A 72,089-nucleotide genomic window follows, 5' to 3' on the forward strand; every position below is an offset into this window, starting at 1 on the left:
AATTTTTTTTTATTTTTTATTTTTTATTTATTTTTTATTTTTCTATTGTATAATCGGTTGTAAGATACAATGAATAATGAATATTTCGAATCCTATCTCAGGATCATGTAATAGGAGTGCAGACTGCAGAGTATAAGGATTTGATCTTATTGTTTTGAGAAGTTGGAGGGAAATGTTTATCCAAAACATTCAACTCATGGATTTGTAGGGTTTATTGCGATTGATTTTGGAAGCAAATGAACAGATAATCTCCCTCTATTATTATTTATTAACATCTTAATTCTATTCTTTCTGGCAAATAATTCATCTAGCTAAATATAGTGATATATCATGTTAGTTTGATAGGGTCAATTTTATAGTGATCATGCTCATAAGGTATTTAAGGGTTTAATTTTGTTAGCATAGATTTTCTTCTTATATGGTACTAAGTCGAATATGATGGGTAAAGGTAGTTTAGTTTCTAAATTTGCATCGATTGTGATGTTAGATTGATCTACATTCATATTGAGGAGTAAAAGTTGCAAATTTAGTTAGTTTTTGTCTGTCTGAAAATAATAGTCACATATATTATTTTAGGATTTTTTAAAAGATTTGTAAATTATCAATAAAAAGAGTTTGATTTTGCATTGGTTTGATGCAAATATTTGCCAGCTTGAGAGAGGATGAGAAGGGAATGACATGAAATATTAGTGAAATGGCCATGAATAGTTGATTAGAGAGGTTGGGCCAGTGTGATGGTTAAGAATGGAAGAGAGCTAGTGTTGTTATTCAGGGCATATATGTTTGTAGTTCGTGTTTTATATGCTGTCTTCTTAGCTACCCAACCTACGTTCCTTTCGAGTGAAAGGTACACTAAATTTTGGCATAAAGATTTAAGATGCTATTAGGAACATATGAACACATGGAACTTCCCTGCCAAACATCACTTAGCTTGTATCAACAGATGAATTCGAAACCTATCCTTTTCCTGTCATGTCGATGATATTATCTTCAGGAAGATTCAGTTCTTCTGACTGCGTATGTATTACTGAGTGTACTAATTCAGGCTTGTTCATTTGGTATCGTTATGCTAGAATGACCCATAATTTATAGCATAAAGAAAGATTAAGAAATGGGGTAAGAAGGTCTTCATGCTGTGTAAGTTTTTAGGGACCTTCTCAAATCGATCTTTGAGGAAGCACATTGAGCAGTAAGACTACAAGTGGCATTTTACTGATTTTACTCGTATAATGGAAGAGCTTAAGAACTGTGATTTGTCTGATCTATCATCTATACCAAATTAAATGATGCTCCTGATTACACTTTCTTAATTAATAGAGTCCATCATCGCAAGGTATTTGGTTTATGAGGCTTGCATTTTGTGCAGTAAAATTTCATTTTTAGACTTACATATAGTAGAAGAAGCCACTTCTAATTCTATCTAATTATGGAAATTCCTATCAGTCATTCCGAAGGCTCTGATTATCATGGAATGTTTCGATTTAGTTTCTTACTGTTATTTGTAAGCTATCTATATTTATGTGTTAAATCCCATCTGACAGGCCGGTGAAGCCTGGTCTGGCGGTTGAGCTCAGTGAATCTTTCTTTCAGGTCACATACTATCTAATAAGAAAATTTATACAGAACAAACTGTTTGTCCTGATCTAGTCCTGATTCGATGTTGATCTGAAGAGAAGTATTTTCGAAGTTTGTGAATATCAGCTATGTTTATCATCTGAAATGTTGTTTATATAGAAGCATTGCTTTCATATATTATCGTTCTAGGACAGGACATACATTATTTCATATGCCTTTACACAACATGTGTATTCATCATCCACAAAATTTATGTTAACTGGTGCACTGATCTCTTTATTAAATCATATGATCTTGAACTTTTATTTCTTTGTCAGGAGCTCCTGTTTTAATTGTACTGAGCCAGTATGTAATCGTGTATATTGTAGATGATGAGTATGGATGTTGCGTAAGGGCACATCGAAATGATGTCATATATGTAGGGCTTCAGATCAGCTTCCTATATCCTAAGGTTTAATTTACCAGTCTTGACACTGTCATATCTGATGCAGCTCTTTGCCCCTCCTTGTCATAACCTTAGACTAGTAAATCTTTACAATTCGACAACCTAGAAGAACGAAGGGCTTTGCTGTTGTTGATATGGCTTTGGTCATTTTTCCACACCTTGATATTGTTAAACCCTCATCCTCATGTAATTGTCCTGAACAAGTATGAGTCATATTGTTTAGGTATTCATAAAGAGTAGTGAGATTTTGATGTCCGGTATAGGTGTCTCAGACAGAGCTTCGTTCTCATCAACGAATACCATTTTGGTGCTTTTATAAGATACAAAGGGGGTCACCAAATGCAGGCGCTGGCTAATGCTGTTCAAACTTCTAACAGATTATACTAATGTAATTTGGTGTAAGTTGATGCTTCTTCAAGGCTAGAAAAAGAATGTCAGGTACTCGTATTATAATGGTTTTTAAGAAGTAATGAATTTTACTAGCAATTCACATGCTTTGTTTATTTCATAATGGATCAACACATTTGCTAGATCAGATCTAGTGATGGTGCTAGTAAAATAAAGTTCAGGCACAAATAATACAACGTGTTAAATTGGCTCTTTTCTTTGGACGGACAAATAATGCCATAAACTTGTTCTTGCTGTTACTATTGGCTTGTTGCTGCTAGCTACTTTAGTCCTTCCGCATTCGTTTTGTATGATGCTGCAGCAATTGTCCTTGGCATTCACTGTCCTACAATTAAACTTCGTAACTATGGTTATGATTATGAATTTAAGTGTAATTTTATAAGGAATGTTCGACTTGTATATTCATGGACGCCATGATACGTACATTTGTCATCGTACATGAAGTATGTAATAAGTATGCAATCAAACTTTATTAATACTTGATTAAATTTCCATTAGTATCATTCATCATCATTATAAAAGTATTAGAGTATGTGTGTTTTTGAAGATATCCCAACATTAGAAGTTAGAACAATTGTATGTCAACTTGCTATCGTATCAAGTGATTTTTAACTTGATAGAATCTTGTTGAAAACTAAATGCTCATTTTTTTTAATTTTTTTTTTTTGGTGAAAAGGCAGACAGCTTACATTACCATAATATTAAACAGAGTCATACAACATAGTTTAGCAGTTAGATGGCATCCAAGCCCAAATTACATTAAACAAAGTAACTAACTCCATTAATAGTTTTGCTTAACAGACTATTCCCATCTGGAAAAATTTGATACAATTATCAGGTCCAATTGGCATAGCCAAATTAGTAGGAACTATATGCTGCAGTTCCTTGTCCAAAATGATCATTCTCCTAGCCTGCTTTGCTGCCCAGTCAACTTCAACTTGATGCACCCTCGATCCGTGCCTTAATGATACATTCCCTAGTACTTGAATCAATCCCCCCGCATATATTATATAGATTAGTCAAACCATCCGAAACACTCTGGTCAGTATTGATTCCAATCACAGCTCTCTGGCAATCAGACACAATGGTGGAACTGGTGAAATACAAAAATATAAGGAAAAAAAAAAAAAATACTTGTAAGGGCCTGTTCACATTTACTGAACTGAGTTGAACTGAATTGACTTGAACTGAACTGAACTGATTGAAGCTGAACTGAACTGATTGAAGCTGAAATGAATATTTTATGAGAGAAGAAAATTAAGGGGCTGTTTAGTTCAATTCAGTTCAGCTCTAATCAGTTTAGTTTAGTTCAGCTCCTAATTTCCCTCTCTTATAAAATATTCATTTCAGCTCAGTTCAATTCAGTTCAGCTCAGCTCAGTTCAGTAAATGGCCCTAAGAGCTGGGACTAAGCTGATTGAAGCTGAACTAAACTGAACTGAATTAAACTGAACTGAAATTAAGCTGAAGTGAATAGGCCCTAAGTCTTGAAACAATCTAATGATTATTGATTTATTGTTAATATAAAATCATCTCTCTTTCTTATCTTCCAATTTATATTAATCGGTATGTAGATTAATGAATATACTATCTTAATTTGGACTAGAATTACAAAAAAACCAAAAACGCTATTTCTCATTTAATGTACACATATGAGTATATCACCATTTTAGCTAAAAAATACACTATACTTCTATTAGATCCGTTATGTTCACCTACCTTATTTTCATTTATTTTAGAAAAAATAAATTTAGAGAAATTAAATTAAGATAGAATATCTCTAGGAAAAATAAGTTTTGATAAGGTTTACCAAATACCAAGTACTTTAATTTACAATTAAATTAAGTTGTGATGAGGTATCATAAGTTTTGATTGAGACAATATAAGATAAATTCAAATAACTATAAAATAAAGTGAAAAGAGTTATGCAATTCTTTTTTTTTTTTTTTTTTTGAAAGAGTTCAATCAATTGAGTTTTAATTTCCTTCTCTCATAAAATATTCATTTCAGCCCAGCTCGGCTCATTTTAGTTTAGTTCAGTTCCAATCAGTTCAGTTCAGTAAATGGGAATAAGCCCTTATGCGATTTCACTTACAAACAATATATAATTATATAAACAATCATTGAAAATTTTAAATAAACAACATATTTATGCGTTGTAATCTTTAATTAACAAAAAAACTAAGCTAATGCTCCAAAATCAAGTTAATCAACCAATAGCACCCATGTGGATGTGGCAATGTGATGGAGCACCCCTTTATTTTATGTTACGGAGTACTTACTTCGTATTAATTAGTTAAATAATTAATGTGCTACAGTTGAAGAATTATCAGGAACAATTCATAAACCCGAATCTCGTCATTGCTGTAGCTTCTGTGGGGGAAGCAAGTTCAGCTTCAATGGGTGGTGATAATCTTCCTTGTTCTACATCTGGTATTATCTCTCTCCTCTTCCTTTCTTCAAAGTTCCATTTTTTTTTATTGGGTGTTAGGCAATGATGTAGACGGGGTTTGATCCTGGGTTTTAGAAACTATTCCGAGACTTGAACCAACTAAGCTAGTTCGCATCGGAAAAGCTTCCATCATTTTAATTCAAAATTTAATCTTGTTTGCTTAATTATTCAAAGTTGTAATTTTGTGTTAATGGGGTTTTATTGCAATTTTGAATAATTCCTTGTTTGAATTTAAAACAGAAGAAGAATTATCATCCTTGGATTATGATTACCCAGATTATTCACCTCATCCTTCCTCATTTTACAGGTATTTGGTTGTTTTATAGGGGATATTGAGTAATTTAAGTAAATTATGATGGTTTAATAGGTTTGTTGTTTGGTTGAATGTTGATTTTATTAAGGGGTTTTGATGGTTCAGGGATGGTGATGAATCAATGACTGAATCATATGAATTTGTTTTTAACGAATTTGATGAAGTGAGTCATGGAAATTCTTCAAATTCGGTGGAATTTGATGGAAATTTGAGGAGAAGGAAGAATGCTTACAATGAGATTATGAAGAATTATGATGAATTGTGGGTTCGAAAAGAGGGACTTTATCAAGCAAAGAGTAAAATTTTGAGGTTTGTTCTCTAAAGTGGTATTTGCTTTGTTTATGTATACTGCATCAGATTTTTGATGGGTTATCCAATTAAAATTTTCTACTTTGATATTTTGTGTGTTGTCAAGCATGAAAGTCAAAGTGTTGCAACTAAAAACAGAGAAAAAATCTATTGATTTTAGAGATTTTTGAAGTTGGATTTTGCGTTGCTTGTGTACCCCTTATACCTTCCTTTAGCTTATTTATCATAGTAACACTATCTTTTGTATTGGATATTTCAGAAGGGATTAGTCCCTGTTAGTTTCAAATATTGGAAAAGTCATAATCTTTGGGAGCACCTATTGATCCCTTTCCTTATTTCTTTTCACTAAATATACCATATAACCCCAAAATCTCCATCTAATGTGTTACCCCTTGGATTGAGATCCTTGATCAATCATTGGGGTTATGCTATCAATCCTTAGGTTAAATATTTCTTTAGTAGTATGAGTAGCTCATTGCTGATCTCGGTGATCAATAAAACAAACTATCCCATAATTTTGGCAGTTAATTGGATGGGGTGGTTGTACTTAGGATAGGTGTGGTTGTACTTAGGATACTTATGGTTAGTGGTGTATCCCAAATTTAAAAATAGGCTATGCACAATTATAACAGACATTACATAATGAAGTCATATAGCCTAAAAGGAATAATACATTAAAAAAAAAATTTGACAAAGATGATAAACATACACTCTAGTTCACCCAGCCACCATGGGGTTACTATGTTAGTGTTATATAGGGGTTACTCTGTTAGTGTTATAGGGGTTATGTAGTAATCTAGGGGTTACTGTAGTGTTGTAGGACTTGTAGGGGTTACTCTGTCAGGATAATAGGGGTTACTCTTACAGTATAATAGAGGTTACTTTGTTAGTATTATAGGGGTTACGCTCTTTTTTTTCTTTTTTTTTTTTTTTTTTTTTGCGCAAAGACGAGAGTTATTTAACAAATCTCCACTAAGTAGGAAATTGAACACTCATCTTGGATGACATTTTAAATTTATTTTGTCTCATCTTTGCAGCTACAACCCTGGTTCATGGATCACTAATGCTGGTGGGAAGAAGTTCAGCAATTATGTTATACCAAAAACGACCACACTCTTACTAATTGGTCCTACAGGATCCGGGAAAAGCAGTTTGGTTAACAGAATATCAAGAGTGTTTGAAGATGACAAGTTTGCATCAGATAGAGCCCAAGTAACATGTATTTTCAGCTCTCCCCTCAACTTTTTTTTTTTTTTTTTTTTTTAATTTTATTTTTTAAATTTTTAATCTATGTTTTACTGCTACTAGTTCGATGCAATTAGAAGAATGGTTATCATGCCATGTGAAGCTCACTATTTGGTTGTTGATGCCAGATAACCCATCTACCGGGGAGGGGACCTACTTCCTTCAGGAATATATGATTCCTAGAGGTTCAACTTCGTTTTGTTTGTTTGATACTCGTAGCTTGTCTGAGAATTTTGCTGATAATGATGAAATACTTCAGCGTTGGATGACCAAAGGGGTTCGTCATGGAGAGTTAGTTATCAGGTATGATAATTTGATATGGTACTGACTAGTGACTACTGACATTGCTTCACCTGGATGAATTATATAATATGACTAAGTCTTGGTGCTTTGATGTAGGGATTCAGATGCTTCTAACCTGAAGATGTCATTAAAATGCAAGGCTCAACAGAGTGGAATTTCTTCCACTGTGATCAGAAAGGTCAACTTTGTTATATTTGTTGTTAATGGCTTTCAAGTCCTTAGATCTATGAATAGTGACAAGAAAGAAGACAAGGCATATGTGGAAATGGTGGCCAAGACCTTTAGCTGCCCGTATTTGTCATTCAAAGGTATTGAATCTCTTGAAATTATTGGCAATATCAGCCTATATGTGTGTTGTGATTTGCATGTTCATGCATGGTATCTTTATTTAAGGAAGTGTGAGATTATTTAATGACTAAATGATGGTATATGATTAAAGGTGTTTTTGTACTAAGTATTTTCCTTGTAAAAGCACGAGTACCAGAAAAATGAGACACAAAAATGCCATACTGCAATGTTAAATAAAATAAAACTCTTTCTGGTTGATGCACTATACACATTTGTTGCATACATAAAAATTTAGCTTGGATGAGCAACTGCTCTTTTGGTTTGGTTTCTGCTTTCTCTTGGTCATGTTTTCATTCTTCTCCTGTGCTTTGTTATTTTGTATAACACATTGTTTGTGTTGATCATCTTGCTCGACAAAGTTCTAATGTAGGATATGCATGTTTTCACGCTACACTATCAGCTTCTTGTTGCTTCTCTCTTGGTTACGTGCAATATATTGTCCCTCAATAGATACAGAGGTAACCACCAGTAACTGTGTTTTTCTAACTGCAGATGATAAGCCTGTTATTGTAGTCACACATGGTGATTTACTTTCTCTAGGAGACCGAGCACGTGTCCGCGTATACTTAGGAGAGAAGTTGGGTGTGCCGCCAGCAAAACAGATATTTGACATACCAGGTAATGACTTGGAGTAGATGGCCTTTCTTTGTAAAAAAAAAAACAATGTTTGTCAAGAAAAATACTAAAAAGAAAACCCTTTACAGATAACTCTGATCCAACAACTGAACTGACAATTGTTGACATGATAAGATACTCTTTGGAACACGCGGACAAAAATATTCCTTGTAAAGAGTCTAGAAAATGGGTTGACAAGAGTACTGTCTTTGTGGATGGTGTCAAAGAGAAGGTTAGATCCTCTGCACTCTCATACCTGCATGATAACTGTTTTCTTTGCTTCTTTCTCATCATCAATTTTGTCTCTGCTGCTTAATTTAGGTAACAGTAAAACCTAATATTGCTAGAATTGATTTAGTCTTTGGTTATGACTTGAAAGCATATACTTTATGAAGCTGGTGGCCTGTTTTTGTTGTTATAATTTATACCTTTAGAGACTAGAGGTCTAGACCATATTTCTGTACATCTTAATGTGCTACACTACATATTGAAAGTTCTAGGATGTTTCAGTTCTGGTTCTGAAATTCATTTTAGGAAGGTTACAGTTTTAAATTAAATATTTTCAGTACAGTACTTTACATTAGTCATGCGTTGTAGATTTGAGCTAGCTTGAGTCTGGGGGTCATGGAAGAATCTGTTAAAAAGATTGTCTCAGTGATCCAAAATCCAATCAGCCTATGTGCTTCCTAACAGTATCTTTGATTTGTTGACTTCCTATGTGATTTTGGAGTTTCAAGCTGATAATGAACTGCATAGGTGCTTCTGCACAATTGTGGCCCAAGGCAGATATAGAATCATTACAACAAAAACGTGTGGAAAAAAAAAACTCCGTTTTACTTGATGGGGACATCTGGCATACTAGCATTACACTGCACTACTATAAGTTTGAGAATGCTTGGGGTGTGCCATCGATGTACTTGCTAGCATGACATGGCCCCATTTCCATTCTTATGAAGTTTGTTTGGAATTGGCGAAAATTTGGTCATTAGGATTTATTTTTGCACTGAATAAAGGTTACTGTATTAGTTCTTACCACTCATGTGCATCTAGTTTGTGTAGAATGGCAATGCAATCTGACCATAAAGTAGGATGGTTGAAAGTAGAAACTTTTGATCTTCTAATTGAATTGAGAGACTTCATATCCAAGCTATATATCCCCAGCTTTCTTGCGGATCTAAATATGCCTCCAACCTACCATTTTGAGGTTAATTAAGCATTTTCACTTGTAGTATATTGAATGTTTACATAAATGCAGGTTTCAGGAACGTCCATCTTGACATTGATATTTACAGTAATGCTTCTGGGAATAGCATGTGTTATTCCTCTGGTGGCAATGAATCAAGCTCATAAACATAATGATCCTCTGGTGGAATCTACAACAAAGTTGTCTTCAAATGAAATACATCATCCTTATATACCTCGTGAAACTCATACAATATATCAGTCAAACTCAGTGTCAACCTCAGCTGCAAATCATTCTCATAAAAATCAAAGATATGAGAATGTGGAACCTCAAGCTACACCTGCGCCAACTTTATCCTCAGAATCTGTTGGGCTGACACCTGAGCCAACTTTTTCCCCAAAAACTCTTGCAACTAATTCTGAACAAGTTTTGTCCTCAAAATCTGCTGCAGTTATATCTGAGCCAACTTTGCCCTCAGTAACTCTCGCAAGTGTTGCAACTGATTCTGAGGAAGCTTTGCCCTCGAAATCGGCCATGTCTACATCTGAACCAACTTTTCCCTCAAAATCTTCTCAAAAGTATCGTCCCAAACGGCAAGAATCTCGATCACCATCTCCAGAACATCGACACCCTAAAGCAGCAGTAAAATGGCACAAGATTCGGCACTTGTGGTTAGACTCTGATTAAACTGTGGTTACAGACATGTTGCTAAAGATGTTTTGATATGTGTATGTATTTACAATATCAGCTTTCTGTAGTTACAGACTTACAATTGTGCATGATGTATGTATATTGTATAGATATATCTTGTGCTGACTAATCACTGTCACAACTTTCATGTTTCCAGACATGGAATCTAATAATTGTTTTGTGAGGAATTTTTTCAGTGTTGTATAGCACTGGTGATTAATAATAACAATAAGATTGAGCAAACTGTTGCTGGCGTGTAAACGACATTTTTGGCATTAAATATGTTTTGTTAGCTAAGGCAAAGTAATTAGATTAAGATTTGAACAACAGTGCAACGCACATTTCACTCCTGCAGTTACAGTTAAGCTTTTGTGTAAATTGGAATCAAAGATTTGATTAGATATTCAGGCAATGCAGAAAGGTGCTAGTTTTTGCAAATTTTGCAGCAATTGCTGCAGCTCCATATTATGGATATGTTCATGAGTTGCTATAAAAAGTGGTGATGTTTTTACAATCTTATGCAGAGCAGTCTTAAATAAATACGGAGTATTTTGGAGGCTCAATGCAATTAAACAAGTTTTGATGGAATTATGACAAGCAAATACGATACAAGATACAACAATTTAAGTTCAGAGCACAATCTTCGAAAGAGCAAATTGATACAACAAACTTTTTAAGGAAATAAACTAAGCAGCAGCAAATGTTTAAAGCATCATTCATGACTAATGCTCAGTACAGGGAAGGCTTTCTAGAAACAATGCCCTAGCTTTTGGATCAGTTGAAAATCGACCAAGAACTGCAATGGTGGCTGTGCTGCTCCCAAACTTCTCAACACCTCGAGAAAGCATGCATGTATGACTAGCCTCAGCTACGACTATTATGTCTCCACCAAGAAGAGGTGCCATAGTGTCAGCAATCTGTTTGGTGAGCCTCTCCTGCACCTGTAGCTTGGAACCATAGAAGTGCACAACTGACTGAAGAATGATCTTCCCTATGGGATTCATTTCTTCAGCAGAAAAGTAACCTACATGCACTACTCCATAGAATGGAAGCAAGTGATGTTCACACATAGACCTCAACGGCAAGTTCAGCTCAGAATGGATCTTCATGTTGCCTTCCACACCATCATCATCTGATTTCCGAGGTTCCCATATCTTACTTGCAATACCATCCAGCTTCATCTTAAATTCACAGGTCTGAAAGTTTATCAGCCAATTGAGGAATCGCACAGGAGTACCAATAAGTTCTTTCCTTAGTGGATCTTCACCCAAAGTCCTAAGAATTGTAGCAACTGCACTGACCATATCAGGTGGAATTGCACTGATAGAGGAAGCCTGGGATGGGCACCAATGACCAGTAGACATGCTCTTCTGAGTCCTGTCAGCTAAGCTTTTCATTTTCAGAAGTCCGAAAAACTCAGTCCACATATCATTGCCAGCTTCTTTGTTTTCAAAAACACCCGAGCCAGAGGATACCACCATCTTTTTCCACTCTTCCTGCCATGGATCAACTATGGTAGACTCCAAAGTAGGAAAATGGATGTGAAGACACTCAAGGATAACAGCAACACCAGCTGGCTCGATGGAATACTGTAAAGCTAAACATATATCATCTGCCATACGCTGTGGATCCTGAAAGCGCTTAGCAAAGACATCAGCAACCCGAGAAAGTTTACTAAGGCCGACAACTCTTTGCCTAGATGGAACATAACCCACATGGCATTTCACTTGAAATGGTAGCAAGCAAGATTCACAGCTTGAATAGAGATTGAGATCTCGGACAATGACAATGCCCCCAGTTCCTCCTGCTTCGCCAACTTTATCATCTTCAAGACCCGCTTCAGGAAATAGAGCACCTTCCACAATGTCATTCACGTTCTGTTTGTAACCTGGATAAAGGTAGAAATAGCCGATTTTTACTGGTAATGTACAGATCTCTTATCACTTAAACAAATGAGACTTTAGTTTCTTACCATTTATGAAGGATTTTCAATTAGTACTTAATCGACCACTTATTTTACATTACCGGTCTCTTTGATCACTACCCCGTTTTTAGTAAGTGCTTCATTTTCCATTTTCAACCGTTTTTTAATAAGTGTTTCATTCTTATTTTTAAAAAGTTGTAACTAAGTGTGTGCATAACTGGACCTGAACCTTTTGTCCCTATTTGTTTGCCTCATATTTCATTTCTGAATGCTCCATAAAAATTCTCTACCATCAACCTCACTTGCACACACTCATAAAATTGTAAAAGACAAAGATACCCCCACCCACTTGCAATACTTTGGTTCAATCCTTAATAAAGCACATTTTGCCTATGGGCCGGGGAAAACAAATAGAAACAAAGGGAGTATTTGTTAGGTAAAACGAGTCTCTTCATCTACCCTTCCATTTCCATATATACCATATGAGGTTGTTGAGTTATTCTATTCTGGGTGGGGATCCCTCCTCCTCCCGGGTTTGGGAAGGTTACCACTGATGGAACTTGGATAGTGATCAACAATGCGGCTGGGGGTGGAGTAATGACTAAGAAGAAGGGAGGATGGATCATGGCTTATAGGCTTTTCAAGCAAATAATAATGATTTGACTCCTCTTGGTGCAGAGCTCCTAGCGGTTAGAGGGTGTATAGGAATTTAATCACATGCATGGGGGATTGGGGGTTGACATTTCAAGTAAAAAGGGAGGAAAGATAGACAATTACAATTGCATTTAAGAGAGATAGGGGGAAGAAGTCCTAATGTCTACTCCCTATGTCCCTATATTTTTGCCCCGTTTGACTTTTCACGGTCTCTAAGACGCATCTTAATACATACATTTTTTTTTTACACAATCTTAATACATACATGTCTCCATTTTAATACGTGTGTTATTAATAAAATATACAATGAAACGAATCCAACAATATCTAACATGACTATATAGATTCACGAAAATTCATGGTGAAAGTTTTCAAAATTTGATCCAAATATTGACTATTGAGCCAAAAATAAGGGACAGAGGGAGTGACTATTAGGCATTTGACAAATACCTAACTATGGTAAAATAGTAAATTTACTAGTATATAGGTTTAATAGTATATGGAATGGAAAGAACGATAGGTGGTGTGGACCCCATTTACTTTTTACCAGGCTTTCATTTACATTTAGGCCCTTTTTGGTTGTAGGGATTTGGCTGGAAAAGAAAAGAAAGAAAAAGGTTTTAATATGTTCCCATATTTGGTTTGATGAATAACATAAAAATTTTAAGGAAAGGAAGGGAAGTGAAAGGAAAGCTTCTTTACACAGTTTCAACTTTCCTTTCCTCCCAAATTTGTAGAAATTCGACTTAAAAGAGAAAATAAAATCTCCTTCTTTTCCCTTCTCTTCCTTTCTTTTCCCCTCCTTTCTTTTCTCTTCTTTTCCTTTACTAACAATGAACCAAACAAAGCCTAAAGAGAAATAAAGGAGGAGAGAGGTTAGGGATGTGGGGCCCAATTACTTTTAACTAACCAGTCATTAAGGAAGAGAGAAGTAGGTGGTGTGGGCCCAAATTATTACGAACAAGAGGACAACATGATACATTGGTCAATTCTACATAAAGATGTTAGAAATTGAAAAGGCCCAAAATAATTATACTTAACCCAAAGAAGTGACTTAAACTAAATTTGATCTACATGACACAATAATTAAGTATGATTCAAAACTATCCAATCCCAACTAGACCCAAAAACTGGATTGAAACAAAACCAATAACCCGAATTGACATCTCATATACATAATACTATCTACTTCGCATGTAGTTAGATTATACTCCATACTTCGTACGGAGCATTATGTATATAAGCATGACTTAACAACAAGTTGAAAGTATATATACCAAGCGAAATTTGGTCTAGTGGTAAGGTTTGTCATCTCAGATTATAACCAAAATGTTGTGGAATCAAACTTCACTAAAGGCATGGAATCAAACCCCACTAGAGGCAACTTGGGGTGAGAATTCCAAAGGGCCTAAACTCAAAGGTTCCACCCTTCTCCTTACCTCAGAAAAATATTTTTTTTTAAAAAAAAAAAAAAAATTTTAAGTTACATGTATACTATTACGAACAAAGAATAAAAAAAAATCACCTCTAGTTCCAAATCGGAGAGCCTTGGCAACACGAAGCGGGGTCTTCATGATACCTTCGCGGTTGACGTCTTCACCCAAACCTCGCAATAAAACTCGCACAGCAGCCTGAATATCTGCTTCTTCTTCAACACCAATTTTCATACAACTCACTTTCAATGTGTTTTCTACCAACACTTCACAATTGTGCTCAGCCAAACCCCCCATTGAATTGACTAACAATACAAGAACAAACAAACAAAAAAAAAAATGTCAGTAATTATAAAGAATAATGATTTCTGAATTACACTTGGAAAGAGCAATAGCCAACAGCCCAACACCTATATATATAGCCAAATAACACAAATTAAAGAACAACTTTTTTTAATGTAATGCTTATAATGTAACCAGTGCATGCAAGTAATCTTTAGGATGGAATATTCATGTGATATCTTAAAACATTTACCATGCATTGACCAAGTGAGTTAATGCAAATAAAAGGTGGGTACAAATATTGAATGATTATCTCTATCATGTCGGAATTAAATTAACATGAAAAATGTGTATTAGAAATCATATGAAAATGAACTATTTATATGGCGTGATTAAAGACTTTACAGTAGTGTTCTCAAAAGTTGTGTTAATTCGAAATCAAATGAAGGGGTTGAGAGATGGTTAAGAGAAAATTGGATACAAGAAAAATGGAAGCAGATTGAGTTGAGGAAAAGATGTAGGAGGAAGTGGTTTGAAATCTTAATTAAAACTTATTGTATATTTATAAAGCAATTGAAGGGTGAGCAATAGAAATTATTTAAAAAAATATAACAATTCAATCTCATTTTAATTTTAGTTTGCTAGGTTGAGATGTTAATTATGCAACTTCTTCTACTCCCGCCGTCTCAAAAAATTGACACGTTGGACATTTTTTCCATTGCTATTACTTAGGGCATGTTCTCTTCAACTTAATTTCAGTTCAATTCAGCTCCAATCAGTTCAATTTCAATTCTTAGTTTCCTTCTCTCATAAACAATTCATTTCAGCTCTATTCAGTTCAGTTCGATTCCAATCAATCAATTCAGTTCAGCTCAGTTCAGTAAATCAGAATAGACCCTTATTGTATTAACTTTGAATATAGTTTTTGTACTAACATAATACTCCCTCCGTCCCCTTTTGATAGTCCCTTATAGGCATTTTTCACCGGGAATTAATAAATACAAATAAGAATAGTAAAAGTACATTGAAAAAGTAAATTGACATTGGGTATGCAAAAAAGTAGAAAGAGAAAGTAATAATAGTACATGGGAAAACAAAATTTACATGAGAAATTACATTTGCACAAGTATTGTTGCAAATTGGAGGGAATTTTGGTAAAAATTTAACATTAATGGTTGTTGGAAAAAACAAATGGGGTGAACATTTTGGGACTAAAAATTTGTCCATAAGGGACTGTCAAAAGGGGGACGGAGGGAGTAAAAACCAAATTTTATCATAAAATATGTTGTAAAATAGGTATTAATATAAAGTTTCCTAATACGGAGTATAACATTTAATTTAATTTTCATTAATATTTCAATCAATCAATCAATCAATCAAAGCCTTAATCCCAAAAGTGGGGTCGGCTAACATGAACCAAATTTGATTATTCCGTGTAGTCATCAACATAAATCTTTCTCCTCCATCCCTTACGATCCAAAACTTCATCCTCACGTAAATCCATGCACTTCATATCCTTCCTCACTCCTTCCAACCAAGTCATCTTTGGTCTCCCTCTTCCTCGTTTAATCCCTCCATGGTCCCACTCTTCCACTCTTCGCACCGGTGCACCCTCGGGTCTCCGTCTTACATGTCCAAACCAACGCAGACGATTTTCCCTTAATTTATCTACAATGCCCGCCACACCTACTTTCTTGCGAATAACCTCATTTCTGATTCTATCTCTTAAAGTGTTTCCACACATCCACCTTAACATGCGCATTTCCGTAACCTCCATCTTTTTAATATGCTCTTTCTTAGAAGCCCAACATTCTGTACCATAGAGCAACACTGGTCTTATGGCAGTCCTGTAGAATTTTCCCTTCAACTTTAAGGGAATGCTGCGGTCGCATAGCACTCCCGTGGCCGCTCTCCATTTAAGCCACCCTGACTTAATCCTGTGGGTCACGTCTTGATCAATGTCACCATTCTTCTGGATGATCGACCCTAGGTACTTAAAACATTCACTCATGGTCAAATCCTTTCCATCCAAACTCACCACTTCATTGCTTGTCCCCCTCTGAGTGCCAAAACGACATACCAAATATTCAGTCTTACTCCGACTTAGCTTAAACCCTCTAGATTCCAACCTTTGCCTCCATTGCTCCAACTTGACATTAACCCCATCCTTAGTCTCATCCACCAAAACGATATCATCTGCGAACAGCATACACCATGGAACCTCATCTTGAATTGGTCTAGTTAATTCGTCTAGAACCGTTGCAAAAAGAAAAGGGCTTAATGCAGACCCTTGATGCAATCCGATTGTAATAGGGAAATCTTTTGTCAACCCTCCGCATGTCCTCACATTTGTTGACACATCCCGATACATATCCTTAACTAGGTCTACATACCTTCGTGGGATACCTTTCTTCAACATTGCCCACCAAAGTATCTCTCTTGGCACCTTGTCATATGCCTTCTCTAAATCAATAAAGACCATATGAAGATCTTTCTTCTTTACCCTATAAAACTCCATCATTTGTCTTATCAAATGGATTGCCTCCATAGTAGATCTCCCAGGCATAAAACCAAATTGGTTATCTGAAATGCTTGTGCATGCCCTCAACCTTTGTTCAATCACCCTTTCCCACAACTTCATAGTATGGCTCATAAGCTTAATTCCTCGATAGTTAGAACAATAAGGTCAAACTAGTGTATCAATATTTAATTAATATTTAATTATATAAAAATAAGGTCAAACTAGTGTATCGATATGTATGAAAATTTGACTTTCTAAGATAGAGGAAGTATTTAATCTGTAAAGGTAGACAGACTAGACACCTTAAGTGATTGGGAGTTGACTTTTTCTTTCATTTATCAAAATATTTACACCCTAAATCCTAATGCAACTATTCTTATTTAGAAAATATATTTACCTACTACTCCTAATGCAAATATTTATATTTTTAAAGTTAATTTAATATATTAATACTTGATATATGTGATATATAATCATTAATTTCCACTATAAGTATATTTTTCTTATAGAGTAAATCATCAAACAACGTGAACTTCCTTTGAAACAATATAGTTCCTTTTATCGTCGATTTGTAACCTAAATTATTTTTCTCGTAGTTAATTTGTTACCTAACTGGAAGTTAACTATTGTTCCAATGAAATCATATTTGAGTCATAGTTAATAGTGTGCTTATTGTTGTTTGCACTATCTTTAAGATGTGTCTTTATTTACCAATAATCTTAGTTAATATATACAAATATTATAAAAAATTAAAAAATAAAAAAATTATATTATAAACTATATATTGAGATGAATCTAACAATATCTAAGATTTTTTTTTGGCACACTTGTCCGCACACTATTTTGATCATTATAAATACGTAGTACAATTATTACTTATTATTAACATAACTATTGTGTACAATTACTCCCTCCGTCCCTGAAAAAACGAATCTTTTGGGTTGATTTTGCAGGTACTAAAAAAGTTAAATAAAAAGTATATTGGAAAAATGAATTTACATGGGGTTTGTAAAAAAGTAGAGAAAAAAAGTAATAAAAGTCTATGGAAAAATAAAATTTTATATGGAAAAACTAATTTCGCAGAAATATTATTGCAAATTGGTGGGTATTTTAATGCAAATGGTCGATCATTTTAGGACTAAAATTAGGCCAAAAGGTTGAACTTTTGGAGAAAGTACATAATTAGGATTAATTACAAAAGTAGTTAGGCTAATGATTAAGTTTTGTTTAAAACAAGTTTTTAATTGGCTAAACTAAATGATTGAAGTTAATTAATAAAAAATGTATGGCTAATTAAGTTTTACTGCCGTTTTGGCTTATTAAGAAAATGCCTTAATATTTAAATTCTAACTTTGTTAGAAATCCTTGGTTTCCTAAGCTGTCCAAATCCATAAGTGATATGATATCTGTGGATGCAAATTTTAAAAGTTTCATAGCGTTTATTATATAATCTTCTAAATACCCATCAATTGGTTGTTGGTGTAGTAGTGATTGAGACTACACTTAGTAGGAAGGAATTGTGTTTGATCCCCCGCAACAACAATCGTCAGAAGACAGAAACCTAATCACCCAAAACTGATCCCGAATCTAGATTAGCCCAAAGGGTGAAACACCAAAAAAGAAAATATATAATCTTCTAAATTTAGTAATCCAATAATAGTATTATTTAAGGTTAACGATTAGGGATTAGAAAATTGTAGTCAATATTATTTTAGATAACAAATGCAAACAACTTTTGAATTTTAGTGCTATTTTATAATGTAGTGTTAAAGATGACCAATAATGTATTAATGTTGCTTTGTGAAATGATTGTTTTGAATAATGTTGCAAATGTTATTCTTAAAAACAACTATTTGTTTACAGACTAGTTGTCCAGTTCACAGTCTTCCCCATCAAAAACATCCCACACATGAAACATCTTCCACTTTATCACCACTTTCTTGATAGGTTAACATTGAAACACTAAACACGTTATGTTGAAACCCGTTCTATTTAAATAACACATATAAATGTACCATATTATTAAAGCAAAAAAACATTACTTGATAACATTAGGGGCTACGTCTTTTATTGTTATACAGTATAATTTTCAAATGGAACCTCATTCAGTTTTATAAAGTGAATTCTCAGTTGATGATCGATGCAGCTCAAACCGTATTTTCATTATAGTTTTAGCTGTGAAAGGAACCTCTACGGATGAAAAGGTGCTTCTATGGAGGGGGAAAAGGGAAATAGTTTACCAAGGGGTAGGTCCCTAAGTGGACTGTGTAAAGGCCAAAGAGGTGTTTATTTTTGGCCAATGTGCTTGTTGGTGGTGGTACTATACAAATTGTGGGCTGCCATTATTGGGTCCTTGTTAATCTAGCTGTAGGCTCATAGCTACTTGACAAAATTTATACTACCTCCAGTATAAATCACTCGCAACTTTAGGGTATTATTTTTTTTTTTTTTTTTTTTGAAATAAGTTTAGGGTATTATTTGTGAGATATAAATATTCCAAAAATATAAGTAATTTTTATTTTACATTTTGAAAATTAATCTGTTATCTTTAGTCATTCGCTATAAAAAAAAATACTCAATTCAAGGCGTTTGGTTCATGGAATATAGGTATGAGGCATGAATTTTAGATGGATTTTGAATGACTAAAACCCATACCATATCACCATATGTTTAGTTGTCAAAAGTATGAATTTTAAACCCATACCTCAAACCCATAAGGTATGGGATTTAGAAACCTTTGGGGGGAAGGTGGGTTTGGCTCATTTTAGTCCCTAGGGTATCAAATAAAAAGAAAAAATAGTGAGATATTCCATTCCAGAATTAAACCAAACACATGGTATTAACTATTAAGTATCAAGTTCCAACCTGATACCACCTTCACCCCATTCAAAATTCCAACCCCATATCGACCACTCCGCCAACCAAACGCCCACTAAGTGATGTTCACCGTTGTGTCATTAGTTTATACTCCGTATATAATACAATTACAATTTCAATAGCTTTAACTAATTTTTAAATTTTTTATATGACAAAAATAAAATATAATATGAATTATAAAAACAAAAAACTGAAAATTACAGCAGTAAGAATTTAGAACTTTTGGCTTCATCTAATGCCTGAGGCACTTGTCAGCACTCAGCAGGTTCAAATTTACAAATAACTAATCCATATTGTAAATGGACAACTATCAAGAGAAAGATCATCGATCTCAATTGAAATCCATGTGAAGCCTGCAAGTTACATTAAGATATTTAAGGAGTACATGATAATGGGAAATGCATAAGTTCCTAAATTGAAATTTTAGCATTGTACTAGTAGCACATTGATTTGCAAAAATCTCCTTTAAAAAACAATTTCAACAGTAAGTTTAAATCAAAAATTACTTGCCTAGAATCAAATCCTAAGCCCTCAACATCTTCTACATGTTTTCTGCTTTTCTATAGCAATTTCACGAACGTAAACTAGCCACTGCAGAACCTTGAACAAGTGAGCCCAAGGACCAAGTTTCTTTAAAGCTGAGATAAAGATCATAATTTCGTACCTTTTTCCACTTCATAATTATGTAGGTCTAGAAAGTCAAACCCTGTCACCTAATTGCATACAACACAAGGAATAAAAACAGTGATGATGCAGCTTAGATCAATTTCCATGTTATAATAGAAGGTTTGTGCCCTGTCAAAATGAGCTACTGACTTCATACTACCTTTAAGCCAAAGCGATGGGTTTCAGAGGGAACGCAACACTACTACAACCATTTCCTTGCTAAGGAAAACACTTCAGATGCAACATTCTCAAAATTCAATATTTCTTTTATAGGCTTGCATAAGTATTCCCCTCACTTTAGAAGGTTTCTATATATAAAAAAAAAAAAAAATTACTGTCTATATTTAGCAGACAATTAGCGACCCAAAATGATGGCTCAACTTCCCTTGACTATTAATCAAACTAAGTACGACAAGTAATTGAAATTTTAATCTCAATTGCTCAATAACAAGAGTAACTCCACATCGCAAACCATCAGCATTCAACAGTAACAATAATTCAAATTATTTGCAATTGTATGATAAAATAAGTAACTAACCAGTTTAGTTTCTTGATTGAACATGGCTAATAATTTCTGTTTTGTAATCTTCTTTTAATCTCACAACCACCAGCTTTCAAATTTCTTTCAATGGTGGGAAAGTAACACACTTCAAATTGCTTTTACACCTGAAAGAAAAGGCAGTATAAATGTAAATTCATCAAGTCAAATCGAGACAATATTCACTAGAAATTTCCAGAATAACTGAAAAAACCCAAAAACATCTGGATATAAAATATTTAAGCATGTTGTGTTACATGAGTTTGACATAAAATCAGCATATAGCATTATCATGTATTAGGAAACATGATTCTTACATACCTGAATCATCATCATCATTTCTAAAATTGGGGTATATAAATTCCGATTGATGATCCATCAAAGTCATAGCAGGAATTCCGAACAAAGAAGTCTCACTTCCCATTCAACTAATTTAGCAACACCTGTATTCAATATTCATATCTGATGTTTTAATAATCAAGGAAAGAGGAATCGCCACCCACCACCATAAGAGGTGGAAGAAAAGGAGGTATTATTGATGGGTTGAACATAGTCCAGTGCAATGGGGTTGACCCCCCATTGAAAAGCCCTGAGCTGACTCTGACCCATTGAGCATAGGTCCTTTTCTTTCTTTATTCTTTTCCCTATTCTTTTAGTAATTATAGACATGGTGAAAATGCACAAGTAATTATTGATAATTTGATAGAATCTGTTGCAATACAGAAAATTGGAAAAGGTAGCCATTAATCTGAGCTAGAATTTTTCCTTGCACGATTGAAAAGAACAATTCTTGCGATAACAAAAAGACCATCCTTTTAAGGGTACAAGGATAATATACACAAGAGAAATATCTCAAGCAGTATAGTTTTGAATCTTTTCATCAGTACAAAATTTGAATCACCAGTTTCTTTCTAAACTCAAATGATGATCTGTACCTCTGTGTAAGAACTACTATATGGAACTCAAAATTCCAACTGCTCTCTATAGAAGCATAATGAAATAGAAAAACTTCTTCTGAAGGGCACATTGATGCAGTAGGACAAATGAGAGAACAGAACTCAACTTTCTAGATCACCCCTGTTGTATATTTCCATTCAAATAAATCTCTTCTTATTGCAGCCTGTAAAACTTACGGCGATGAAATCTGGCTTGTCTTGCCAGATATGAGGCCAAATGAAGCTCGAGAAAAATTGGCCAAGTGGATCCTTGATTGAACATATCATCCTTAATAATTGTTCATGCTGGGAAGGCTTTCTAAAAACAATGGCCTGGCCTTTGCATCAGTTGAAAAAGAGAAATCATGCACATATGGCTAGCCTCTGCAACAACTATAACGTCCCCGCCAAGAAGAGGTGCAACTGTCTCAGCAACTTGTCTAGTGAACCTCTCTTGCATTTGCAGCTTGAATCCATAAAAGTGCACAATTAACTGAAGAAGGGACTTCCCAATGGGATGTACTCCCTCAGTAGAAGAGTAACCTATATGCACTACTCCATGAAACGGAAGTAAATGATGTTCACATTGTGACCAAAAGGGCAAATTCAGCTCAGAATGGATCTGCCTGCTTAAAATTGGAGTACCATTTGATTTCTGAGGTCCCGCTTTATTACAAACAAATGATCAGCTTCATATCCATATTACAATTCTGAAAATTCATCAGCCAGTTCAAGAAATGAGCGGGAGTTCAAGCAAGCTCTTTCCTTAATGGATCTTCACCCAAGGATCTGATAATAGAAGTGACTGCACTTACCATACTAGGAGGGTGTGCCTTTCCAACACTGGATGAAATTTTATTCAATGCGGGAGCATGAGATGGGCACCAATGATTGCTCAAGTTTCTCTTTTGAATTTTATCAGAGCTTCGAAATTTCAAAAGACTAAATAACTCACCCCAAATACTAGCATCTTCATCTTCAAAAACTCCAGATTATGAGGATACAAGCACTTTTATCCACCCTTCAGCTAATGAGTCCAGGAACAGACTCTAAAGCGGGAAAATGTATGTGATGACACTGAAGAATCAGCAACCCGAGAAAGCTTGCTTAGGCCAACAACTCTTTGCCCAGATGGGACATAACCCACATGACATTTCACCTGGAATGGTAGCAAGCACGACTCGCAATATGAAAAAAGGTCAAGATCGCGAACAATAACAAGACCCCCTGCTCCTCCAGCATGACCAACTCTATTATTGTCTAGACCTGCTTCTGGAAAAATAGCACCTTCTATAATGTCTTTTGCGTTCCGTTTGTATCCTGGAAAAGTAAGAACTATATCAGCACCTTTTATAATAATTCATCAATAAGCATCAACTATCAATTGTCAAGCCTTTGAGTGACATAGACTACTAAATGGACTAGGCTCATTAATACATATCTAAAACAACCTATGTGTCATCAAGCTAAATTTCTAAGACAGTAGACTGCAAAATTTAAGTATAAAGGACTAAGAATCAAAATTAGATATCTTAACGTCCAAACTGTCTATTTCAAACATTTCATATATGCCCCTCCAAGTTATCAATTACAGCCTGAAATTGACAGGTTGATGACAATCATATCGCTACCACATAGCTTTCGATTATCAACTTCTCAAGCAACAAATAATGAATCTTGGCAGTTACTCTTTAGGCATAAAAAATAAGACACCAAACAGCTCACTACAAGCTCGATATGCATATAACTGAATAGGTGAAAATCACACATTCTTCCATCCACTCAAAAATGTATCTTCATACTTCCCAGTAATGGCTAAAGAAGAAGCATTATAGTGTAATCATTCGTTCCACCTTCCACTCAAAATCATTATAATCTAGAGGAAAAGGACAGGGTTATTCACATGCATTCCACCTCAGTCCCATGATTAAAGGGCTTACTTAAAAATATACTTGTATCTTATTCTCATGATCCCATCGACTGAATACAGCTCTCTTACGGCTTGTTTGGTAGACGGCAATAACAATGCATAGTGTAATGTAACGGGTTTTTATCCTAAAATCCATGGTAATGCAATCTCATTACCAAACTTATATGTTCTCTATAAATCATCATGACCCTCAAGTGCTAGCAAAAATTAATGGTTCAAAAGAGATACTTTGTGGTGAACTAGCATTACCAAGGGAAGGGTATAGATCAACACAGGATATTCCTTATTAATTTACATAGAAATTCATTCTTATTTAAGTGTTTAATTCTCTTCTCCATTTCAACAAAATAGATAATCACTGGAAACAAAAATAATGGTACCATTATTAAGAATTGAAAGGATGTTTTCTGATAAATTAGTTACAAGGTTAAGCAAAAAAAAAATGGTTGCAAAAAGAGAAACCAAAAAACATAGCAAAATATTTTCTAACTTCACACTCTCCTCCTTCCCTCTTTTGGCTATAATATATCTATCATCTATTACATTTTTTATTCCACTTATTCTTTGAAAATAATACAAATCAAATCTATAAAAACAAGAACTTTACTTTATATAAGCTTTTTTCCTCATTAAAATTCAGAGGTTAAGTATACAACATGTAACAGCTCCCAATTACATACTCAAATAGAGCCCCTACAAAAAAAGATGCAGCAACCATAATAGTGACACTCACAAATAATTTTTTTACTAGGGTATCAGAAAAAGTTGTCACGGTATATAATAACATCAAATGTTATTCTAACATAGTTATATACATAAGTCTATTTTTCAATAAAAATCATATCATATTCTTAATTACTAGAGGTCGAGGCAATGTGACAACTATATAACTGAAGTAGTAATTAACAAATCACCTGTAGTAGCGTGTCGAAGCGCTTTCGCAACACGAAGCGGGGTCTTTTTAATCCCTTCTCTATTGATATCTTCGCCCAAACCTTGCAACAAAACTCTAACAGTAGCCTGAATTTCTGGTTCTTCTTCAACACCCAAGTTCAAAGTATTTTCAAGGTCCACATCAAAATGACCCTCATCTAAAGCGCCCATTGAAAAACAACAACAAACCCAGAAAAAATAAATAATCTTTTTGCACCAAAATCCTGAAAAATTATAACCAAAACAAAATCTAATTGATACCCAGATGAGAAAAGGCACAGATTCAAATAAATCAATCAGAAATCAGGTCAAAATAGTGCAAAATCTTAGCCCCAGATGAATAAAATTAAGGAATAATGAATCAAAAATGTGTTGTATGATTCAATATTGATGAGAGAAAAAGACAAACATGCACCCTATCTCTCGAAAAGCACGCTTATGGAGAGGAGGGAGATGGTTAAGATGTGGAGAAGGCGAAAGGAGGAATGAGCTTGGGGAGCAGGGTCAGTTGGGTTGGAAGCAGTATTATATAGGGATTATATTGGCTGTATGTCACAAATCTCTCTATGTCACAAACATGCCCCACTTCCCCTCCCCTCCTAGCTCCATCGGAAACCACTGAAAATCAACTCCTTTCCCCCTAAACCAACCCATCCCTGGATTCGTTTAGTAAACGGACCCTGGATTCGGATCCGAATCCGAGTCCGAATCCGAAAAATCCGAGTTCGAATCCGATCCGACTCGTATTTTTCGGATCCAAATCCGCTCCGTTTATACGGACCTCCGAAATGATCCGAATATTTTTTTTTATTTTTTTTTTTGTAATGTCATATACCTATAATTGTTTGTATTGTCATACCAAGTAAAGTATAAACATAACATATTTAAATTATGAACTTAGTTACGTAACAAAATTTTGATACAAACACAAGCAAACAATTGTCCCAAGTTATAAAGCATATGCTCATACTCTCGGATTCGGACTCGGATCGGACTCCATCGGACTTTGCGTAGGGTCCAAGTCCGATCCGCCTCCTATTTGGATTCGGATCTATTTTATCGGATTCGGATTCGGACTAATTTTAAACGGATTTGGATCGGACTTTTTCCTTCGGATCGGATCGGATTCGAATCGAACTCGGATTAAATTGTCATCCCTAATCACGGGTGATAAGTGATGGAGTAACTAATTAACATGAGTATTAGATGGGAGTGGATTTTTCTTAAGTAAAGAAGACAATTGAATCAACATCTCACATTAACATAAGTATTCCCCCCCTCCCTTAGCCCCACCCAGATCCCAACCCTAGCCACCCGAAACCCCCTTGAAAACGAACCTAGGTTCAAATGTGGTAGTTTCGTGGGAAGGGCATGGGGCTGCGGTGATTTCGGCGGAAGGGATAGAATGAGTAAGTGGCTTTCAAGGAAGGGACTGGGGCTACGATGGTTTCGAGGGGAAGGAGGGGTAAAATGGTGGTTTTGAGGGAAGGGGATGGGTTGGTTTAGGGGGGAAGGAGTTGATTTTCAGTGGTTTCCGATGGAGCTAGGAGGGGAGGGGAAGTGGGGCATGTTTGTGACATAGAGAGATTTGTGACATACAGCCAATATAATCCCTATATAATACTGCTTCCAACCCAACTGACCCTGCTCCCCAAGCTCATTCCTCCTTTCGCCTTCTCCACATCTTAACCATCTCCCTCCTCTCCATAAGCGTGCTTTTCGAGAGATAGGGTGCATGTTTGTCTTTTTCTCTCATCAATATTGAATCATACAACACATTTTTGATTCATTATTCCTTAATTTTATTCATCTGGGGCTAAGATTTTGCACTATTTTGACCTGATTTCTGATTGATTTATTTGAATCTGTGCCTTTTCTCATCTGGGTATCAATTAGATTTTGTTTTGGTTATAATTTTTCAGGATTTTGGTGCAAAAAGATTATTTATTTTTTCTGGGTTTGTTGTTGTTTTTCAATGGGCGCTTTAGATGAGGGTCATTTTGATGTGGACCTTGAAAATACTTTGAACTTGGGTGTTGAAGAAGAACCAGAAATTCAGGCTGCTGTTAGAGTTTTGTTGCAAGGTTTGGGCGAAGATATCAATAGAGAAGGGATTAAAAAGACCCCGCTTCGTGTTGCGAAAGCGCTTCGACACGCTACTACAGGTGATTTGTTAATTACTACTTCAGTTTTGATGTGTTAAAACCGTTCCAATATAGTTGTCACATTGCCTCGACCTCTAGTAATTAAGAATATGATATGATTTTTATTGAAAAATAGACTTATGTATATAACTATGTTAGAATAACATTTGATGTTATTATATACCGTGACAACTTTTTCTGATATCCTAGTAAAAAAATTATTTGTGAGTGTCACTATTATGGTTGCTGCATCTTTTTTTGTAGGGGCTCTATTTGAGTATGTAATTGGGAGCTGTTACATGTTGTATACTTAACCTCTGAATTTTAATGAGGAAAAAAGCTTATATAAAGTAAAGTTCTTGTTTTTATAGATTTGATTTGTATTATTTTCAAAGAATAAGTGGAATAAAAAATGTTAATAAATGATAGATATATTATAGCCAAAAGAGGGAAGGAGGAGAGTGTGAAGTTAGAAAATATTTTGCTATGTTTTTTGGTTTCTTTTCTTGCAACCATTTTTTTTTGCTTAACCTTGTAACTATTTTATCAGAAAACATCCTTTCAATTCTTAATAATGGTACCATTATTTTTGTTTCTAGTGATTATCTATTTTGTTGAAATGGAGAAGAGAATTAAACACTTAAATAAGAATGAATTTCTATGTAAATTAATAAGGAAAATCCTGTGTTGATCTATACCCTTGATAATGCTAGTTCACCACAAAGCATCTCTTTTGAACCATTAATTTTCGCTAGCACTTGAGGGTCATGATGATTTATAGAGAACATATAAGTTTGGTAATGAGATTGCATTACCATGGATTTTAGGATAAAAACCCGTTACATTACACTATGCATTATTATTGCCGTCTACCAAACAAGTCGTAAGAGAGCTGTATTCAGTCGATGGGATCATGAGAATAAGATACAAGTATATTTTTAAGCCCTTTAAGAAGAAAATAAGGTGTGTGAGGAACCCACAAGTAGTGATTTATATCTTTTCCTAGATTTATGCTTGTAGCTCTAGTAGCTATTGTATCAATTTTGGTAATAGATAATCATGGGACTGAGGTGGAATGCATGTGAATAACCCTGTCCTTTTCCTCTAGATTATAATGATTTTGAGTGGAAGGTGGAACGAATGATTACACTATAATGCTTCTTCTTTAGCCATTCAGTTATATGCATATCAAGTTTGTCGTGAGCTGTTTGGTGTCTTATTTTTTATGCCTAAAGAGTAACTGCCAAGATTCATTATTTGTTGCTTGAGAAGTTGATAATCGAAAGCTATGTGGTAGCGATATGATTGTCATCAACCTGTCAATTTCAGGCTGAAATTGATAACTTGGAGGGGCATATATAAATGTTTGAAATAGACATTTTGGACGTTAAGATATCTAATTTTGATTCTTAGTCCTTTATACTTAATTTTGCAGTCTACTGTCTTAGAAATTTAGCTTGATGACACATAGGTTGTTTTAGATATGTATTAATGAGCCTAGTCCATTTAGTAGTCTATGTCACTCAAAGGGTTGACAATTGATAGTTGATGCTTATTGATGAATTATTATAAAAGGTGCTGATATAGTTCTTACTTTTCCAGGATACAAACGGAACGCAAAAGACATTATAGAAGGTGCTATTTTTCCAGAAGCAGGTCTAAACAATAATAGAATTGGTCATGCTGGAGGAGCAGGGGGTCTTGTTATTGTTCGCGATCTTGACCTTTTTTCATATTGCGAGTCGTGCTTGCTACCATTCCAGGTGAAATGTCATGTGGGTTATGTCCCATCTGGGCAAAGAGTTGTTGGCCTAAGCAAGCTTTCTCGGGTTGCTGATGTTTTTGCTAAGCGCCTCCAGGATCCCCAACGGCTAGCTGATGACATGTGTTCAGCATTGCAAGATTCCTTAAAGTCAGCTGGTATTAGTGTCATCACATACATTTTCTCGCTTTAGAGTCTATGTTCCTGGACTCATCAGCTGAAGGGTGGATAAAAGTGCTTGTATCCTCATAATCTGGAGTTTTTGAAGATGAAGATGCTAGTACTTAGGGTGAGTTATTTAGTCTTTTGAAATTTCGAAGCTCAATTGCTGATAAAATTCAAAAGAGAAACTTGAGCAATCATTGGTGGCCATCTCATGCTTCCGCATTGAATAAAATTTCATCCAGTGTTGGAAAGGCACACCCTCCTAGTATGGTAAGTGCAGTCACTTCTATTATCAGATCCTTGGGTGAAGATCCATTAAGGAAAGAGCTTGCTTGCACTCCCGCTCATTTCTTGAACTGGCTGATGAATTTTCAGAACTGTAATATGGATATGAAGCTGATCATTTGTTTGTAATAAAGCGGGACCTCAGAAATCAAATGGTACTCCAATTTTAAGCAGGCAGATCCATTCTGAGCTGAATTTGCCCTTTTGGTCACAATGTGAACATCATTTACTTCCATTTCATGGAGTAGTGCATATAGGTTACTCTTCTACTGAGGGAGTACATCCCATTGGGAAGTCCCTTCTTCAGTTAATTGTGCACTTTTATGGATTCAAGCTGCAAGTGCAGGAGAGGTTCACTAGACAAGTTGTTGAGACAGTTGCACCTCTTCTTGGCGGGGACGTTATAGTTGTTGCAGAGGCTAGCCATATGTGCATGATTTATCATTGAGAAGTTTGGAAGCAGCACAGCCGCCACAGTTGCTGTTCTAGATCATTTTTCAACTGGTGCAAAGGCCAGGCCATTGTTTTTAGAAAGCCTTCCCAGCATGAACAATTATTAAGGATGATATGTTCAATCAAGGATCCACTTGGCCAATTTTTCTCGAGCTTCATTTGGCCTCATATCTGGCAAGACAAGCCAGATTTCATCGCCGTAAGTTTTACAGGCTGCAATAAGAAGAGATTTATTTGAATGGAAATATACAATAGGGTGATCTAGAAAGTTGAGTTCTGTTCTCTCATTTGTCCTACTGCATCAATGTGCCCTTCAGAAGAAGTTTTTCTATTTCATTATGCTTCTATAGAGAGCAGTTGGAATTTTGAGTTCCATATAGTAGTTCTTACACAGAGGTACAGATCATCATTTGAGTTTAGAAAGAAACTGGTGATTCAAATTTTGTACTGATTAAAAGATTCAAAACTATACTGCTTGAGATATTTCTCTTGTGTATATTATCCTTGTACCCTTAAAAGGATGGTCTTTTTGTTGTCGCAAGAATTGTTCTTTTCAATCGTGCAAGGAAAAATTCTAGCTCAGATTAATGGCTACCTTTTCCAATTTTCTGTATTGCAACAGATTCTATCAAATTATCAATAATTACTTGTGCATTTTCACCATGTCCATAATTACTAAAAGAATAGGGAAAAGAATAAAGAAAGAAAAGGACCTATGCTTAATGGGTCAGAGTCAGAGTCAGAGTCAGCTCAGGGCTTTTCAATGGGGGGTCAACCCCATTGCACTGGCCTATGTTCAACCCATCAATAATACCTCCTTTTCTTCCACCTCTTATGGTGGTGGGTGGCGATTCCTCTTTCCTTGATTATTAAAACATCAGATATGAATATTGAATACAGGTGTTGCTGAATTAGTTGAATGGGAAGTGAGAATTCTTTGTTCGGAATTCCTGCTATGACTTTGATGGATCATCAATCGGAATTTACATACCCCAATTTTAGAAATGATGATGATGATTCAGGTATGTAAGAATCATGTTTCCTAATAAATGCTAATGCTATATGCTGATTTTATGTCAAACTCATGTAACACAGCATGCTTAAATATTTGATATCCAGATGTTTTTGGGTTTTTTCAGTTATTCTGGAAATTTCTGGTGAATATTGTGTCTTGATTTGACTTGAAGAATTTACATTTATACTGCCTTTTCTTTTAGGTGTAAAAGCAATTTGAAGTGTGTTACTTTCCCACCATTGAAAGAGATTTGAAAGCTGGTGGTTGTGAGATTAAAAGAAGATTACAAGACAGAAATTATTAGCCATGTTCAATCAAGAAACTAAACTGGTTAGTTACTTATTTTATCATACAATTGCAAATAATTTGAATTATTGTTACTGTTAAATGCTGATGGTTTGCGATGTGGAGTTACTCTTGTTATTGAGCAATTGAGATTAAAATTTCAATTACTTGTCGTACTTAGTTTGATTAATAGTCAAGGGAAGTTGAGCCATCATTTTGGGTCGCTAATTGTAGACAGTAATTTTTTTTTTTTTTTTTTTTATATAGAAACCTTCTAAAGTGGGGGGAATACTTACGCAAGCCTATAAAAGAAATATCGAATTTTGAGAATGTTGCATCTGAAGTGTTTTCCTTTGCAAGGAAATGGCTGTAGTAGTGTTGCGTTCCCTCTGAAACCCATCGCTTTGGCTTAAAGGTAGTATGAAGTCAGTAGCTCATTTTGACAGGGCACAAACCTTCTATTATCACATGGAAATTGATCTAAGCTGCATCATCACTGTTTTTATTCCTTGTGTTGTATGCAATTAGGTGACAGGGTTTGACTTTCTAGACCTACATAATTATGAAGTGGAAGGTACGAAATTATGATCTTTATCTCAGCTTTAAAGAAACTTGGTCCTTGGGCTCACTTGTTCAAGGTTCTGCAGTGGCTAGTTTACGTTCGTGAAATTGCTAAAGAAAAGCAGAAAAACATGTAGAAGATGTTGAGGGCTTAGGATTTGATTCTAGGCAAGTAATTTTTGATTTAAACTTACTGTTGAAACTGTTTTTTAAAGGAGATTTTTGCAAATCAATGTGCTACTAGTACAATGCTAAAATTTCAATTTAGGAACTTATGCATTTCCCATTATCATGTACTCCTTAAATATCTTAATGTAACTTGCAGGCTTGACATGGATTTCAATTGAGATTGATGATCTTTCTCTTGATAGTTGTCCATTTACAATATGGATTAGTTATTTGTAAATTTGAACCTGCTGAGTGCTGACAAGTGCCTCAGGCATTAGATGAAGCCAAAAGTTCTAAATTCTTACTGCTGTAATTTTCAGTTTTTTGTTTTTATAATTCATATTATATTTTATTTTTGTCATATAAAAAATTTAAAAATTAGTCAAAGCTATTGAAATTGTAATTGTATTATATACGGAGTATAAACTAATGACGCAACGGTGAACATCACTTAGTGGGTGTTTGGTTGGCGGAGTGGTCGATATGGGGTTGGAATTTGGAATGGAGTGAAGGTGGTATCGGGTTGGAACTTGATACTTAATAGTTAATACCATGTGTTTGGTTTAATTCTGAAATGGAATATCTCACTATTTTTTCTTTTTATTTGATACCCTAGGGACTAAAATGAGCCAAACCCACCTTCCCCCCAAAGGTTTCTAAATCTCATACCTTATGGGTTTGAGGTATGGGTTTAAAATTCATACTTTTGACAACTAAACATGTGGTGATATGGTATGGGTTTTAGTCATTCAAAATCCATCTAAAATTCATGCCTCATACCTATATTCCGTGAACCAAATGCCTTGATTTGAGTATTTTTGTTTATAGCGAATGACTAAAGATAACAGATTAATTTTCAAAATGTAAAATAAAAATTACTTATATTTTTGGAATATTTTATATCTCACAAATAATACCCTAAAGTTATTTCAAAAAAAAAAAAAAATAATACCCTAAAGTTGCGAGTGATTTATACTGGAGGTAGTATAAATTTTGTCAAGTAGCTATGGGCCTACAGCTAGATTAACAAGGACTCAATAATGGCAGCCCACAATTTGTACAGTACCACCACCAACAAGCACATTGGCCCAAAAATAAACACCTCTTTGGCCTTTACACAGTCCACTTAGGGACCTACCCCTTGGTAAACTATTTCCCTTTTCCCCCTCTATAGAAGCACCTTTTCATCCATAGAGGTTCCTTTCACAGCTAAAACTATAATGAAAATACGGTTTGAGCTGCATCGATCATCAAGTGAGAATTCACTTTATAAAACTGGACGAGGTTCCATTTGAAAATTATATTGTATAACAATAAAAGAAGTAGCCCCTAATGTTATCAAGTAATGTTGTTTTGCTTAAATAATATGGTACATTTATATGTGTTATTTAAATAGAACGGGTTTCAACATAACGTGTTTAGTGTTTCAATGTTAACCTATCAAGAAAGTGGTGATAAAGTGGAAGATGTTTCATGTGTAGGATGTTTTTGATGGGGAAGATGGTATACTCTAATTTTTAAGGAAACTGGAGTGCTGACTAATGTATGACATTTCTTGAATAGATAAAGACTGTGAACTGGACAACTAGTCTGTAAACAAATAAGTGTTTTTAAGAATAGCATTTGCAACATTATTCGAAACAATCATTTCACAAAGCAACATTAATACATTATTGATCATCTTTAACACTACATTATAAAATAGCACTAAAATTCAAAAGTTGTTTGCATTTGTTATCTAAAATAATATTGACTACAATTTTCTAATCCCTAATCGTTAACCTTAAATAATACTATTATTGGATTACTAAATTTAGAAGATTATATATTTTCTTTTTTGGTGTTTCACCCTTTGGGCTAATCTAGATTCGGGATCAGTTTTGGGTGATTAAGTTTCTGTCTTCTGACGATTGTTGTTGCGGGGGATCGAACACAATTCCTCCCTACTAAGTGTAGTCTCAATCACTACTACACCAACAACCAATTGATGGGTATTTAGAAGATTATATAATAAACGCTATGAAACTTTTAAAATTTGCATCCACAGATATCATATCGCTTATGGATTTGGACAGCTTAAGAAACCAAGGATTTCTAACAAAGTTAGAATTTAAATATTAAGGCATTTTCTTAATAAGCCAAAACGGCAGTAAAACTTAATTAGCCATACATTTTTTATTAATTAACTTCAATCATTTAGTTTAGCCAATTAAAAACTTGTTTTAGACAAAACTTAATCATTAGCCTAACTACTTTTGTAATTAATCCTAATTATGTACTTTCTCCAAAAGTTCAACCTTTTGGCCTAATTTTAGTCCTAAAATGATCGACCATTTGCATTAAAATACCCACCAATTTGCAATAATATTTCTGCGAAATTAGCTTTTCCATATAAAATTTTATTTTTCCATAGACTTTTATTACTTTTTTTCTCTACTTTTTTACAAACCCCATGTAAATTCATTTTTCCAATATACTTTTTATTTAACTTTTTTAGTACCTGCAAAATCAACCCAAAAGATTCGTTTTTTCAGGGACGGAGGGAGTAATTGTACACAATAGTTATGTTAATAATAAGTAATAATTGTACTACGTATTTATAATGATCAAAATAGTGTGCGGACAAGTGTGCCAAAAAAAAATCTTAGATATTGTTAGATTCGTCTCAATATATAGTTTATAATATAATTTTTTTATTTTTTAATTTTTTATAATATTTGTATATATTAACTAAGATTATTGGTAAATAAAGACACATCTTAAAGATAGTGCAAACAACAATAAGCACACTATTAACTATGACTCAAATATGATTTCATTGGAACAATAGTTAACTTCCAGTTAGGTAACAAATTAACTATGAGAAAAATAATTTAGGTTACAAATCGACGATAAAAGGAACTATATTGTTTCAAAGGAAGTTCACGTTGTTTGATGATTTACTCTATAAGAAAAATATACTTATAGTGGAAATTAATGATTATATATCACATATATCAAGTATTAATATATTAAATTAACTTTAAAAATATAAATATTTGCATTAGGAGTAGTAGGTAAATATATTTTCTAAATAAGAATAGTTGCATTAGGATTTAGGGTGTAAATATTTTGATAAATGACAGAAAAAGTCAACTCCCAATCACTTAAGGTGTCTAGTCTGTCTACCTTTACAGATTAAATACTTTCTCTATCTTAGAAAGTCAAATTTTCATACATATCGATACACTAGTTTGACCTTATTTTTATATAATTAAATATTAATGAAAATTAAATTAAATGTTATACTCCGTATTAGGAAACTTTATATTAATACCTATTTTACAACATATTTTATGATAAAATTTGGTTTTTACTCCCTCCGTCCCCCTTTTGACAGTCCCTTATGGACAAATTTTAGTCCCAAAATGTTCACCCCATTTGTTTTTTCCAACAACCATTAATGTTAAATTTTTACCAAAATTCCCTCCAATTTGCAACAATACTTGTGCAAATGTAAATTTCTCATGTAAATTTTGTTTTCCCATGTACTATTATTACTTTCTCTTTCTACTTTTTTGCATACCCAATGTCAATTTACTTTTTCAATGTACTTTTACTATTCTTATTTGTATTTATTAATTCCCGGTGAAAAATGCCTATAAGGGACTATCAAAAGGGGACGGAGGGAGTATTATGTTAGAACAAAAACTATATTCAAAGTTAATACAATAAGGGTCTATTCTAATTTACTGAACTGAGCTGAACTGAATTGAATTGATTGGAATCGAACTGAACTGAATAGAGCTGAAATGAATTGTTTATGAGAAGGAAACTAAGAACTGAAATTGAACTGATTGGAGCTGAATTGAACTGAAATTAAGTTGAAGAGAACATGCCCTAAGTAATAGCAATGGAAAAAATGTCCAACGTGTCAATTTTTTGAGACGGAGGGAGTAGAAGAAGTTGCATAATTAACATCTCAACCTAGAAAACTAAAATTAAAATGAGATTGAATTGTTATATTTTTTTAAATAATTTCTATTGCTCACCCTTCAATTGCTTTATAAATATACAATAAGTTTTAAGATTTCAAACCACTTCCCCCTACATCTTTTCCTCAACTCAATCTGCTTCCATTTTTCTTGTATCCAATTTTCTCTTAACCATCTCTCCACCCTTTCATTTGATTTCGAATTAACACGACTTTTGAGAACACCACTGTAAAGTCTTTAATCAACAAACCCTCACGATCAGCAAACCTTAAGGGTAATTCATCCATTATTATCATTTTAGCAAAAGCTTTCTGACCCTCGTCTTGCCTAAACTTCCAAAATTCTAGTTTACCCTTTTTTTCCCCACTTGCATTATCACCTACACTAACATCTCCTAATGTTTGCTGACTTTGTTCAGTTTGAAAAGCAAGAAGCATTTGGGATTTGCTCACATTAGGAGGGTATTCTTTACACCTTTCTAAATGATTTTTCATAGCACTTGTACCCTTTTTAGAGTCACCAGTAACATCAACAGAACAATACACACATTTTGATCTTTTATCCCCATTTTTTACTATTAACTCAAAATGATCCCAAAGCCAAGATCTTTTCTTTTTACCTTTTTTTTCAGCTCCATCAGCATCACTAGTCGTGGTTGAAGGCCTTTTTTTTTGTGGCTGTGGTGGTTTTTCAATTCCAGCATGCTCCTCATTGGCAGCGGTTGATGCCAAGGGCTCCTCTTCACTTGCTTGATTTGCTACATTAGCAGATTCTACAGTAGCATCATCCATCTAAAACACATAAATCAAAATGTAAATTAGTTGACAAAATAAAACTGATTCACTTATTTTTTATTTTTTTTTCAATCACAAGTTCTTTCACAGACTAATTTAAATCAGCAATTCAGTAGAAGTAGGAGCATAGGATGAAAGATTGACAGGAACAGAAACATAATTACATTTTCTCACAAGATAACAGCAGAAAATTAACAGTTGAACAACACCATAACAAATAATATGAAACATTAAGTAATCTACTAAATACTAATCCTAAATTCCTATAATCTATATATAATCTTTCTGTTCATTTTGCTAATTCTATGATTCTATCTATATCAGTCATTATCATATTCACTACATAATTATTAAAAACAAACTAAGAAGATACTTTGATTTTATACTTGAATCTCATAACTAAGATTCTTAACTAATGGTATAATATACTGATCTATAATTCTATATGTCAGTAGAACATTGAGTGAGTGAGGGTTACCTTAGTGGAGGAGTGAGGGGCGTCGCCGCTTCTGGTGGAGGAGTGAGGGAAGATTGTGGTGGTTTTGAGTCTTTGAAGGTGGTCGGAGATGGAGAAAGGAGTAGAGAGGACTAGAGGAGAGATCGAGATTCGTGAGAAACTGAGAAGACTAACTGAGAAGAGAGAGGCGGATTAGAAATTAGGGTAAGCGCAAATTTTAAGGTGAACCAAGGTGCACCTTCCTCTACATGGTCCAAGTATTAAACGACATCGTTTAATACACCTTTTTCAGTTTTTCTTTTCTCACTTTCTTTTTCATCTGATCGAAGTACAAATCTGATTGATCAATGAATTTGAATCGGCGCCGATGCATACAAGCAAACTGCTCGTAAATTTCAACGCATAGATTCGAATCTAGATTTTTGGAGTATGTGATTCATATTTTTGGTGGAAATTCCCCCATCTTTTTTATCTATTAATTTATTCAACAATCAATTAGTTGTATTGAAGAGGACAATTGAAGGATGATGAAATTGAAGAACTATGAAAAGAGAAAAATGGAGGAGAGAGAAATTGAAGGACAATGAAAAGAGGAAAATGGAGGAGAGAGAGAAAATTGCTAGTTTCTTTTCTTTTCACCCTTCGTGGAATTATACATTTTTTTGTTGATTTTTTAATCTTAATAGATGAGAGTAGATTTTGGATATAATTAAATATGATTAGACATTAAGTGCACTAGTGCAGTTTGTTATAAGTAAAACTTTTGTATACACCCGGTTTACACTAATATTAGTGTACATCGAGCAGTATAAGGGTAACCTTTAGCTAATTTTAGGGTAACTTTTTGCCTTTTTGGGTAACTTTAAACATAATACAATTTTTATATAAATAGACAACAAGAAATTTTTTATAAACCGTTGATAATTTTTATTTGTATTGGGTTACTTTTATGCATATTGGGGTAACTTTTATTCATTTTAAGGGTAACTTTTGATCACTTTAACCTATCTTTATAATGGATGTACAATAATTGTTGTACACCCAACTTTTTTAAAAGTTTGCATTGTTATAATATGTATTTAGCTTTCAATATTTGAATTTGAACATAAAGCTATTACGAAATGAACACAAGTACAATATATACAACAAGTAGTTTTAAAGTGAATTGCACAAATTACGAAATGAACATGAGTTCAATTTAATAAGAAATTATCATGCATATCAAAAATAATCAATAACAAATTATCCCTTCATATTAATTATGGATCCCCTAAGAACCTTAAAAATTAACTACTCACACATTCAAATCTAAACTAATCAAAGCATATAAAGAAAACATGATTAAAAACAAAACACAAATTAACATAAAATACGTTCCGGATTGGTTTACTTTGTTGTGGCTCAATAAGCTCGGAAATTGACATAAATCTGCAGATTCCTACAAAATAATACCAACTCTACAAAAATACTAGGAAACGTATATTTTTATTTTTATGAACATTTAGGTTACTTTAATGAACCTTTCCGTTTTACATATTCTCTGAGTATGTATATATGCTTTTTAGAAAATAATTGTAAACGTAATTATGAACAATATTTTCCTGTATTTTAACTTTGTTATTTTATTTTTGAACTCCAGTAATGGTTATTATGAATTGTGTTTGTTTATTGCAATTAGAATGTATGAAATTGATTATAAGCTAAGGATCATAAGGTCCGAAGGCTGTGTTCACGTGCAGAAGTTTTTTAAGGGTGTTTAGTGGTTTGTGGTTGGGGTTCAGAACTTTTTGTAAGGGGTTCAATGGTTTATGTAGGGTGTTCAGTGGTTTGTAATTGGGGTTCAGATTTTTCTGTAGGGGTTCAAAAGTTTTTGCAGGGTGTTCAGTGGTTTGTGGTTGGGGTTCAAAAAGTTTTTGTAGGGGGTTAAGAGGTTTTTGTAGGGTGTTCAATGGTTTGTGGTTGTGGTTTAAAATTTTTTGTAGGGTGTTCAGTGGTTTGTGGTTGGGGTTCAAAAGTTTTTGTAGGGTATTTAGTGGTTTGTGGTTGGGGTTCAAAAGTTTTTGTAGGGTATTTAGTGGTTTGTGGTTGGGGTTCAAAAGTTTTTGTAAGGGTTTACTGGTTTAGTGGTTTTTGTAGGGTATTCAGTGGTTCGTGATTGGGGTTTAGAAGTTTTTGCAGGTTGATTAGTGGTTTGTGGCTGGGGTTCATAAGTTTTTGTGGGGGGTTCAAAGGTTTTTGCTGGGTGTTCAGTGGTGTGTAGTTGGGGTTCAGAAGTTTTTGTAAGGGGTTAAGAGGTTTTTGTAGGGTGTCCAGTGGTTGTGGTTGTGTATTTTGGTGGCTAATGAAGGCAAGTCTAACATTTACTTTTGTTGTGTATTAACTAAATAATTAAGTATTTTAAAATTGTATATTAAACACTATGGGATTGTAACATAAAGAGTTATTAAAGTGTATTTAGGGTCCGTTCACATTATATTTAGGCTTTGTTTGGTTCATTGTTAGTAAAGGAAAAGAAGAGAAAGGAAAGGCGGGGAAAAGAGAGGAAGAGATGGGAAAAGAAGGAGATTTTATTTCCAATGTTTGGTTAATGAAAGGTAATGAAGGGAAGAGAAAGGAAATATGCCTTCATTTTCTCTTTCCAGTTGAATTCCTCCAATTTTGGGAGGAAAGGAAAGATGAAAATTTGTAAAGAGGCTTTCCTTTCACTTCCTTTCCTTTCCTTTAACACAAAAGTTTAAAAAAAACGGGTTTACAATAAGTTATTGAATGTCAGTGGTTATGGACTTATGGCCCAATTACATGTGTGAAATTCACTCTCATATTTTCTCTCTCCTGCTTTGTTTTTTCTTCTGTTTTTTCTCTTTCCTCTGCTATTCTTTTCTCACTCCTCTTCTTTACCCCTCTTTCTAGTTTCTATCTCCTTGGTTCTTCAATTTCACTTTCAAATCTCTATCTAATCTTGGTTTTCAACTTAATTTTGTAATTTCTTTTGTTAATTCTTCTTTTACATCCAATTTTGAGGTATGTATGTTCATCTATTTTTTGTATTTTTGGTTATTTTAAGGTATGTTCATGTAAATTCGATTTTGATTTTAGTTTTCGAATATAATGGCGAATGTTAAGCTTTCAAAGAAGGAGACAATTGCTCCTCCTACTACTAGTTCAAATGAAAAAGTTGAAGGTATATTTTCTGAATTTTGTGACCTATTTTATTTTTTTTAAGGTCAGCGGACAGTACTGCGTTTTTGTAAAATATGGGTCACTTTTGGAAAAAAAGGGTCACTTTTGTTAAAAAAAAAGGGTCACTTTTGTAAAAAAAGGTTCATTTTTGTGGAAAAAAAAAACATTTTTGTAAAAAAAAAGGGGTCACTTTTGTAAAAAAAAAGGGTCACTTTTGTAAGAAAAAATGGTCACTTTCAGTAAATTGTTCGATATACAATAAAATTATTGTAAACCGGGGGCATGCAAAAGTAATTGTTCCTTTAAATTCTCATGTCATTCATCAAACCAAACATGAGAACATATTAAAACCTTTTCCTTTCTTTTCTTTTCTAGCCAATCCCCTTCAACCAAAAAGGGCCTTATTGAGCTAAGCTGAGCTGAGCTGTACTGAACTGAAAATTTATGAGAGAAGGAAATTAAGAATTGAACTGAACTGATTGAGGAAAGAAATTAGGAACTGAACTGAACTGAACTAAACTGAACTGAACTGAATTGAAATTAAACTGAAGTGAACAGGCCCTTAATCAATTTTGGATAGTGGAAAAGTGGTAAACATATATAATTTGTCGTGCTTTTGATATATAGATAACTAAAAATTAAAAATAAATCAAATAAGACTAATATTGTCAAAAAAAAAATTATGCTATTAGGAAGCGCATTCTAATAAGAAATTAAAACATTTTGAAATTTCTAAATAGAGAATACATGAATAACAAAAAAAATGCAAAGGGAATAATATAATAGTAATATTAATAATAAAGTATGAATCAATTATTTATAAAACTCATCGTTTTTTAAATTTTTGTTACAAAATTACTACATATATAATATATTGAAGATTTGAAGGAGTAAAAACTACATAAGGATTAGAAAATAATATATACTCTATATACATACAAAGTAATAGACGTACAATAGAATAGTATTTTATAGAAAATATATATTTTGTTTAAGTAAGTGAATGATTTGATGAATATTTTTAGTATATTTTATAATAAGTAGTTAATGTCACCGTGGAAAAAAACTTATGGAAAAAACAGTACCAAATTATGAGCCGTGTAATTTCTGGAGTCGATTTCTTCCTAGTGTCTGTTTTAATATTACGTTATAGATTTTTTTTTTTTTGTTTTTTGAAACAATATTACGTTATAGGTTGAATAGTTTAGATACAAAATAATAAGATATACAATAAAAGATATGGAAAATATTTGAGTCACAAACATAACATATATTTTTTTTAGAAAAGTGAATCTTAATAAAATGATTTGACAAATATGTATAAAGAATATTTACAGTAAAAAGTAAAAAAAAAAAAAAAAAAAAAAAAAAAAAAAAAAAAGGTAAAAATAGTTTTGAGGGAAAAAACAACACCAGGAAGTGACACGTGTCATTCCTAGTGTATGTTTTAGTACGAGTATTATGTTATTGATGATTTCTCTTTATTATGTGAGTAATAAATATTAGAAATCAATCAATAACTTAATACCAAAACAGACACCGGAAGTGACACGTGTTACATCCCGGTGCTATTTTTCCCTCTAAAACACCCTTTCCTTTGTAACCATTTTTTCTTTTTTTTTTTTGTGAATATTTGATACAATTATAATAATATCAATCCAAATCTTTTATATTATCTTTATGACAAAAAAAATTACTTTTTATTTGGTGTTCATAATTCTTCCATACACATTTACCATACCTAAAATATTATTCCAGCTCCTTTTTAATTATCTGATATGGAGTAATATTAGATTTTTCTAAAAAAGTAAAACTCCATAATAAAATTGATTCATATTATTGATATGAAAGAAACTATTGTAAATAATCAATTTTATCTGTTAAATATAATTATTTTTTACGGGAAAAAAAACACATATCGTGCATGGCACGGGGCTTAAACTAGTGGGCCACGCCTAATTTAGGGACGGAGAAAGCTCTTTAATTTCTCCATCTTTAAATAAATTTTATTTTTTTTTCAAAAATGTTATTGCCTATGCTAAATAAAAGTCTCAAATTCTAGAATATATAGCTTTTTTTTTTTTATTTATTTTTGTTTTTTTATACTAACTTACAATCATTAAAAATACATTATCTTCTTTGCTTAATTTCCATATACATTATTTCTCTTTAGTCAACTACTACGTATGATGTCACATATGTTTGAAAAGTATTAGATGTCATATTACTCAAAACTGCTTGGAATTAAACTTATAATAATAAGGGAAAATTTGAATTTTACCACCTTCAAATAACGACTTTATTGAATTTACCACCTCCAAAAAAAAAAAAAAATTTACTTTATCACCTCATAAAAAATAAAACATCAGTTTTACCACCAATCACCTCCAACTAACGGATTCCGTCCATAAATCCGTTAGTGGGGCCTACCTTGCACACGTGTCGCCATATTATTGGGTAAGTTTTTCTAAAACCACCAATCACCTCCAACTAACGGATTCCGTCCATAAATCCGTTAGTGGGGCCTACCTTGCACACGTGTCGCCATATTATTGGGTAAGTTTTTTTAAAAAAAAAAACAAAAAACAAAAACAAATTTAAAAAATCCCCATCAATCAACCGGTGGTTGCTGCCACCGTTGGGACTGATCGGGGTTGAGTAGGTCGTTGGGACTACTAACCCAAATCAAATTAACTACTTATAACCTAAACTACCCTAATACAAGTATAGGGGTAAGTATAGGGTCGAACCCAAAAGGAAGCATGCAAGCTAAACATCAAATTCACTAAGCAAGAGTCAAGGAAAGGATAATTTTGTTGGTTTTTGGATAAAAAGCACTAAGACTACAAACAAGCTAATATAAAGAAGATTAAAATCAAGAGAGAACGACGCTAGGGGTACGAGGGTGTCAAACATGATTAGAAAGAGGGGAATAATGATAGTTATCATGAAGAACATGTCAAAGAACACAAGATCCTACCTAAACAATTCATTCTCATGCAATAGTCTAGGCAAATCAATGAAAGAGGTATATGCTAATTAGGATCATTCTCATGCATCCTATTAGACATAAGCAAAATCAAGAGAATAAAGAAGCACAATTCATAAAACTCTATTTTAACAACTCATTTTCATGCAATCATTAAAATAGGGGTGATCTTAATCTAGTTCAAATCATTTTCATGCATTTAAACTAGAAGGCAATCAAATAAAGTGCAACAATAACCTCAAGCCATTAAAAATCATATCTTTCATCAATTTAAGGCATGTATTCAATCCAACCATCATCACTCATCCAACATTCAACACATATTTTCCACCCCCTTCCCCTAGCTAAGAAATTAGCCTAGAGAAGGGAGATTAAACATGATAACAAAACTAAATGAAAACAAAATAAACATGGAAGCAAACATGATCAAAAACAATGAAAATACCAAATAATAACAATCCACAAAATAGATAGAAATAAACAACTAGAGTGCAAATAAACAAAGCTAAGAGAAAGGATTAGAGATTACTAAGTATGCAATGGTAGAAAGATTAAAACTGGCAAAGTTGCTTGATTGATTGAAATGAAACTTGAACCAAAGTTGCATACATGAAGATACCTTAAGTAATACTACACTTTCTCTCTCTAAGATTAGGGTTAAAATGTTTCTAAGTAATGATAGATGATAATACAAACTTGAATAGGAGGCTATATATATGAAGCATAAAAGACGGAAATAACAAGTCTTGGAGAGCCTTCTAGCTTGCAGCCGCACCCTCTACATCGAGGGTTACGGGGTTGCTAAACCCAGACACCCGCGCCCGCGGCTCCAAGGAGATGGCATCTCCTTCTGAGGAGAGGCCGCGGCACAGCATCAGGAGGAAAGTCAGGCTCGCACAGCCGCGCCCGCGGCTTCTGGTGCCGCGCCCGCGGGTCAGGGAGGAGAGCCCTCTCCTGAGGCGCGGCGCGGCATCTACTGAATGTCTGAATGGCTGCCCTACTCAGGTTCCCGCGGCTCCCCTGCTCTGCCAAACTTCCATCTTTGATCAACATATCCCCACTCCAAGTCTAGCCAAGCTTTCAATGGTTCATCCGGAAAGGCCAAAGACCTACAAAACAAAAGAAAAAGCTAGAAAAGACAAGAAAAAGGGAACGAAAGAAAGAAAACACGAGAAAGGCAAACAAAGAAAAGAAGAACCAAAAGGGAAGGAAAAAGGGGCAAACAAGCTACAAGTGGGAGGAAAAACCCCGTAAAAGGAGCACTAAACCGTGGCATAAATGCCACTCATCAAATTCCCCCACACTTGCTTCTTGCTTGTCCTCAAGCAAAGGAAACCTAGGCAAAAGAAAACACAACACAACAAACATGACATGACAAGGTTTGAGAAAATCAAGTAAGTACCATGGTGGGAAAGGCTCGGTTTGGACTCAAATATAGGGACACCAATCAAAGAATACTTACCTTTCTTAATTCAAGAGGGAAAACATGTTATAAGATGCTCAAGGTTGAAAGAAACAAACCTAAGCTAAGCATAGAGAACTAATGATTTCATCCTCCGCCCTAGCCCCATCCAAGACGGTCCACGTTCTCTCCGCTAGCTTCAATTCATCCCCTAGTTGGCTCCTCATGATTCCGCGAGGGAACCGGAAAAAGAAATTAATTCTATGTGGAACAATGAGGCTATCCCGACATCTCAACTATGCATACTCTCTCCATAGGGTTGAAATCCATCTCCCTCCACCGTTTCCTTGACCACGCCCCTCTAAAGTCCAAGGGTCTTAGTTAAGGTTGTAATGTCATGGCTAAAGGTTAAGGTTGGGAATTAATTTGAAAACTTTGGTGGAAACTCCTAAGTGAAGCATAAGAGTGGCCATCTCTCAATAACAACATAGGAATCTAACCTAAATTTCAAATCACAACCTTCAATACAAATTACATGACAAAACTACTCTTTTTGCAAGATTATTATATTAAATATTAATTATTATTATTATTATTAATATAAATTTATTATTATAAAATATTAATTATTTATCATTATTTTTTATTTAATAATATTTATTTTTATTATTGTTATTGTTATTATTATTATTATTGGTATTATTATTATTATTGTTATTATTATTATTATTGTTATTATTATTATTATTATTTTCGCATTAATTATTATTACAAGCTAAGAGGTACACGCTACACATGTACAATATAAAATTCTTATACTATACACGCATATCATGATCTTCTTAGTTTGCGTATGATTATAGAAATAGAGAGAGTATGATATATATGTTCTTTATTTTGTTTTTGTTAAAAAAACAATTTTTATTGGTGGTAATTTTTTCTATGTGGCATAAATGACTATTTTAAGTGTAGTTCACACTTTGAGTCATGTCAAGTCACATGTGTCAAACGCTTTGAGTCGAGTCATAGCAATGCAATGAGTCGAGAACCACTAAGCCTTAGGTCAACACTAAGATAATTAAAGAGATGAGCAAAGTCCTGTAATCAAAAATATAAATGCAGGTACATTCCAAACAACAAGCAAGAACTCCAGCGCCAGACGACAAAATCTGTCGCTTGGCGACAGAACGAGAACACGGCGACAACATGATCTGCCGTGCGCCAGTGCAGCGACGAGATACGTGGCCCCCATATTAAATTATGCGGACCTCATACAACAATTTCGGGTTCTTTGGTACGCCAGTTAGCCCCTATAAGCAAATTGACATGATTAGTAGTCGGTTCGATTACAATCGTAGTAAGTGATTGACCTGAAAAAAGATCGTCTCACTTAGCTTAAAGCGCCTAAGTATTGGCTCATCACAATCACCAAATCATCGGTTCAATTCAAGCGCATCACTTATACGACAAATGTTCCAAGATTGGATTGTCATCCCCAACTGACAATATTTCCAAATGTGGATTGTCGTGTATCTTCTTCCACGACAATTTTTCCAAGATTGGATTGTCACCTCTGGCAAAGTTTCCAAGTATGGATTGTCGTGCTCCTTCTCTGTTTGGCAAATTTTTCCAAGTTTGGATTGTCATATATTCATCAAAACCTTGGCAATTTTTCCGAGATTGGATTGTCATATACCTAGTTCCCTATGGAAAAATTCCCCAAAAGATTGTCGTAGGCAACTCTTCATCATAAATTTCGGCAAAGGTTCCTCAACGTGGATTGTCATTCATTCCAGTAGGTGGAAAATTTTCCCGAAGTGGATTGTCGATCGGCTCTTCTTTGCAAATGTTCCAAGACACGGATTGTCAATAGTGGCAATATTTTCCTAAGAGGATTGTCGCATAGCATTCGCAAATTTCCAAGGTGCATTGCTTTTGAGAGTTATGTTCCAAGATGTGGATTGTCGATCGTAGCAAGTTCTTACGACAGATTGTTACGAAACATTGGCAACTCTTCCCAAAAATTAGATTTTGGCAAATTTTCCGAGATACGGATTGTCGCTTCATCGTGGCAACATTTCCAAGGATCGATTGTTACGTGGCATTGACAACTTTCCCTAAATCGGATTGTCATACATCATTCAAGAATTGTGTTGGCAACTATTCCCAAAGAAAAGAGGATTGTCATCACCCAAAGCATCAACAGCAAAGTTCAAGCGAACTTTAAAAGATCGACAAGCGTTGGTCATCGATAATTTTCTTCGGAATATTATCATGAACTGAAGGTGATTTCAAGGGAAGTTATCTTCAATCGTGTTCCCTAAGATGTGGAAGATGGTCACAAAGCGGAAGAGGATCGTTTTAAGTGAAGCAATCTTCGATAGTGTTCCATAGCTTACGGAAGATTATCAATAGCGGAAATTGGAGGTAGTTACAAGCGTAGCAGTCTTCAGGAGGGATGTCATTCTCTAGCTTGTGGAAGGTCGTCAAAATAAAATGCAGCAAAAAAATGGTTACCCCAGAGACGTGTGCTCGACGGTGCAAGATACGCGTTTCTTAACTCTCTTTATCTGTTTAACTAACGCTAGTTTGCAGGTATCGGCGTTACAAGAATGATTTAGGATCGCAGAACGTTCTGAATCATTCTCCGTCCCTATCGATACTTTGACTTTTGTTTTCGAAACCTAAACTCAGTTAAAGTGGGGGCTTCTGTAGACACCCATTTGTGTCTCCCCAAAACCAAACCCAGTGATGAATACCTTTCGGGTCGAATCATAATCGAATGAAGTGAAAGTGTGAAAAGTCAAGTGTTGCGGTTATTTTTTATTAAAATTCTTTCTCTCTGTTTTTGAAAACAACTCTATTTATAAAAAAACGTCCAATCATGGGTCCAATAATAGTGTAGTTGGATGGGGCTTGAAAAGAGCTTTCCAACGATATATTATAAGCCCAATTCCGATGAATAATGAGGAAGTTATGGCCAAAATGATAAACTAGGCCCTGTTTGTTCTTTACATGCGGCCCAATGATCTAGAGGAGGGCCTAATGTTAATTCCTAAAATTATTAGGATTGATTATAGTCTTCTAGAATTCTCTAGAAGGTTCTTTTAAATTCTAATAGGGTTAGGATTGATAAGTATATCATGATGAGTTTTATTTGGAATAAAATATTATTTTATTATTTTATTAAAATACGATTTTAGCTTCTATAAGGATTCCATAGATCAAATTTGGTTAAAGATTGGATTCCGCGTGGAAAGCGCGTGAAAACCAGACAGGCCTGTCGCCAAGCGACAGAGTGGTTTTGCGGCGACAGCTTGTAGTTTTATTCCTTATCAAATTCTGCCTATTTCCGGACAATTCTTTCCTATAAATAGGGTCCTGAACCTCCGTTTTTATTCATCAACAATAAACAATCATCAATTCTCTCTATTCTCTCTCTTGAGCAATATAGCTTATTCTTTCTCTTTCTCTCTCTCTCTCTTTCTAAACTAGCTTTTTACAAACACAATTCCGCATTCACAAGATTGTGAAACACCTAGCTAAGTTCGAAGTTGCCTTCGCCCTAGACGTGAAAGGTTTATACTTTTCTGAGGGTTTGGTCCCAAATCCAGTCTAAACTTTTTAACTCTTTATTTCAATTATTTAATTTAATTCTTTGATTTTATTATTTTTATTGAAGTTTACTAACTCGTGTATTTTGTTATTAGAAAGAGGTACGAGGCTTCGAAGTAAGTAAATTAGCTTACTCCCTTTTTAATTTCAATGTAGAAAACATGCTTAGATTCGTTTAATTCCTAGTATCATGTTAGGATGTTATTTAATGCTTTCTAGTATCATGTTTAGGGTGCTTTTTATTCTTTCTAATAGCATGTTAGTACCATGTTAGGTTTACAGCTTTGATCTTTATTGCTTAGTGACATGCTAGGATTTGTTATTATTCTTGTTAGTATCATGCCTAGGATCTTGCTATTATATTTAAGCTTTATTATTATTATGATTATGATTATTATTATGTTGCTTGATATTATATTTTATTTATTGTTATTGCTTGATCACGCCTTTTATATATGCAAGTTTAAAGGGGATCTGTACTTGAAATCACGCTTAATAGGATAATTAATAATTTTGTTTAGGCTAATATGATTTTAATTCAAGTGATCGCCAATAATAGTTTTATTTGTGCATTAATATTCAACCAACATAGATTAAACAGGTTTAGGGTTAATATAATGTTTCATGTTAGTCAAAAAGCGCACATGAACACGAGTAGAATAAAGTAGAGACTTATTTTATAGGGCGGGACCCTTCTATTGTAGATTGGATTCGTACCCTCATCCCCGAACCCTATTTGGTTCAAGACCTTTTGGAGTTGACGATCTCATGGATCGTTAAGGGGTGTAACCTTCACCTCGTGAACGGTTTACAAGTTCCTAAAACTTGTTGGCGACTCTTTTGCTCTCTTTTCTTTCCCTTTGGACGCCACCATACTTTAGTGTATGATCACACTCGGGTTCAAGCTTAGGATTATGATACTTGAAATATTCCCTACACAAGGCCGGCTCACCGAAAAATCTTGACCAGGTTTGGAAAGTATATGTAGATGGGATTTCTACCATGAACGACCGTGGTGTAATGATTATATGTTAATCTCTTGAAGGGGACGAGTATGAATATGAACTACGGTTCAAGTTTCAAGCTTGAATAATGAGGCAGAATATGAAGCCCTTCTAGCCGGCATTTGCATGTGTAAGGTGGCAGGGGCAACAAAAATTGCCGCCTGCTCTGATTCTTAGTTGGTCGTTACCAATACTTTGGTGACTATGAGGCCACCCATCCGGTTATGATCAAATACCTGCAGGCGGTCAAAGTTGAAACTAGGACACTTGATGAATTTCATCTAAGTCAAGTACCCTTACTTTTATAAAGAGAAACAAATTATTATAAAAATTGTTGAAATACAAACATTTGTAACTCCATGCATTGCACGAGACCATAAACTAGTTTTATTTATTAGTGAAGCATGATGTAGACTCCCAAATGTGTCTCCCCAAAACCAAACCCAGTGATGAATACTTTTCACGTCATTTGATTATCGAACAAAGTGAAAGTGTGAAAAGTCTAGTGATGCTGTTATTTTTATTAAAATTCTTTCTTTCTGTTTTCAAAAATATGCTCTATTAGCCAGTCCAATTTAGTTTAGTCTATGATAAGGGTCCAATAATGATTTAGTTTGATAGGGTTTGAAAAGACCTTTCCAAAGATGTATTATAAGCCCAATTCCGGTGAATAATGAGGAAGTTATGGCCAAAATACTAAACTAGGCCCAAACCGGATTTTACCTACGACCCAATGATCATGAGTAGGGTCCAAAGGTTTAATCCTATTCCTAAACTAATTAGGATTAATTAGAAGCTTCTATAAGTTTCTAAAAGATATTAACTATCCTTTTTGAAAAGATAAGATCAAAGAATTTGAAATTGAATAAAACTTATATGGTTGGATAGATCTTGAAATTAACTTTGTTCTGTACGAAATGGAATATGTTCAGATACTATTTTCGTGCCTCATAATATTTATCCAAATTCTATATGGTTGGATAGATCTTGAATTTATGTTTCCAATGTTATATTATAATATTAATTCCGAGCTATAACGAAAAAGATATGAAAGAAATATGAAACTGTATCCAAAACTGACACCCTTCCACTATTTCGGCCATATCTTTTATATACAAAATATTTTATTCTGATTTAAATTGGGTTGGAAAGTAGACTTCAAGAGCTTTCCAACGACATATTATATGACTTATTTCGACTTCTGGATCAAAAGATATGATAAAAACAAAATCCGCAAAAAACTGTCTTAGCGCCAAACGATAGATTATGTCACCTAGCGATGCTCCTTCTCGCCCGGCGCTGGTCTTTGTCACTTGGCGATAGGAGGTCTTTTATTCTGAATGGAATTCGATCTCTTTTCTATCGTTTCCGGACTATTTTTCTATAAATAGGGTCTTTGGACCTCCGTTTTCAAACGACCCAGAATTCTCTAATTCTCTTTTCTCTCTCTTTAAGCATTAGCTTATTCTTTCTCTCTCTATTCTTTTTCTAAGCGTAGCCCTTTTCAAAATACACAATTTCGCATTCACAAATTTTAGACACATCTAGCCAAATTTGAAGTTGCCTTCGCTCTAGACGTGAAAGGTTGATACTTTATGAGGGTTTAGACCCCAGATCCAGTTCTAAAATTCTTACTCTTTATTTCAATTATTTGATTTAATTATTTGATTTAATATTTTATTGAAATTTACTAACGCGTGCAGTGTAATTGGTTATTAGAAAGAGGTACGAGGCATCAAAGTATGTAATCTTATTACTATATTCTTGCATTGTAGAGAGCATGTTTATTATTTATTAATTCATACTATCATGTTAGGATCTAATTTAATACTTTCTAGTATCATGTTTAGGGTGCTTCCTATATGCTTTCTAATATCATATCAATATCATGTTAGTATCATTTTAGGGCTAAAGCTTTGATTTTTTTTTTTTTTTGCTTAGTGACATTCTACGATTTGTTATTAATCTTGTTAGTATCATGCCTAGGATCTTGCTAATATAATTAAGCTTTATTGAGATGATGTTAATTTTTATGTTGCTTGATATATATTATTGTTATTGCTTGATACGCCTTTTTTGCAGGTTTAAAGTGAATTTGTACTTGAAATCACGCTTAATAAGATAATTAATAATTTGATTTAGGCTAATATGATTTTTTTTTTTTTGAAAAAGGTAAAATTTCATTTCATCCAAAAAATATCTACACCAATACAAGGCCCCATAAGAGGCCACACACAACACCAAAAATAACCTACAAAAACTGCAACAGATTGCAGTACCAAAACAGGCCAAAACACAGCCAAAAATAAGCAAGATCTACAAGAAAGAGGGGAAAAAGTAAGTGATTAAACATCTAACCCACTCCCTATTCTTCGTACTCATTTTCTTGGGCATTACCACACTGATTCTATGATAAATGTCCCACATCAGCTTCTTCATCACATGTTGAGGACTTTGTAAACAAAGATCCCAAACAACCTTGTTTCTCTGCTGCTAGACTGAATACAGTAAACCTGCATAACAACTCTGAACCACCTGTCTTCTAAATCTTCCTGTAATAGCCTTCAACCTGTCATTGCAGATTCTAGAGTACTAGGATCACACTTATACCCAGTCACTTGATCAACAATCCTGCAACATTCCTTAGTGTATTGACACTCAAAGAACAGATGCTCAACTGTCTCATCAGCCAAACAACACAAAGGACATTCAGAAAAATCAATAATGCCCAATCTAGCCAATCTTGCCCTTACTCTTATTCTTTTCCACAAAATCATCCAACCAGTGAAACTGTGTCTTGGAATGTTCATTCTATTCCATACCCAATTACACCATGGCACATCCTGATTGTCTTCCATTAACCACTTATAGCCACTAGCAATTGTATACTCTTTCCTAGTAGCCACTTAGTACCAGAGTACCCGGATTTAAACCTTTCCTTCAACTTCCAAAACTGTTTCCAGCTCCAGCTAGCAGAGCTAGAGCAGGAACCCTTTTCAAGTTTCTATCCTTGATATAAAAATGATTAATCCATTGCACCCAAATACTGTCCTGTTTACTAGCAATATTCCAGATTTTCTTTCCCATTGCTGCCAAATTCCAAAGGTAACAATCATGAATTCCAATCCCACCTTGCTTCTTACTTCTGCACACAAAATCCCATGCAATTGGGGGAACCCTGTTAGACACAGCCTTTCCATCCCATAAAATGTTTCTGCATACTGAAACAATCCCATCCAGAACACTCTTAGGCAAAATAGAGATAGATGCCCAATAAGAATGAAGAGACATCATGACAGAGTTAACAAGCTAAGCCCTTCCTGCATAGGAGAGAGTTCTTGAACCCCAAGTAATCTTGTCAATAAGACATTGACAATATGTCTTATTCAATTTCTTAGAGCTAGGGATATGGTGAAGCTTATATGATGTAATGGATTGATGTAATTTGGGGATAATTGATGGAGTTAATGATGTGATTAAATTGGTTAATTGATCATGTGCATATGTGTGATTAATTAAAGAGTAGCTAACTTTGATTGTTGCACTAGATTGCATTGTAAGTTCACATTGATACGGACCATTGATTTGTAGCTTGCATTTACACGATTGAGGTGTCTTGTGATGTTTCCTAGCTAGAGTTTATCGTAGTTGACACTAGTTAGACCTCTAGGACAAGAATCAGAAATTTCTCTCTCTAAAAGTGAATTTCTCTCTCTAAAAATTCTTCCTCTACCATGGCGAAGAAGAAAGCTAGAAAGGAACCGATCAGAGGGAAGGGAAGCAAATTGAAATCTCAGATTGATGATGGGATGAAGGAGGTTCGGGATTTGTTGGCAAAATCAAAAGGGCATTCTCAAGCGGTGAGAGTTCCACCACCCGATTTTGGGATTCTGGATAATTTGGATGATTTGATTCTTACTCCAGAGCAATCGATTCAAGAACTGATTCATGGATCAAGAACGAAATCAAAGTTGTCAGAATGGCTGAATGTGTTGAATTCTAAGGAGGGTGATGTCTTGCTAAACCCAGAAACAGAGGAAAAGGAAAACAGGGGATCGCAAAATGAGGTATGTACTCAGATTCCAATTAGGGATTTGACTAAGCCTATTTTGCAATTGTCAATTGATGATGTTTCTGATGAAATTGCTTATTGGAATTTGGGTATTGTTGCTTTTGTTATTAGGGCTAATCCATTTTTGGGTACTTTTTCTGGATACTGTAAAAGAATTTGGGGGGAGAAAAACATTGATAAAATCATTGCATTGAGAAAAAGGGTGTTTCTGATAAGATTCTTGAATGTTGAAACTAAAGAAAAGGCTCTGCATGCATCTCATGTGTTGTTTGATAATCGGCCTGTTTTCTTGAAATAATGGGAGGATGGTATGGAGTTAAGTTCTACTCAATTCACTAAGATTCCTGTTTGGGTTCAATTGCCTGAGTTGCCATTGAAGTATTGGGGTAAAGCTTGTCTTGAGAAAATTGTGTCACTGATTGGTAAGCCAATTAAACCAGATTCTGCTACACAATTGAAGGATAAGGTGTTGTATGCTAGATACTTAGTTGAAGTAGAAATTGATGGGGATTTTACTGAGATGATTGAATTCATTTCTGAGACTGGTGAGTTGGTGAGACATAAAGTGATTTTTGAATGGAAGCCAGTTAAATGTAACTCGTGTAAGCAGGTGGGTCACTTGGCTGATGGGTGTAGGAATGTAAGGAAGGAATGGAGGCCAAAAGTGATTTAAAATAAGATCAATACTGCTCAGCCTCTTCAGCATGAGCAGACTAATATGGATCATGAAGGGGGGTGGGAAGTTGCTGTGAGCAGGAAGAAGAAAAAGTGTGAGAGTAGTCATGGAGAAGTTGCAAAAGATGCATGTACTGAAGTTGGTACTACTAATGCTTTTGAGGGTCTGCAGAATGCAGTTGGATTGGAGTTTGGAGAAGGGATAAACATGGCTGTCCTAGGAATAGGGCAAGACAATCTATCCAATGGATAGTGTTCTTTGTTGGAATGTGAGAGGCCTCAATGGTCTCTCAAAATAGAAGGAAATTAAGAATTTCCTTTTGGTTTAGAAAGTAGGTTTGGTGTGTTTGGTAGAAACTAAAATCAAGAGGGTCAATTTTCCTGTTGTACAGAATAATTTGTTCCAGGGTTGGTGTGTGACCTCAAATTTTGCTCAGGTGGATGGGGGGAGGATTTCGGTTGCTTGGCTTTCTGATTTCTTTCAGGTTCAAGTTCTAAAAATTAATTCTCAGTTCATTCATCTGAAGTTGATTAATGTTAGTCAGAACAAAAGTTTCTTTTGTACTTTTGTCTATGGTTTTAATGATAGTGATGGAAGAGAGGAGTTGTGGGAAGGTTTGACAAGGGTGGGGAATGGCATTGGTGAAGCTTGGATATTAGCTGGGGATTTTAACTGCCCTCTGAACATGGATAATAGAATAGGCAGGCAGATCAGTTTTAATGAGATTGAGCCGTTTAGAATGTTCGTTCAGAAGGTTAATGTGAGTGATCTGGTGCAGACTAGATGTAGATATACTTGGAATAATAAGTAGCAGGGTGCTAGTAAAGTATATTCCAAGATTGATAGGGTATTAGTGAATAAGGAATGGGCTCTAAATTTTCCTCTTTCTTTTGTTCATTACTTACCTGAGAACTGGTTTGACCACAGCCCAGCTGTGATTCATTTGGACAGGAGCAAGCAGCAGTGTAAAGGTTCTTTTAAGTTCCTAAATATGTGGGTTAGTCATTGTAGGGAATATTTCAAGCATTATGATCCCAAGCTTGAACCCCACTGTGATCATACACTAAAGTATGGTGGCGTTCCAAAGGGAAGAAAGCTAGAGCAAAAGAGTCGCCAACAAGTTTTAGGAACTTGTAAACCCAAAAAACGATCCAAGAGATCGTCAACTCCATAAGATCTTAAACCAAATAGGGTTCGGGGATGAGGGTACGAATCCAATCTACAAAAGAAAGGACCCGCCCTATAAAATAGGCCTCTACTTTGTTCAGCTCGTATTCATGTGCTCTTTTTGACTAACATGCAAACATTAGATTTAGCCCTAAACCTGTTTAATCTATGTTGGTTGAATATTAATGCAGAAACAAAACTATTATTGGCGATCACTTGAGTTAAAATCATATTAGCCTAAACCAAAATTATTATTTATCTTATTAAGCGGGATTTCAAGTACAAATTCCCTTTAACAAGCATAAAAGGCGTGATCAAGCAATATAAATCAAGCAACATAACCATCATAATAACAATAATAATAATCATAATATAATCGTAATAATCATAAATATAATCATGATAAGGTATAATAAAGCTTAAATATAATAGCAAGATCTTAGGCATGATACTAACAATATTAATAACAAACCCTAGCATGTCACTAAGCAATAAAGATCAAAGCTTTAAACCTAAAATGGTACTAACATGCTATTAGAAAAGTGTAAGAGGCAACCTAAACATGATACTAGAAAGCATAAAATAACATCCTAACATGATACTAGGAAGCATAAATACATCCTAACATGATACTAGGAATATTAAACAATAATAAACATGCTTTCTACATTGTGAAAGAAATAGAGAGTAAGCTAATCTACTTACTTTGAAGCCTCGTATCTCTTTCTAATAACAAAATACACAAGTTAGTAAACTTCAATGAAATTAATAAACAATAATTAAAGAATTAAATTAGAATCAAATTAAATAAAGTTTTGACTAGATTTGGATCAAACCCTCAGAAAATATTAAACCTTGCACGTCTGGGATGAAGGCAACTTCGAACTTGGCTAGATGATTCTAAATCTTGTGAATACGGAATTGTGTTTGTAAAAAGCTAGCTTAGAAAGAGAGAGAGAAAGAAAGCATATATTGCTCAAGAGAGAATAGAGAGAATTGGGTGATTGTGAATGAGAGTTGATGAATAAAAACAGAGGTCGAGGACCCCATTTATAGGAAAATAGTCCGGAAAATCATAGAATTTGATAAGGAATAAAACTCCACTCTGTCGCCAGAAAACTAGACCTGTAGCCAGAAACTCGACCTGTCGCCAGGCGACAGGCTTGTCGTTTCGCGACAAGACAGTTTTTTGCGAATTTTGTTTTTATCATATCTTTTGATCTAGAAGTCCAAATAAGTCATATAATATGTCGTTGGAAAGCTCTTGAAGTCTACTTTCCAATAAAATTATAATCAGATTAAAATATTTTTTAGATAAAAAGATATGGCCAACAATAGTGAAAGGGTGTCAGTTTTGGATAGAGTTTCGTATCTCTTTCATATATTTTTCGTTATAGCTCGGAATTAATATTATAATATATCATTGGAAAGATAATTTCAATATATATCCAACCATATAAAATTTGGATAAAAAACATGAGGCACAAAAATAATATCTGATTGTCTTTGAACATATTTAAATTCGAATAGAATTAGGACTTTAAAAAAGGAAAGTTTTATAAAAAAGGAAAGTTTATATTTAAATCAAATTCCATGATCTTATCTTTTCAAAAAAGGATAATTAAGATATTTTAGAATCTTATAGAAGATTCTAATAAATCCTAATTAGTTTAGGAATAGGATTAAACCTTTGGACCCTCCTCATGATCATTGGGTCGTAGGTAAAATCCGGTTTGGGCCCAGTTTAGTATTTTGGCCATAACTTCCTCATTATTCATCGGAATTGGGCTTATAATATCTTATAATATATCGTTGGAAAGGTCTTTTCAAGCCCCATCTAACTACACTATTATTGGACCCTTATCATGGACCAAACTAAACTGGATTAGATGTTTTTATACAATAGAGTGGGTTTTCGAAAACAGAAAGAAAGAATTTTTAATAAAACTAACCGCAACACTAGACTTTTCACACTTTCACCTCATTCGATTATGGTTCGACGCGAAAGGTATTCATCACTGGGTTTGGTTTTGGGGAGACACAAATGGGTGTCTACAGTCATCCACTTTTTGAGCAGGTGATAAAGAAAGCTTGGAACACTAGATTGTATGGGGTGGAGATGTATAAAGTGGTAAAGAAGCTGAAGTTGCTAAAAACTGAGTTGAAAAGTTTGCATAAAGATAATTTTACAGATATTGAATCTCAGTATATGAACTTGAAGGAGAAGTTGACAGAGATTCATATTCAGGTCCATCAGAATTATAATGATGAGGACTTGAGAGAGATTGAGTCGAGTACTTTGAAAGAGTTCCTGCAGGTTAAAGAGAGCTATTTTTCTTTTCTTAGCCAGAATGCAAAGATTAAATGGCTTCAAATTGGAGATGAAAATTCTGCTTTTTTTCATAGATCTTTGCAGCTGAGGAAATTTAAGAAAGCTGTGATTGCAATTCAAGATTGTAAAGGGGGTTGGTGTGACACTCCAGAAACAATTTCTGATGCTTTTGTGAGTTATTACAAAGGCTTGCTAGGTACTGATATGGGTGATAGAGTGTCTGTGAAGAATGAGATTGTAAGGCAAGGTACTATTCTGAATGATGAACAAGCTCAGAAGCTTTGTGCTCCTTTTTCAAGGGAGGATGTGAAGAAAGCCATGTTCTCTATTCCAGTTGACAAAGCTCCAGGACTTGATGGGTATAATAGAACTTTTTTCAAGAATGCTTGGGGAATAATTGGTGAAGAAGTGACTGATGCTGTTCTGCAATTCATGGAAAATGGGAAAATCTTGAAAGAGATTAATAGCACCACCTTAACTCTGGTTCCAAAATTGGCTCACCCTACTCTTGTGACAGAATTTAGGCCTATAGCTTGTTGCAATGTCATTTATAAGTGCATAACTATAATGCTTTGCTCAAGAATGAAATTAGTGCTACCTGATTTGATTTCTCAATCTCAAGCTGGTTTTATTGAAGATAGACAGATTGTACAGAATATTAGTATTGTGCAGGATTTGGTTTCAAAGTATGGAAGAAAGGATGCTCCTAAAAGTTGCTTATTGAAAGTTGACATTAGAAAGGCCTATGATTCTGTAAAGTGGGATTTTCTTTCAGAGATGCTTTCAGCTTTAAATTTCCCAGAAAAGTTTATTCAGTTGGTCATGGCTTGTGTTACTACCCCTTCTTACACTTTGTGCATTAATGGCTCTTTAATTGGTTTTTTTTTCAAGGGAAGAGAGGGTTGAGACAAGGAGATCCTATGTCTCCTCTTCTCTTTGTGCTATGTATGGAATATCTTTCAAGGATCCTGGGGCAGATTGGTCAGCTTCCCGAGTTTCAGTTTCATCACAAATGCAAAGCTTTGAAGCTTAACCATCTTGTATTTGCAGATGATCTTATCATCTTTAGTAAAGGGGATAAGAATTCAGTAAATTTAATATTGAGAAGCCTGGCAACTTTTGCTTCTTCTTCTAGTTTGGTGGCTAATGAAGGCAAGTCTAACATTTACTTTTGTAATGTTAGTAAGGAAGATAAAGAAGAGATCATCAGAACCTCTGGTTTTGTGGAAGTTTTCTTACCTTTTAGATACTTAGGGGTTAATGTTAGCTCCAGGAAGTTGTCTAAAGGAGACTGTCAGAGCTTAATTGATAAAATTACTGGGAGGATCAGAAATTGGGGTTGCAAGAAGCTGTCTTATGTTGGGAGAGCTATCCTGGTTAATTCAGTTCTGATGTCCTTACATTTGTACTGGGCCTCGATCTTTATTCTTCCAAAAGCTGTTATTGATGGGGTTATTGCAGTTTGTAGAAATTATCTGTGGGAAGGGAAAGCTACTTATTCTAAAGCCCCCCTATTGCCTGGGAGTATGTCTGCAAAAGTAAAAAGCAGGGTGGCTTAGGAATTCATGATGTGCAAGCCTGGAATATAGCTGCTATTTGCAAGTTGGTTTGGAATATTGTTCAGAAAAAGGATAGTTTGTGGTTAAAATGGGTGAACACCTTATATTTGAAGAATAGGAGTTGGAAAAGATTTAAATGTCCAGCTAACTGTAGTTAGAACTGGAAGCAAATTTGGTGGGTGAAGGACAAACTAAAAGATGGGTATAGAGGAAATAATTGGCTTCATAATCCTGCAGGTTATACAGTAAGTAGTGGGTATAATTGGCTCACTCAGAGTAATCAGATGGTTCCTTGGAAAGACTGGGTTTAGAATAGGTTTAATATTGCAAAGCACAGATTTATATGTTGGTTGGTAATGTGGAGAAAGATTAGAGTAAAGTCTAATCTTAGCTTGCTAGATTGGGGATTGTTAATGATGATCTTATCCCCTTATGCAATCTGGAACCTGAAACTATAGACCATCTATTTTCAATTGTCAATACAGCAGGAAATGCTATGAGCAACTGCAGAGGATTACTCAGATTCAATTAGATCCTATGAATATTGAAGATTGCAATGATAAGTTGCTGCATATCAAGGGAAGATTCAGAAGAAAAGTGATGCAGTGCTTTTATGCTGGGCTGAATGGCAGTAGAGAAATAGAGTTGTATGGGAAAAGTGTGTGAGAGGGCCTGAAATTGTAACTAGAATTTTGTGTTTTGAGATTTTCCAAAGAGTCAGATTTGTAATGCCTATCAAAACTAGTAGAAGCAATTTCAACTGGTTTAATAGGCTGTGTTGTAATTAGTCCCTTGGGGTGTTGCTGGTGCTTTGTACATGCTGAGCATGATTTTCTTGGGTTTGAAAGTTATAAGAATTTTTTCATTTTTCAAAAAAAAAAAAAAAAAAAAAAAAAAAAAAAAAAAAAAAAAAAAAAAAAAAAAAAAACAACCCACTAACTCCAAGCTACTTAAAAGGCAGAAAATCTTCTTTAAACCTAGACTCTTCAATTATCTCTTTCTTCTCATCAGCATTAATGTAGCAACAGTATAGATTCGATTTATTACCACTATTAGCAACCAAACCTGAAGATGCGGCAAAAGTAGCTAAGCTTCTCAAAAGTAGAGACACAGACTGCTTGTACCTTTACTGAACAAAATAAGATCATCTGCAAACACTAGATGATTCAGCATCAACTTCCTACACCTGGAATGAAACTAAAACCTTCTATCCTCACCCACACACTTTAAGATTCTAGATAGATACTCCATGCAAAGAACAAAGAGCAAAGGGGACATAAGATCCCCTTGTCTCAATCCTTTCTTGCCTTGAAAAAACCGGCTAATATGATATTAATTCAAGTGATCGCCAATAATAGTTTTATTTGTGTATTAATATTCAACCAACATAGATTTAACCTAATGATTGCATGTTAGTCAGAAAGTGCACATGAATATGAGAAGAATAAAGTAGAGGCCCATTTTTAGAGCAAGTTGTTTCTATTTTAGATTGAATTCGTACCCTCATCCCCGAATACCCAATCATGATTCCAAACCACTATGGAGTTAGCGATCTCTAAGATCGTGAAAGGGTGTAACCTTCACCTTGTGAACGGTTTACAAATTCCTAAAACTTGTTAGAGACTCTTTTGCTCTTGTTTCTTTCCCTTTGGACGCCACCAGGCTTAAGTGTATGATCACAGTGGGGTTCAAGTTTTGGATGCTTGAAATATTCCCTACACATGACTTGTTAGTATTTTGAGTAAAGGTGGAATAAGCCGAAATGGCTAGATTGGTTGAGTATGTTCAACAATTTTGGATTTTTTTTTGAAATTTAAAGGAATTCATTGTTCTACATAAGAATAAAATTAAATTAGATGTATGATTATTGTGTATGGTTACTTGAATGTGTCGACTATTAATTAAACTTTTAATCACGTAAAGTGAAGCATGGATGAGTAATAAAACACTAGAAAGTGTGCACTTCTAGAGTATCAATATGACCTCTTTTCTTTTGATATTTACATTTTAATTTTAGAATGAAAGTTAAATGGGATCCTGTAGGCGTCGTTTAAAGTGCGCCTACGTAAAGCATGTGTGAATATGCTTGGCACTCATTGGAAGTGGGAATTGACATATACGATTAGGGACAACGATAAGGGACAAGGAAAGTAGGGAGCCACCAACAAGTTTTTAAGGAACTTGTAAACCGTTCACGAATCATTATAAGGCAACCACGAAAAGGTACAACGAAAGGCAACAACGATTGACCCGTGAAGGTTACACCCCATTCATAATCCATGAGATTACTAACTCCATATGGTTCGGAACCACGAAAGGAGGATCGGGGATGATGGTACGAAGTGAGTCATGGAGTCACATTCGCCCGTATTGGCCACTACTCGATTCTTATTGTGAAACGTATTCCTGCGATCTCAAAGGCATGCAAACAAAGATTCAATTTGCTCCAAACTATTATTATGCTAAATTGGTTGAATATTAATGCACATATAATTCTAAAATATTAGTGATCACTTGATTTAATAACAAGATTAAAGGAACCTAAACCGGTTGTTCAAATTATCTTATTAGGCGTTATTTTCAATTACATATTCCCTTTAAACATGAAATATGGCGATCATAATATAATAGAATAAACAGCATCAGTATTGGAAGCAATCCAACAATAAATCCAACAATATAAAATCGTTAGAAAAATAATAGAAATAAAAAGAACATGATTCCTTACTTTGATTTTGTTTGCTTGCAACTATAAAAACAATAAACGCGTTAGTAACTTCAAGGAAAATTAATAAAACAATAATTAAAATGAAATTAAATAGAGTTGATTTGTGGCCAAACCCTCAAACAGTTCTACCTTTCACGCCGTGGTTTAAGGACAGAACCTCGGGTAAAGTACAGACATCTAGGATTGCTTAAGGAAGGTATTTTGAGAGAAAAAGGTAGGCTAGTGTTTAGGCTAGAGCATAGAAGAGAAATAGAGAATTGATTGATGCCCCCTACATCAGAAATGAGAGGGTATTTATAGAAAAAATGTGCTAAGGTAACACACGGAACCCTAAAAAGATAAAAACCCTAAAAAAATGCACCCCTATTGTGGCACGGGGAATGCCACCGTCAGACGGGACAAGATACCGTGACACGGTGGACAGATGCGTGACGCGGGAAATATTTAGGGTACAAGGAAGAAAACGCGTGAAGGGTTTACGCGGAAAGGACACGGAATTGCCCCGTGTCACAATAGGTCACCATGTCACGGGGAATCCCACCGTCAGACGGGGCAAATTCCCGTGACACGGTTGACAGCTCCCGTGACGCGGGATCCTGTAGTCCACTTTTCCGTCTCAATACATTTCTAACCCTAATTTTGTTCAGCATTTTTAAGTGTCGATTGATAATTTCGGGCCATTTCTAATTTATTATTATTAATTGGGCTAAAATAATAAATGAAATAAAATAAAAAGGTTTGGGTCAAAATAAAAAGAAACTATGCTTTTACTAAACATCAAGACTGATCCGTGGGTTATTTTATGAACTGAATTCGATTGAACATGAATTTTAAGCACTCCCTAGATTAAATACTCAACACGACCAAATAATGGCGGTGAAAGGTTGTTCATCATCGGGTTCGGTTTTAGGGAGACATTTTTAGGTGTCTACAGATCCTAAACTAAATTTGTGAGAATGAAGTCGCGCCCATTCTTACATTGCGCTATTTTTATTTTAAATGGTTATTTGGGACCAAAATGATATGGTAGATTGGACAACCTTGTCTATTAATTTCTTACTCCAAATTAAATTAATTAAATTAAATATGAAGAGTTAGATGATTGGAATTGATTAGTGAGTTTGATGAGTTGATTGAATTATTTAAGTGAGGAGTCTTGATTAATGACCGAATTCATGATGTATATTAATTAACTTTAATTAGTTGAGCTTGTTAGGTGTTTAGGGTAAAAATATCCCAACACGCGGGCCAATCCCATAGCGACACGTGGCCCAATAAAAGGGTGACACGTGTCCCTATGGAAGATGACGCGTGTATGCTTAAATAGAGTACCTGAAAAGAGAGTAAAGGGCCTCCTTACATCAAGAGGCCCAAATCCCGAGAATGCCGCAAAACGGCGCCCCATCTGACATGTGTCGTCACTTGATTGCGCAACCAATCAGAGCAGGAAAATTTAGGGTACAAATCCTAAAGGGGCACAATTTCCCACCCCTATAAATACCCCTATCATTTATGATTGGAGGGGTGGATTGTGACATAACATTAAAAGAGTACTAAAAGCTCCAACTTCTCTCTACTTTCTCTCTCTAGTTTTTTCGTTTTCGATCTCTAACTTGATTGTCGGAGGCGAATATTTCAGTAAACGAAATATTCGTGGTTTTTGCAAGTGTCCAAGTCTACATGTCCGAGAGCGCGACCAGTGTCCTGGGGAATTCCAAAAAATACCCGAAACATTTGGCGTCGTCGGTGGGGATACTCATTCGTTATGGCAGTTGATGGTCATACACCTAACGCCGATCATGGTCTTGGTGAGGACGGACAGGTAGAGAATATAGTTGCAACGATCAATTCTCACGATCCTTTTACCGCCTCATTCCATGAGGCCGAAGATCCTCCCGTTACTGCTGCTTCCCTGAGGCCGCTCTGAAAAAACTCCGAAAGGAATTTCAGAGCAAGAAAGCTTCAACCTCTAGACAACCGTCTAGGAGAGAGGAAGAAGGTGCTGCAAAGAAAATTCATAGCAAAGCGACTAATGCTATGGATGCTGGGAACACTACGGAGAGTATTGAGGCTTGCCGAACTCCATTTAATTCTGGTTTTGCTCTGAATTTTTTCTAGGCCTATAAATTGATGCTGCTTGATTGTCGTGACAATGGTTGTGGGTGGTCGCTGGAATGAGCGTGAGGGAGGAGCGGCTGCAGCAATGTGGTGTGAATGTAAGGTTGTTATATGTGTGGCTGCTCTTTACTACTAATTAATATCTATTTATCACTTTCAACTACTCTTTTTATCTCAACAACTTAAGATTAACATTCTACACTACACCCATTAATACTTCTCACCAATAAAGGTAATTTGAACTATACTAAGAAGAAATCATCATCCATCGATTATATTTCTTGTAGTCACTATTTGATAGGGAAAGATTAATGTTCACGAGAAGGAAAGATTATTGTTCATTAGATGGAAAGATTAACACTTCTTGTAGTCACTATTAGTTTATAAACTGAATATTAATTCATGGAATTATTGTCCTAATTGATGTATTCCTTATCGGGTTTGATGACATTACTTTGAGTTGTTTTCATCCATGATCACTCTTTGTTGGAATCTGCTAAACAGTTAATTAGCTTAAGATTGTAGGTTGATCCTTTTTACTACGTAGTTTTATTTGTTACTTTGCAGATATGATTGTTCTGGGTATGGACAATCTTCAGGCAAGGTATTTTATTGCATCACCAAGTACTGCCCCTTTTTGTTAAGCTTGTATAGATGAATTATGATTATGATTTGATAGATTCCACAAATGAAGATATAATTCTATTTTCTTATGTTCTTGCAGCCTAATGAGAAGAATAATTATGCAGACATAGAGGTTGTAGGAGGAATATTTTATATTATACGGGCAATCTGTTGGAAGTTGGCAAACATTAGATTTAGCTACTCAATTACCAAAATTAAGAGTTGTGCTTCATAGTCCAATTGTTTTGCTTATGGGTTATATATCACTAAAGAGCTCATATTGGTTTGATAAACAAGTGCAAACTTTCTAACTTTATTTCTTTGTAATGCAGAATATTGACAAAATGTCGTTGGCCAGTTGCCCTGTTTTAGTAATTCATGTAAGTATCTTCTGACTCATCAACAATTTGAAATTTTAATGTCATACTACATGAGGTCATGCATAGGTTGCATTTAATTGTTTGCTTGAATTGTGCTTCACTGCTTTGTGACATTATATATCAAGTTGTAATAATATAAGGGTACCTTTACATTTGAATGATGGTGCAGTATGGAATGGTCAACTATTATTCTTACACTAGTGCAAGTCAAGATTCCTCCTAAGTGTAGACATTTTTCAAAGATGGCTATTTAGACTTACCATTTGGCTCTTCTCTGCCCTGTTTGATTTCCAACATATTTCTCTTTTAAAGTTCTAGTTTTTTATTTAAGAAGGAACCTTGAATAGTCAAAATCTAAATAATTTAGTGAAAATACATTATTTTACGGCTTGTTATTTTAGAGTATCAAGAAATTTTGTTAAACTTTTTTATTATATTCTTTTTGTGTGGGTTGGGGTTGGGGTTGGGGAATGGAGTCGATGTTGAGAGTAAGGAGCACACTTTACAAACTGCAGTTTAGGTATCAAATTTCCATGGTGATTTTCTTTGTTACTTGACCATGCTATTGATTTTAATTAGGGAGGCAATTTAGATTTATTGAGTGAGGCTGGGAGTATAAGGGTGTGTGGTATAACAATATGATCTTTTGCTATCCCCAAATCAAGTCATATCCTATATTTATTAATTGGTGATTGTGAAGCATCCTTTTAGTGTCAAGATTTTAATGGACTCTTGGTGTAGTATTTCATCTTAGTTGCACATCCACCTCATTGAGCCAAAATTTATCAAATTTGAACATGAATGTAGTCATCTATTTAAATTCTAGAACTCACATATATCTCATTGTTCGGTTCTATTTAAACTATAGACAACCATGGGACAACCTGGCAACTCATTCATACTTAGCTTGTATGAGAAGATGATGATATACTTACATTTGTTGGTGCTGTAGGAGACATCAATGATATGGTTGTTTGATCTCATGGTTAGCTACTGTGGGAGAATTATAAAGAAATTTTTAGAGCAATATCATGTGTTGATCAAAGAGAGATGCTTAGAGCAAGAATGGACCAGAAAGATAAACCCACGAAAACAATACAACTCGTTCTCGTGATGCAACTAAGTGTAATTTTGTGAACAACTAATCTTTAGTTTGTGGAGGAATGTTTGTATATCTTCATCGGTTCTTAATGGAAGTAGCTTCCTTTATGTGGGAGGTGATTTTTTAAACAATCAATCATATGCTAGAGAATATTGTTTTTTTAATTATATTGATACAAAATTGACGATATTTTGGATATTTAAATAATTAAAATTAACATTTTAGTTTCTTAAATTTATGCGTGGGTGCCTTTTTTTGTTATTGATATTAGTCGTTGCTAAATTATGGTCTTCAAATATTGATAGTCAATGGCAAAAAATTAGTGACTACATATTTGTTTTAGAGACTAATTGGTTAGTTGCAAAATAATTGGTCTCAATAGTCACTAATTTTGTAACAAAAAAAAATTAGTCTCTTTAGTCGTCGCATAAGTTTGGTCTCGTAGTCGCAAAAGTTTGATCTTGTAGTCGCTAATCCATCGCAAAATATTAGTATTCATAGTCTTAAAATATTGGTCTCCTTAGTCGCTAATCCGTCGCAAATATTTTACGACAATCGATGATTTAGTTGCTAAAATCTTAAATTTTGTCGCTAAATGGTAGTTGCAAATCCGTCACTTAATTTGCGACTATTCAAAAAGTAGTTGCAAAAATGGATTAGCGACGAGGTCTTTAGCGACTAACCAAATACGTCGCAATTCCGCCACAAATCCATTTTTGAGACGGATTTGCAATTTGACCGCCGCTAATTCCTCTTTTTCTTGTAGTTAATGCCTCTACTCCAACGATGCCGGATGAATTCTCTAACCACTCTTTTTCGAAACATACCAGCTCAGCCAGGACCAGCAGGAGTCAAGCTCTCCGTACTCCAACTCCTATTCCAGTTGCTTAACCGTTTTAGTATTAGACCCCCTAGAACTTCAATGCAATTCTGCCGCCTAACCCCCCTGTCTTCGGACAGTTTGGGCAATATGGCCAACCGTTTGACCAGGCAGCTTACCTGGTCGGACCGGCCGCACAACCTTAGCCCATTGATAGGCAAATGCGCATGTTGAATTTTAGTGACAAGCTGCCTCCGTTTTCTCAAGAGGTTCTCAATTCTCCTTAACCAGCGAAGGTGAAGAGTGTACTTGTGGGAGCATATGATGGTACGGGAAACCTAGAGAAACACATCACTTCGTAAAGAAACTTGATGTATTTACAAAGTGTGGACGATGCCGCATGGTGTAGGTGCTTCTCGGCCACCCTAAAGGGCGTGGCACAGGATAGGTTTAACAGCCTACGGGCCGGGTGCATAAACTGTTTCACCACTCTCAGCCTATTGTTCGTTGGAAACCTCTCCTATAATATACCTCCTTGAAAAAACCAGTCTTAACTTGGCAACTATTGTAAAAGGAAATAACGAGGGACTACGTTCGTATGTCCAGAGGTTTAATCAAGACAAGCCCAAATTCATAATCTGCCTGATGAAATGACCTATTCGGAATATCTCCGGGGATTAAGGCATAATGGTTTTAAGTTCGACTTCGTCAGGAAAAAAGTTCGGACATACGTAGGCGTTTTGCGGGAAGTCAAAGCTTACATTGAAGAAGCTGACTTATGTTCGCTTACAAAAGCAGAGGTGCCGACCAAGGGGGTTGAGAAGAAGCAATCTACTCAGTAAGACCCAGCCGGTAAAAATAAAGAAGGAAACAACAAGAGAAAAATAGGTCTAGGTGGTCGACTCCCAACAGACAAAGTCAAAGAAAGTCAAGACGTACAAACCCCAGTATGAGTTCAACAAGGATGGTAATTCAATTCTAAAGGAAATCAAGGATAAGTTTGAGTTTGAAAAGCTTCAGCCATTGAGAGCCTCGACCCAGTATAGAAACAAGAATAAGTATTTTTACTGCCACAAAGATGTGGGATATTACACGAACGACTGCATCAATTTAAAGAGATTGTTGTACAAGCTTGCCGAAAAGGGCATGTTGAACTCATATGTCATAAAGTCCAAATACACTTACACTCGGATGGACAACATGCCCGAGAAGGAAAAAAAATGACAAGATGATGGGAATAGCACTGATTCTGGTGTTGTGGCTGTCATATCAGGCGGCTATGCTGCAAGCGGCCCTACCATGAAAGGGATTAAGCAGAACGCTTGGAAATTTGGAAAAGTAATGCATGCTGAAGGGGTAAAGGTTGAACCTTTCCCGGAAGTGACGATAAGTGAGGCGGACCGAGGTGAGGTCAAAGCCCTACACAATGAACCCTTGGTGTTTATTCTGAAATGGGCCAATTTGAAGGTCAACCAAATACTAATAGATACGGGCAACTCATCCGATATTATCAGTTTGGCCTGTTTGAATAATTTGAATTTCCCAAAATACACTCTCAAAGATATTTCTTACCCGTTAGTTGGGTTTGGAGGGACCATCATACACCTAGTCAGACAGGTCGATCTTCCCGTCCGGCTAAGACAAAAAGGGGAAGGAAGGGACATGGTTATTCGTTTCCTAGTGGTCAAAGAACTCACTGGCTATAATGTCATACTCGGCCGCCCCGCATTAACCGCAACAAAGGCGGTGATTGTCCATCATCTGATGCTGCTGAAATTTTAGAGGTCGGACGGGAATATTGGTTCAATCCAAGGAAATCGGAAATGGCTAAGGAATGTAATACGCTAGCGGTAAACCAATTGTATGCAGACGAGGCAAGCTTTCCGATCCAAAAACCAAAGAAGGGTCACTCCAAACATACCAGGTTAGCCAGAAGCGCAAGTCGGCTATGACTGATCAAGCATAGCAGTTAATGACCTTTGCTCGGCCGGAGGAGTTGAGGCCGCAGCCAGCAGGCGATCACAAAGACATAGTGCTCGATTCTGATCAGCTTGATCGAACGGTCAAGGTGGGCATTATGGTTGTAGGTATCCTTGGAGATGACTTAGTGAAATTGCTGAGAGAATTTAAAGATGTGTTTGTGTTTGAAGTTAGTGAAATGCCGGGCATTAGCCTTGACTTGGTTGTACATAAGCTGGCCGTGAATCCGGTTGTTAAACTTGTCCGACAGAAGAAAATAAATCACGGGGAGAAGAGGAATCAGGCGGCCGCGCAGAAGTAAGAAAGCTGTTGTAGGCAATTTAGTCCTTGTAAAAAAGTCAAATGGAACTTGGAGAATGTGCGTAGACTACACTGATTTGAATAAGGCATGCCCTAAGGATAACTTTCCCTTCCCTAAAATCAACCGCCTGTTTGATTCTATGGCCGGGCATGCCTTAATGAGTTTCATGGACGCATACTACAGATTCCATCAGATCCCTTTATGGGAAAAAGACCAAGAAAAAACTGCATTTGTGACCGAGCAGGGGCTGTATAGCTACAAAGTTATGCTATTTAGCTTGAAAAATGCCCCTGCCACATCTCAAAGATTGGTCAATATGTTATTTAGAGATCAAATCGGTCGGAATATGGAAGCGTACATTGATGACATGATTGTTAAATCAAAAGAGACGGCCGACCACTTAAATGATCTCCGACAAACGTTCACCGAACTCACGCGGCATAAGATAATGTTAAATCCAAAGAAGTGTGTCTTTGGTGTTGAGTCCGGCAAATTTTTCGGATTTTTAGTTGATCAGCGTGGCATTGAGGCCAACCCTAAAAAGATCCAGGTGGGCTTAGACATGAAATCGCCGAGAACAATCAAAGAAGTGCAATGACTGACCGCCTGTTTAGCTACACTCGGCCGATTTCTATCAAGGTCAAGGGATAAGTGTCGTTATTTCTTTCGTACTATCAAGAATAAAGATATGGCCGAGGAAGCCTTCGTACAACTTAAAAACCATATGCACTCACTCCCTCGGCTCGTCAGTCCACTCAAGGATGATAAGCTATATATGTATCTTGCCATTTTAGAGCATTCAATTCCTTAAGTGTCGTCCTACTTGCTGAAAGGGACGACCACCAGATCCCTGTCTATTTCATTAGTTAAGTGTTGCATAATGCCGAGCATAGGTATCCCCCCATTGAGAATTTCACTCTAGCGTTGTTTATGGCGTCAAAAGAGCTACGACCATATTTTCTAGCCCATTTAATTGTGGTTTACACAGACCAACAGTTGAGGAAGTCGTTTGCTACTTTGGAGGCCAACGGCCGAATGCTTAAGTGGGCCTTATAACTGAGGGGGTTCGGCATCATGTTCGAGTCTAGGAAAGCAATTAAGGGACAAGCCTTTGCTGAATTTTTGGCTGAAATGACTCGGCCAGATTTGTAGCCGGTAGGGGATCAAATATGGAAGGTCTATGTAGACGGAAGCGCAATAGCGACCGGATGCGGCACTAGTATCATTTGTCAGTCACCCAAGGAGATAAGTTTGAATATGCGATGAGATTTCAATTTCAAGTCTCCAACAATGAGACCGAGTATGAAGCCCTTCTGGCCAGCAAAAGAATGTGTAAGGTGGTCGGGGCAATGAAAATTGATGCAAGTTCGGATTCCCAGCTAATAGTCAGCCAAGTGAATGCTGATTATAAGGCCAAGGAGCCGACCATGATGAAATATTTGCAGATGGTAAAAGAAGAGGCCGAGTTTCTAGAGCATTTCACTTTGCAGCAAGTCCCCATTCAGAAAATCATCAAGTGGACACGCTCTCTAAGTTAGCATCCTCGGTATCATGTGATACTCCTAGATTAGTGTTTTGGGAAGTAAAGGAAAAGAGGAGTGTTGATGCCGATACCGTACAAATCATTGACAGAAGCTCTACTTGGATAGATGGAGACTTAAGGGATGGGATACTTCTGGCCAATTCGAAAGAGAGTTGGTTGATGAAGAAGAGGGCGGCCTGGTTCAAAATGAAGGGAGGGGAATTATTCAAGAAAGCTTTTGTGAAACCATACTTGAAATGTATCACCCCGGAAAGAAGGTATGATGTGTTGGATGACCTCCACCAAGGACAATGCGGGTCGCATATTGGAGGGCGAGCCTTAGCTGAGAAAGTCACCCACCTGGGGTATTACTGGCCGAGTATAAATACGGACACCGTGCAAATGGTGAAAAAATGTGATTAGTGCTAGAGATTTGCAACCCTAATTCACTTTTCAGCAAATAGTATGTCTGCCATAAGTAGTCTGCTCCCCTTCGCAAAGGCGATATGGACATCTTGGGGCCGTATACACCAGCGTCCGGTCAAAGGCGATATGTGTTAGTAGCCGTGGACTACTTCACAAAGTGGGTTGAAGCTGAGGTCATCCAAGGAATCAAGTGATGGACGTATAAGTCAATGGTATTTGACAATGGACCCCAATTTGAAACGCGCCAACTCAAAAACTAGCTAAGTGACCAAGGCATCACCCACTGCTTTGCCTCGGTCGGACGCCCACAAGCTAATGGCCAAGTTGAAGCTAACAACAAGCTGATTTCTAACGGCATTAAGTGGAAGCTTGAGAAAGCAGGCGGCCTATGGGTAGACGAGTTGATCAATGTGTTATGGTCCATATGTACCACTGCGAAGAGTTCGACGAGAGAAACCCTATTCTTCCTGGTCTATGGCGCTGAAGTTGTGCTCCCAATTGAAATGTACAAGCCTACGCTCCGAGTAATGTTATATGACGAGAATGCCAATTAGGAGGCAATGAAGACCGCCCTAGATTTCCGTCTAGTGCCTTGGGGCAATGCAGCGCTTAGACATGGAATTTACCGTCTTAGATTGACGATAGCCTATAATCGGCGATTTTGTAAGCGGCAACTTAAGATGGGAGATTTGGTCCTAAGAAATATGGAAGCGGTAGGCCTAGCCAATGAGGATGGAAAATTAAGGGAGGGACCTTACCGAATCAGAGGAGAAGTCCGAGATGACACTTATCGTCTTGAAGCCTTAGACGGCCGTCTTATTCCATATACTTGGAACACGGACAACTTGAAGAAGTATCATGTTTAAAGTTTTTACTTAGCCAAAAAAGCTATATATACAGCTAGATCTAGACGCCCAAGCACTGTAATTAAAGCCGTACGACCCCGACAATGTAATTTTGACAAATTAATAAAAAAGTCAAGCATTGTTATCTTATTTCCGTTTGTTTATGTCTATTCATTATTTAGAAGAAATGTCGAGTGAAAATAATAACGATGCTGCTTGCAACATAGTAGCTCGGCCTTTAAAAGATTAAACAAAGAGACCAAACAAAAACGATAACGATGTTGCTTGCAACATAGGAGCTCAGCCGCAAAAGGGCAGAATCGAGCGGCCGTGCAATTGTTTATTAGCAAGGGAATCCCTAAGCTAATTAACTCAGCCAGAGACTGAAAAGCCAATGGAAGCGTCCGACCTCATCTTGGTCGGACGATTAAGCATCAGGTATCCTAAATTTGCTTAAGGCATTTCTTCTTAAAAAGGAGGAAGGGCATACCTAAGCGTACTAGCCCAGCCAAAACTTAGAAATTTCCAAGTTGAGATATTACTTGAAATTTCCTAAGTATGTCCGAGCGATAATTTAATGGACGACTTAAATAAAGCCAATCAAAT

The 72,089-nt window shown here is 35.3% G+C and overlaps 3 protein-coding genes and 1 pseudogene across 5 annotated transcripts; 3 read left to right on the plus strand and 1 right to left on the minus strand.

The window, feature by feature from the left end:
* Window positions 1–4,735: 4,735 nt before the first annotated feature.
* On the plus strand, window positions 4,736–10,128 carry LOC145615116 (uncharacterized). Its single transcript, XM_081670196.1, has 9 exons — window positions 4,736–4,860; window positions 5,120–5,186; window positions 5,298–5,501; window positions 6,539–6,720; window positions 6,875–7,049; window positions 7,146–7,357; window positions 7,890–8,015; window positions 8,102–8,244; window positions 9,268–10,128. Exons 1-9 carry the CDS (start codon window positions 4,827–4,829, stop codon window positions 9,880–9,882), a joined length of 1,758 nt encoding a protein of 585 aa, XP_081526322.1. The 5' UTR covers window positions 4,736–4,826; the 3' UTR covers window positions 9,883–10,128.
* A 306-nt stretch (window positions 10,129–10,434) lies between these two features.
* LOC145615117 (GTP cyclohydrolase 1-like) lies at window positions 10,435–37,265 on the minus strand. 2 transcript variants are annotated; one of them, XM_081670197.1, is made up of 4 exons: window positions 36,663–37,265; window positions 36,010–36,181; window positions 13,989–14,201; window positions 10,435–11,773 (listed from the first exon to the last, which is right to left on the minus strand). In XM_081670197.1, exons 2-4 carry the CDS (start codon window positions 36,179–36,181, stop codon window positions 10,608–10,610), a joined length of 1,551 nt encoding a protein of 516 aa, XP_081526323.1. In that variant the 5' UTR covers window positions 36,663–37,265; the 3' UTR covers window positions 10,435–10,607. The 2 variants fall into 2 exon arrangements, with proteins under 2 accessions (XP_081526323.1, XP_081526324.1); XM_081670198.1 differs by lacking the exons at window positions 36,010–36,181; window positions 36,663–37,265 and adding an exon at window positions 20,781–21,088.
* LOC145613393 (GTP cyclohydrolase 1-like) lies at window positions 26,554–29,581 on the plus strand (annotated as a pseudogene). The gene is made up of 2 exons (XR_014106933.1): window positions 26,554–26,743; window positions 28,325–29,581. The product of XR_014106933.1 is annotated as a GTP cyclohydrolase 1-like (transcript).
* A 15,948-nt stretch (window positions 37,266–53,213) lies between the features above and the next one.
* Window positions 53,214–54,390, plus strand: LOC145613851 (uncharacterized). The gene is made up of 3 exons (XM_081668893.1): window positions 53,214–53,513; window positions 53,607–53,792; window positions 54,016–54,390. Exons 1-3 carry the CDS (start codon window positions 53,214–53,216, stop codon window positions 54,388–54,390), a joined length of 861 nt encoding a protein of 286 aa, XP_081525019.1.
* Window positions 54,391–72,089: the final 17,699 nt, after the last annotated feature.

Source organism: Chenopodium album, chromosome 25 (genome assembly GCF_948465745.1).
Source record: "Chenopodium album chromosome 25, dcCheAlbu1.1, whole genome shotgun sequence".
NCBI lineage: Eukaryota > Viridiplantae > Streptophyta > Magnoliopsida > Caryophyllales > Amaranthaceae > Chenopodium > Chenopodium album.

What these genes read in the sequence shown, in the direction of transcription:
- LOC145615117 (XM_081670197.1), bottom strand. Translation starts at nt 36,181, where the DNA reads ATGGATGATGCTACTGTAGAATCTGCTAATGTAGCAAATCAAGCAAGT. An exon ending in TGATGGAGCTGAAAAAAAAG is followed by an intron (nt 14,202 to 36,009) that starts GTAAAAAGAAAA and finishes TTGTATTGTTAG; the next exon opens with TCAATTCAATGGGGGGTTTG. An exon ending in TCTCCGATTTGGAACTAGAG is followed by an intron (nt 11,774 to 13,988) that starts GTGATTTTTTTT and finishes ACCTTTATCCAG; the next exon opens with GTTACAAACAGAACGTGAAT.
- LOC145613851 (XM_081668893.1), top strand. Translation starts at nt 53,214, where the DNA reads ATGGAGTTAAGTTCTACTCAATTCACTAAGATTCCTGTTTGGGTTCAA. An exon ending in AATGTAACTCGTGTAAGCAG is followed by an intron (nt 53,514 to 53,606) that starts GTGGGTCACTTG and finishes CAGCCTCTTCAG; the next exon opens with CATGAGCAGACTAATATGGA. An exon ending in GAGAAGGGATAAACATGGCT is followed by an intron (nt 53,793 to 54,015) that starts GTCCTAGGAATA and finishes AATTTTGCTCAG; the next exon opens with GTGGATGGGGGGAGGATTTC.
- LOC145615116 (XM_081670196.1), top strand. Translation starts at nt 4,827, where the DNA reads ATGGGTGGTGATAATCTTCCTTGTTCTACATCTG. An exon ending in CATCCTTCCTCATTTTACAG is followed by an intron (nt 5,187 to 5,297) that starts GTATTTGGTTGT and finishes TTGATGGTTCAG; the next exon opens with GGATGGTGATGAATCAATGA. An exon ending in CATGGAGAGTTAGTTATCAG is followed by an intron (nt 7,050 to 7,145) that starts GTATGATAATTT and finishes GCTTTGATGTAG; the next exon opens with GGATTCAGATGCTTCTAACC.